The 72,089-nt window shown below is 45.7% G+C and overlaps 1 protein-coding gene across 1 annotated transcript; it reads right to left on the bottom strand.

Annotated features, from left to right (window-relative positions):
* Positions 1–12,386: 12,386 nt before the first annotated feature.
* On the bottom strand, positions 12,387–71,460 carry LOC136582749 (malonyl-CoA decarboxylase, mitochondrial-like). Its single transcript, XM_066583984.1, has 5 exons — positions 70,862–71,460; positions 54,785–54,897; positions 52,849–53,005; positions 45,700–45,849; positions 12,387–13,149 (listed from the first exon to the last, which is right to left on the bottom strand). Exons 1-5 carry the CDS (start codon positions 71,435–71,437, stop codon positions 12,616–12,618), a joined length of 1,530 nt encoding a protein of 509 aa, XP_066440081.1. The 5' UTR covers positions 71,438–71,460; the 3' UTR covers positions 12,387–12,615.
* Between the last annotated feature and the right edge of the window lie 629 nt (positions 71,461–72,089).

The raw sequence follows: 72,089 nt of genomic DNA, 5'->3' as shown, positions 1-72,089 counted from the left end.
CAGAAGTGTATAGACCCACTTGCTGCCGCGGGACAACCCCTTTAAGTACATTTCACATCATTGCAGGTGCCCACAAACAATTTAAAGGCTGTGGGCAGAATTGACCATGGCATCTAAGTAGTCAAACGGCCATGAACAGAGCTAGCTCAGATCACGGCTGCTGGAGGTAGCTATCAGTTGCATGAAACAGTTGACAGTTGCCTGGTACAAAGCGGGCCTGGCGGGCAGTTGAGAAGGTGCGGCATGCCCTCGGTCATGAAGGGGCTAATACATGTTTATAGGTGTTGTAGTTCTGTTTTTTATACAGCTCTAAATCTCCTGTACAGACATCGTTAAAGGAGTTGTTCAGATGAAAACTATTTATGGTCTAGTCTTAGGATAGGTCATCAATAGCAGAGCAGCAGGGGTCTGCCACCATCAATCAGCTGTTCACTGACTCGAGGCTTTCCTGCATTGAGCTGATTGCTGCAGGAAGCAGACAGCTCTGTTCCCATTGCAGTGGCCAGGCTTGGTATTACGGGCAAAGTTCTTATTCCCTTCAAATGGGAACTCTGTCTGTAATACCAAGTCTGGATACTGCAGTGGGAATAGTGCTGTCTACTTCCTGCAGAAATCAGCTCAATGCACAAGAACTCTGACTCCGAGAACAGCTGATCAATGGGGATCGTGGGTGGCAGAACCCCTGCTCATCTACTATTGATCGTCTATTCGGTATTAGTGTATCTTGACGCCACCGTCTAGTACAGCTGCAGAGAGCAGTGACAGGCCGGTGACACCCCCTGACCCTGATTGGCTGGCGAGATAGCTGCACAACAGGTCCTGGAAGCTCAGTATGAATATACCCAGGCGCCTGATGTTGTCCTCCCCACTGCTGCACTAAGTATTAATGTCCCTGTCTTCCTCCTGCTGTCCTCCCCACTGCTTCAGTAACTCTCCCAGGCTCCATGCGCTGCAGTTTTCTGGTCCCCGGCCGTCTCCCTTCTCTGACCTTCGGCGCTGATGCTGCAGTGGAACGCTGCTGATCGCCGATATCCGTGTCGCTTGTGTCCCCTTGCGCGCTCCTGCTCATCGCTGCTGGCCTTCTCTCCCCAGCGGCAGGACTCTCACCACTGGGTGTTGCGGCGCTTCTGACGGCAGAGCACCGTATCAGGCCACACTCCCGGACACAGGCTTGCTGCAGCATTGCGGCTGCCTGGTGAGTCTACACCACCGACTGTCACAGTGGATTTGTCCCACCTGGTGAGTCCACACCTCCGGCTGTCACAGCGGATTTGTCCCACCTGGTGAGTCCACACCTCCGGCTGTCACAGCGGATTTGTCCCACCTGGTGAGTCCACACCTCCGGCTGTCACAGCGGATTTGTCCCGGCCGAGCGCAGGATCAGGCCTCCGTCCCAGGCAGAGGCTGTAACTGTCCCAGCCCAGGGGGGATGGAGACAGTGTCACAGCCAACTACCGCTGTTGCCTCCGTGCCAGCAGCCAATATGTGACAGTGACATCGCTGGGAAAGAGGGCCGACCTTCTGTGCCTGCACTGCTAAAGAGCCTCCAGGGTGATCTATGGTTCTTATTGTAACGCCTTTTCATTTTCCACCATATCTGCTTAGTGGGCTCCCAGGACCTGCAGGCCACGATGCTGTGCAGCCAATCAGGTACAGGGGGCGTCACTCCCTGTCAATCTTGACTCCACCAGCACTTCCTGGTGACGTCAAGATACACTAATACCGGTCTATCCTAAGGCTATACCATCAATAGTTTACAACTGGACAACCCCTTTAAATATAACTAATTCTGGCTGACACCATTAGAGGGAACTTACTACATACAATATGATTAATGAATTGAATGCATATGCAATATACAGTAATCCAAGTCTGTTAAAACAGGAAAAGCAGGGGTACTTACCCAACTTCTTCCCCAGCGATTCAGCACTGCAGACCCGCGATCCTCTGGGTCTTTGTTGTGGGCTACCACCTAACCACTGCAGTCAATCCTGGCATCACTGCTCAGATGCTGGAAGCCACAAGGCTAGGAGAATGGCACCTGACCACTGTGGCCTCTGAATAGCTACAGTGGTCTGGTGGTAGCCGTTCCTAAACAAAGGCTGGGAGGACAGCAGGGCTGCAGCACTGGACGGTGGGGGGCAGAGAACAGGTAAGTTCCGCTGGTTTTTATTGGTTTAACAGGCCTAGATCGATTTTTTTTTAAAAGTTGCCTTGCACTTCGACAACCCCTCTAACTAGGTCTGTGCGGGGGGGATTTGGGCCTTTGTATCAAGAAAACAGAACTACAACATCTATAAAGATGCATAGATCTAAAAAGCCCAAAGTGTTTGAGTTAAATGTACTTTCTGTAGTAAAAAAAAAAAAAAGGTAACAATAAAAAGGCCAAAATAAGCAACTGCAGATACAATATGGGGGAAACTACATTTACGCATCGCCTCATCCATCCGCCATCAATACATTATTCTGGATGGATTGGTACAACTTGTATAGTATACGCTCGGACATCATCTTTTACAGCGCAGACCAGAATACTGAGGGAGAAACGTACCATCTCAACTAAACCTGAAATTGGGCAGACGGCAGCGAGCGCACTTCCCGGTGGGGTCACCTATATCTCCGCTTTGTATCCAGCCATTGCTTTATGAAGCAGATGGAGAACTCCGCTGTGATCTGAGACATCGTGGTTACACATCGACATGAGATTTGTAGACAAAGCTGGTTAATGTCACAATATGCCCGTGTGGCGGTGGTCGGCGCCCGGTTGTCACCGATTTACAAGTATTTATATTACAGCAAACCAAACATAGGAAAAATAATTGCAAGGGAAGAATGTCAGAGTCCTGCAGCGTTCTAAGTATCCAATATCAGATACGGGTAGCAGAAGGCAGCATGGAGGCAATCATCAGGTTGGTAGCCCTTCCCGTTCTAGGATGTGGATGTACATCCTGGCTGGGAAGCAGCTCCTGCGATTGGACGTCCCATGGAACGAAGCCGAGATGGCACCATCAGCTGCAGGAGTCGGCTCTGACGGACAGCCAGCCTCCCACTGCAACAGCGGGAATCGGTGTTCTCACCGATCCCCGCTGTTAACCCCTTACATGCCGCAATCAACATATTCAGAGTTCAAACAGACCAGTCTGTTTGGAGGTTCTTTTCAGTTTTTGTGCTGTGATGAAGTACCAGAGCGGAACATGTTATTTTAGTTAGGGAACACTAGTTAGTAACAAGCGCCCAACAAAGTCAGGGTTTCCTTTCCATTGTATCTAAATTTGTAGGGCTGAAAGCCAATAATTTCACACCGGGGGAGGTTGGTTGGTTGGTTGGTAGCGGTCTTAAGACCCTTTTATGCAGCCTGATTATCAGGCACAAATGTCCGTTGAATGGCCAACGATCAACCAACAAATGACCAGAAGCTCGTTAGTCCACTGATCGCTAATTTCCACCAATAAACATGGCCACCGATAGGCTGTACATCACCCCGTGTCAGCACAGAAATGTGCAGCCAGTCTATGGGAACGGTCACTCATCCACATACTATGGTAGCGATTCCCGGCCCGGGCATGCAAAAGTAAAAAAGCGCCATCGATATGCTTGTCGATCAGTGTTTACATCAGGCTGACAAACGGCCCATGTTAAAGGATGCTATGAGGGACAACCACTCATAAGGTCATGCCACATTAGGTACAACCACAGTACATGTGTCGTGTCCAGCCACTCCCTCTCCCATTCACTCTATATCAATGGCGCACATGAAGGGCTGGTGTTTGCTTTATTAGTCCCAACCTTCACAGTCCATACAGGTCACTAAGACCGATGTCTGCATGCAAACGTTATCACAATCACCAAAGCTAAAACAGACCAAGAACCTCTATAATCCAGAGTCATGGAGTCCTATATGTGGTCCAACCAGATGCAGCGGGTGATTAGATGTGCAACTATCTTCTGATTCCTTCAGTACATTAAAAAAAAAAAGCTATTCTCTCCTACCAAAAGTAAGCAAACAACTGAGAAAGAATGAAAAGTAGTATTTATCTCCATATGTTAATACTTAGTGGGGCTCCTTTCGCTCTAATGACACCCGGATACTCTCCGTGGTATACTTTCTACTAGTGTCTTATACACTTCAGCTGGTATATCCCTCAATTCATCCTGCAAATGTCTAGTGAGTTCTCTTAGAAGATCATCATAGCTCATATTTCCTGAACAGATGTTCCAGTTCATCCCAGAGATGATCAGTAGGAATCAGGTTGGGACTTTGTGTAGTCCAATCATGCAACGTCCATATCCTCAAACCAACGTTAAACAATGTTGGATTTATGACAAGGTGCTTCGTCTTGTTGGAAGTATGTCCGACCATTCCCAGAGTATTGTCATATTGTCAGCAGCACATTATTACCTAGAGTGTCAGGGTCACCTCCGTGTTCATGGTTCTTGTCACTACAAGCAACGGACTGAGACCATGCCACGTAAAACATCCGTAGACCACGACAGAACCTCTGCCGTACTTATCTGTTGGCACGACACACTCAGGTAAAGGGTGTTCCCGAGGATTCTCCACACCCAGGTACATCCATGTGGAGTAGCGTGATTTGTCACTCCAAAGAACATTCTTCCATCGCTCAACTGTCCAACGATGACGCTTCTTGCACCATGGTAGACGGGCCAATGCATTGTGATGGATGCTTGTGTGCAGCGACATAACCCATATATCCAATAGCATGCAGTTCCCATCACAGACTATGGCTGGCACCTCTGAGGGTCGGCGTCGCATGTAGCATGGATTAGGACTAAGGATGAGCGAGTATACTCGCTAAGGCACTACTCGTCCGAGTAATGTGCTTTAGCCGAGTATCTCCCCGCTCGTCCTTAAAGATTTGGGGACCGAGCGGGGAGGAACGGAGGGGAGATCTCTCTCTCCCGCCCGCTCTCCCCTGCGACTCACCTGTCAGCCGCAGCAGTCCCCGAATCTTTATGGACGAGCAGGGAGATACTCGTCTAAGACACATTACTCGGACGAGTAGTGCTTTAGCGAGTATACTCGCTAATCTTTAATTAGGACACATGACATGCTAATAAGACACAATTCATTCTACTCATAGGGGTGTCCAAATACTTTTGCTCGGATAGTGTACATATATATCACCCTTCTAGATGTGACGATCAAAGGGCACTAGTACACCCTGGTGGGGGGGGGGGGGGGGGGGGGTGATAAAATACCAATTTTGGGCCATTCCTGCTCCATCCTCTGGTGGTCTTGTGTAATTCCACATTATTCTGTCCTGCAAACCAAAGCTGGATCATCATAGGCATGGGACTGCAGAGACCTATGCACCAATCATATGTACAAAGCGGCAGAGGAATAAAGTTTTCTGAACGGTTGTTTTTTTTTGTTTGTTTTTTTTTATTATCTATGAAAATGGTTCAGATTTTTTTTTTCACAAAATATAGCGGCTCCGAGCAGCGATCAGATGGATAACTCATGTACATTATGCATGACCTGCGACAGGTTAAACCGGTCCACAAAACTGTCAGCAAAGTGCAAAAGTTACAACAACTTCTTATAGACAAACTTTAAATACAGTAGATACAGAGCAGCATCTACTCCATTATTAAAGGGTTATTCCCACCTTGTACAGCAATTACATATCACTAGGATATACAATCGGTGGGGGTCCGACCAATGGGATCCCCCCCGATGCTGAGAATGCCAGGGTTGCAGAGTTGATTTAGGGCTGGGTCCCCTTACCTGCAGTGTAAGCGACTCTACACCTTGCAGACCCAGATGGCCGCCGCTGTGCAAGGAGAACTTAGAGGGGTATACAGTGCTAAATTAGTACTGCAGCCCCTGCTGTGCAAGGAGAACTTAGAGGGGTATACAGTGCTAAATTAGTACTGCAGCCCCTGCTGTGCAAGGAGAACTTAGAGGGGTATACAGTGCTAAATTAGTACTGCAGCCCCTTAATTCCCCAGAACACCACAGGTTCCAAAGGCTGGACCCCGCGGATCATAAAGTAAATTATAGCCATGGCTTTATAAGATGGGAATAGCCCTTTAATACAGGAACCCCAAAAGGAGATGCAGAAGTCAGGAAGGGTTTTCTTCCCTCCAGAAACAGTGCCATCAGCAGTGTCTGGTTTTGTAGTTCATGCTAATTCATGAGCTGCAATACCAGACACAGCCTATTGACAAGGGTGGCGCCATTTTTTCAGAACACTCCTACAACCTCTTCAGTTCTCTAGTCATCACCAGGGATTACATTCAATGCCGGCACTGGTTTTACTTGATCACTTCAGCAATAAAGACAAATAAAAAGTTTGTGCAACACAGAAGAATGTCTGACAATGTGATTTAACTAGTCAGGCGGCGCCTACAGATCAGCGGCCGTCTTTTATCCTTGGGAAGTTGATCTGCTCGCCGTGTTTATGCATGTATCACAGGCAATGAACGTCCTTTTGATCAGCTGCTCATAAAGAGCCGTATTGATTGCCAGATAATACAGAAAGCCATAGCTGATTCTCTTCGTGTAGCGGCTGATGTCCGCTCCCGGCTTCGTATATGCACAGCGTAGGCAGGAAGCATTAAAAACGGGACCTGTGATCAACACCGCAGAGGGGGGAAAAAGTCAATATGAAGTTTAACAACAAAAAAAGAACTTTGAGAAAGGCATTTCCTGCGCTTTTTGGCACTTTTACATCACCTTTGCTTACACCGAGCGCCTGCCGAGCTGAAGTGGAGGGAACCCCTTGTTATAGGTCCTACTAGTAATTATTAGGAAATTATAGTACCAGGGTCTCAACAGCTGTGCTACATGGTACATCACACAAACAACTATACTACATCCATCCTGAGCCCACACGACACACACAGCTCTGCTGCATGGTACATCCGTTATGATCCCCACACATCACACACACAGTTGTGCTACATGGTACATCACACAAACTTCTGTACCACATCTATCCTGACCCCACATATCACACACAGCTGTACTACATCCTGATTCATAACACACACAGCTCTGCTACATCCATTATGATCCCTACACATCACACACACAGCTCTACTACATCCATCCTGACCACACAAATCACACACCGCACAAGACACACACAGCTTTGCTACATCCAGATTCAGAGATACATGGTACATCCATTATGATTCCCACACAGCTCTGCTACATCCTGATTCACACACACAACTTTATGATCTCCACACATCTCACACACAGCTCTACTACATCCATCTTGAGTCCCACACAAGACAAACACAGCTTGACTCCTCCCACAGTAGTGACATAAGAAGCACTCACATACTCACTGACAAGTGGTCGTTAGTAGTTTGATTAGGGCAAATAGAGTTGGGGCGGTGGTCCCCCATTTGGAACACTCAGGGCCCATTCACAAGGCTGTATTTACTGTCCGTATTTTTTACTGAATGAATCTGAACAGCACCACAGACCCACTGAGTTAAACTGGTGTATTGAGACGTGAGTTTTATATGCAGACTGATGTGTGTAAAAAAAAAAAAAAAAAGTCAGCAAGTCCTACTTTGGTACGTATTCATGGACCAAAAATTCCCATTAAAGTCTACGGGTGCTTAAAAACATACAAAAAGAAAAAAAAATAGTGAACACACATTAGCATCCGTGTCCACATTATTTCTTTGCACACCATTTTCGGTGGGTTAAAAGGAAAACTGACATCACTTGTGCAAAAAAAAAAAAGGCGGCCCAAGTGAAAAAATGAATGACATGCAAATTTAAACAGATGCAAAAAAAATGGACAAAACCACAGATATACACCGTGAAAACTGCGTTTTTCCATATTGCGTACACCCCTGTGAGTAAGCGCTGACAGAAAACAAATGACCGTGTAACGGCTGATGCTGGTAATTGCAGGCGCAGCTTCCATTAAAATCAATGACCGATGCGCCTGCAATTACCAGCAGCGACCATTACACAGGGGCTGGAGCCAACAGCTTCCGCTCCGTACACTGGGGGGGGATTTATTAAGGCCAACTCACCGTTGCCAGTCTTAATATTATTTCCCCGGCGCACTCCTTCATATAGTAGGAGCACCTTGGCTGCGGTGTGCGCCGACACGGAAACGTACTCCCGGTCCGACGTGGCGTATATTTCTGGTATAATTTAAGCCAGTTCCAGTCATAAATCATAGTTCTATATACGTGCGTCAGTCGGAGGCCGCCATGTCCCCTTTTTGAGAATGTGGCGGACTGAAAGCCCCTTTAACATTAGCTTTAGACTTAGGGCTCATTCACATGGGTGTATGTGGGTTTTGATCCGTGACTGAAACTCGCCAATTCAAGGTGTAGTTTGGCCTTTTTTGTGTTTTTTTTCGTGTGCAAAAGAGAAAAAAAAAAAAAAGGAAGAAGAGATCATTTACTTTCATGGATATTCACTGTGTATTTGCACAGTCCATAATACAGACCAAAATAGGACTTTTTTTTTTTTCATCACGCAACCAAAAATCGCGTTAAATATACGCATTTGTGAATAAAACCGTAGAAATCAACGGTTTCTATTCGGTGCGGATTTACATCCCCGTGAATGAGCCCTCAGCAAAAGTAAGATCCAGCATCCTTATAACATGCAGAAAAACAACGTATACTGCTGTCACATGGAAACCATCAGCAAGCTTCTGTTGACAGTCTCCCTGTAGTACTGGGAGTGCACATCTGACTGTATATGTGCGATCAGCTCATACGTGTAAAACTTCTCATTAACCCTTTCCAATCCACTGTCTGACGTCTTCCTACATTCTGATTGAAGCCTGTACAGCTCCAATGTGAAAAGATGTCCGACAGGGTATTCCTACAGTCTATTACCAGCCACTCCGTTGTCGGAGCCTCTCTGTCTCACACACACTGGCTTTAGCCAGCAGATGGCCCCGTTGTGTAACAGCGAAAAGAGAAAGACGTTTAGGAAACCCTGAATCCAAAATTGGATTGGAAAGGGTTAATATATTAAGTGGGGTTACCTGGTTTAGGAAAAAAAAAAATTTCATACACCCTATTAGGGAATTTGGAGTAAATAGAGTGGTTATATAGCACACCTCTCGCTCTGGAGGACCCATCCTGTATTACACAGACAACCGGGGGTCAGAAACACTCTCTTTTCTTCTTAGAGAGAGAACCTAGACAGTGAGCGAGGAGACTCAAATGGCCATGCACGCTCCTCTGGGTAATATGCAAATAAGGGAGATAGAATAAAACCTCTACAGTGCCGCCTACTGGAAGGCAGCATTCCTTCAAGCCAAAGTCAGACTTTTTATACAAGCCTTGTAACATGCACAGACAGCTGTTTCAGGGTTTTTGCCCTTCATGAGTGTACAGTAGGAGTCTGGCTTTGCTAGTGAGAGGCCTGGCATGGGGGTCAGAAATGCTATCTTTTCTTCTTAGAGAGAGTACCTAAACAGTGTGAGGAGACTCAAATGGCCATGCACACTCCTCTTGGTAATATGCAAATAAGGGAGATGGAATAAAACCATTGAGTCTCCTCACTCACTGTTTAAGTGCTCTCTAAGGAGAAAAGATAGCGTTTCTGACCCCTGTCCCAGGCCTTTCACTAGCAAAGCCAGACTCCTACTGAACACTGATGAAGGGCAAATACCCTGAAACAGCTGTCTGTACATAGAGTCTGGCTTTACTTTTAATTCCCAGCCATTGTTACAAGGCTTGTATAAAAAGTCTGACTTTGACTTGAAGGAATGCTGCCTTCCAATAGGTGGCACTGTGGAGGATTTAGTCCATCTCCCTTATTTACACAGATAACCTAACTGGGAAAATGCCTCTACAGTGCCACCTATTGGAATGCAGCATTCCTGCAAGCCACTGTCTGTCCTCTGAACTTCTAGGTCTCCTCACACCTACTAGGTGCTCTCCCCAAAGATAAAGTGTACCCCTCCCAAGCCACATTATAGACCTCCCACCCCCCAGCCAGCACCATACTGTACACTGTTAACCCCCAAAACAGTCTGTCTGTACATAGTTATCTTTCCTTTTGGTGAAGACTCTGGCTTCGGCTTATATTCCCAGTCATTATTACAAGACTTGTTAAAAGGTCTGACATTGACTTGCAGGAACGTTGCCTTCCAATAGGTGGCGCTGTATAGGTATTTGTTCCATCTTGCTATTTGCATCCATTTCCCACAAGTGTGTGCATGGCCTTATAACTCTCCTCACACTGACTAGGTGCTCTCCCTAAGCAGAAGCCATAGCCCTCCTGACAAACAATTTATTGATGTGACTGGACACTGTGTAATACTTAATTTCACCCATGGAGGCACTGCAGGGAAGCTGAACACTTACTGCCAGGTTTCTTCACGGATTACAGTTAATCGCTGGAGTTCTCAACAGAATGCTTTATCATCCGCTTATTGTTTAAGACCCCTTCAGAGTAGGAAATGTCCAAATCAGAGGACCCCTTTAAATTACCAGTACAAGTATTAGGAGTTGATAGACCCCTCAGGATATCTAGACATCCATGAAAATATGAGGATAATAGACTAGAAAACCTAAACCATTATCAGTACAAAATGACACCGTTGCCCGGCTTCCTGCTGATGGTTTCCATGTAACTTTTTTTTTTTTTTTACACCACACTGAATACAAAAAAAAGTTTAAAAATTTTGCATTTACTGCCAAATGCCCATCAAAGCTGGGGATTCATTGTAAGGACACACGCACGGTGAGGAAGACAAATGTTAAGGCTAAATCCACATTTGGCGCACTTTCTGTCCCCGCATTCCGCTGTGGATTTTGGTGCACATTTCACAGCCTCAATGAAAAAGGTGGAATTCGCAGCATAAATTGACATGCTGCGAATTTCAAATTCGCCGTAGACAGTTGGTTACTTTGTGGATTTTCTCTGCAGTATTGCGATCATTTCCAATCTCATCCTTACTCGCTGTACGGTAAAATGTTACGGATTTTCAGAAAGTGTGAACGCACCGTAAAGGGTTTTTCTGAGCCCTTCGGAACTGTATAGGTCATCAATATCAGATTGGTAGGATTGGTAACTAGTTGGCTGTGGCGCTTTCATGAGCATCACGCCTGCTTCATTGTGTACTAGGCACAGCGCCGTACACTTGGTAGCAGCTGTGCCCGGTACTGCAGCTTAGGGTCCTGAAGCGTCACCCTAACGATTATCACTTCTGTGCTTCCACACGGAATAATCGGTCATTGAATGCAGGCAGAGCGCGCCGCAGATCACTTTCAGCCGCCCGCCACCAGAGTAAACAGGTAGTCCTTCATAGATGAACGACTGCCTATTTACACGGCCCGATCGTCGTTTGATTTTTATGCCTGAGTAATGATAAAAGAACACATCATTCGCCATTCAGTCGCTGGCAGCGCATACACTGAACGAGTATACAGTAATTAAGCTTCACACAATCCAGCGTTAAGCTTAACGATAATCGTTCTGTGTTGAAGGGCGCTTACTGCTGTTCATTCCCATTCAAGTTAATGGGCTTAAGCTGCAATACCAGGCTCAGCCACTATAAAAATGTATGGCACTGTGCCTGGTAAACAATAAAGACCCCTACTAATCTGACACTTTTCCTAAGGCTGGATTCATACGAGCGTATATTGGCCACGTTTTCATGGCCGGCCGATATACGCTACCCATCTGATGCATTGGTTTCCAATGCATGATTTCAGATAGTCAATTTTCCGCTGCGTAAAAGCACCCGGCCAGCCAAGATAGCGCATTCTGGTTTTATGCTGGCCGGGAAAAACAGTTCTGGAATGGCCGGAATACTGTGATGGCTCCTATAGACTCCTATGGGAGCTGCCATTGAAGGGAGGTAGGAGGTACTTTAGCAGTGTGTCTGCTAAACTCCCTCCCCCTGCCCAACGGTATCCCAGGCTCGGCGTTTACTCCCCGGACCCGGTCAGTCAGAGCGGCCATATAAACGGGAGAGGTCAGCCGTAACTTGGTCACAGCTGCCTCTCGTTCATGCGATTTGCAGCTGCGCTGTGGCCATGACACGTCTAGCCGAAAAGTGTGACGCCCATGTGAATAAAGCCTAAACTTGGTGAAGTCAATATCAAAACCCTGGAAAACCAACTAAAAAGTGACAATACCGCAGCTAAAAGACACAAATCCCCTTCAATCACTTTAGCATCACCCAAGAAATTAAAGGGGTTGTGCAGCAATAGAAGAACATGGTTCCTTTTACCAAAGGCAGCGACACCACCTGTGCACTAGTTAGGTCTTAAACTGCAGTTCAGTCGTAATCGCTTCTATAGAGCTGCAGTACTACACACAACCACCGTGTGGAGCTGTCCTTGAAAGAAAGCAGCCATGTTTTTCGAATTCTGTTCAACCCCTTTAAGAATTGCAATAATTCACATACAATGCATTGAAAAAAAGCCACAAGGCTGAATCTATATTGAAGAGGAGAAACAAAGTGCATGGACAATCAAATCCTTAGAAGTCTCTGGTTCGTCGGTCTTGAGATAAGACCCAATGCTCGATATACTCATCATTTGGCAAGACACGTAGTCAGTCGATGGCCGCCTACGGTGTGCAGAGTAGATGTAGTCTACCTTGTAGGCAGCAGAGGTGAGGAGCCGAGAAACGTCGGCTCGTTATAATTTGCTGTTCTTTCTGAATTGAGAAACCAAGTTGAGGACTTGTTCGGAGGCCTCGATGTGCTTCCCTCGGAGGTATCTAGCACTGTTGACCGACGTGTCCTCCAAGAAGTAGCGATAGTTGACCATCATACCGCAGGAGGCCACAGCTCCCCGCGGACTCGTATCCGCCATCCAGTTAAGTCGCCACATGACAGCCCCATTCTGTAAGTGGAAGTTTGCTACAGGGTTTAAGGCGAAACCACGATGCTTCTCTCCGTACAAGTACCAAGAGCAGAGCCTCATCAACGGGGCCTCCAGAACCTTGACCAGTCTTTCAGACTTCATCCACTCATTGGTGGTGAAGAGGCGCTTCAGGGTCTCAACAGCCGGTATTCCCGTGATGTCCGATATCTCCTCGCACTCCGATTCCAACAGTAGCTCAGTCCTTCCCAATTCTTTTGTTTGCGAGTTGAAGGCACCGAGGAGCCACTTAGTAAATCCAGGGATTGGGGATAAACTGGAGAACTCCGAGATCTGGGAGAATTCAGCCTGCAAAACATGGAACGTAGTAGAATGAGATGGTTTACGTATGTGGAAGTTACACCAACATGCAGAGATCTGAAAAACTGATACACAAAGTGGTCGTAGAAAGATGCAGCACCATTTATTACACAATGTACCATAGTTGAGCCCAGTCTGGAATACCCCATCATCTTCTTTGGATGATCCCTTTTTCTTAGAAGGGGCCTTGGGTAAGATGACCATAAGTGTGTCCTGCTCTTGATCCCACCCCCCATAATAAGATGTAATCTGCAGGGGAGCCTGACAATAGGTGTTTGAAGGGGTTGTGCCAAGTTATAAAAGTTATCACCATCCACAGGATAGGGGATAACTTGATGATTGGTTGGGTTCCAGCTACTGGGATCCCCACTGATCTCAAGAACGGGATCCAGTCTGTTCCACTGCTCTGTTCACTTCAATGGCAGCACCAGAGATTGCCAAAGAGCTTGAACTCTAATCTCCGGCGCGGCCATTTAAGGGAAGCTGTGGACACTTGCCTGGCCTTCAATCTATTTACTCGGGGACTGACCAGACTCCCTTTCTTGGAATTGGTGGTGGTCCAGCGGTCAGACCCCCACCGTCATGAAGTTACACCCTATCCTGTGGATTGGGGATAACTTCATAACTTGGTACAACCCCATGAATTCTTCTGTAGCGCCACCACAGGTGAAATGAAGCATTATACAGTTCGCATCAAAATCAATGGCATGCTGTTGCAAAATACAGATGGGCTGGTTCTTCTGAAGCATCCCTGTGAGGGGGCAGGGCAATTCGGGACCCTCAAACATCAATCAAGGCATTAAAATGCTGCTATAACAATAGATGGCAGTGTTTAAAAGGGTTAATAGCAGCTGTTGCGGGTTGTAGCTAGCACCCACCTTATATGAGACAGGCTCAGCTCTCGAGCCCACTCCAGACACCCAACATGGGTGGTATATGTACAGCGCACATTGAGAAGGCGTTCTAGTGGTTGACTTGATTAGAAATCCCATTTACAACTACCCTATTATACAAAAATGTGTTAATGAAGGAACTTGCTCTGGAGGACTGGAACATCTGTGCACATTACAAAGAGAGACTTCTGACTACATTCAGAACTGTGTAATACCTCATCTGTCCTGTGGTGTCACTGCAGGGAAACTGAATACTTGCTCACTGTTAAGATCCCTGTGATCGGCTGTAATGTGTGAGAATGTTGCAGCATGCTGCGATCAGTTTATCATGGATGGATCCTTCTAGTAGGAAAAAAAAGGTATTGTGTAATATGGAGCACCCCTTCAATATGAATTGTGCCTCAAAGTGTTTTTAAAAAAAAAAAAAAAAAAAATTAATTGTATCCAGCCAGCTGGGCTTTCGGGTGAAATGTCATAAATCAGCGTGCCAAACACATCGCAGTGGAAGTAAGACGGCTATTCCTGGAGTAAAGCGGATGCCGTCTCCATAGAGCCGCTAATTTCTCCGCTGCGCTCCAGCCAGGAATGTATTTTTTTTTTCTGCATATTTTATCAGGGAGCGCATAAATGTTGCATTTTCGATAATTTAAGGAATAATCCAAAGGTCCTGATCTGTGCGCGGAGAGACGTTGTGTGTGTGTGTGCCCGGCCCTCAATCAGCGCTCTGACTTGTTTTCATTAAATCCTTAATAACCGCCAGTAAGCAGAAAGCACGCTTCTATTAGAGCCCTCATTAATCAGACCAGAGGCAGGAACTAATAGGGACGTCACATTACACTTAACTTTTTATTGTGCTTTAACAGTTGCCATGGATACCACTTACCTTTTAAACGTTTCCGCCTAGGTCACCGTTGAGGCTTCAATTAAATAAACTTTTGCAAATCGCCCACTGACATTTGCAAAGTGAAAATAAGCATTTCTTTTTTCCCATTGACCCAGCAGATGCCTCGCTATCATTAGTTCTTTATTTTAAAAAGTCATGTCGGCAATCCGGAGCTATGTGCGACATTAAGAAAGGGAAATTACTAATGTATACCGATTCTGCGCGGTTCAGGCATTCCGTGAAGCCACGCCCCCTAGTTAATAAAGCTTGCTCTGCCCTAAAGATGGCTACTGATGCCATGATACATGAGCCACTTCCGCTTAAACATCAAGGATCTGCACAAGGCACATGCTATAACATAACTAACGGCATATACTCACCTCTCCACGTTGTATTCCACAGCACTGCTCGGTCCTCCGCTCCTTTATTGGTTTACAAGCTGCAGTCCCGCCTAGTTTACGGATTTTATGGGTGTTACAGCCAATGGCAGAGCTCAGCGATCGAGCTGAGCTCGGTTATTGGTTGCAGCGCCTGTGAACAGACTGGGGCAGTCTAAAATTGTGTCGTAATAGGGGAGATCCAGAGAAGCGGCGCAGGACACAGCTGAGAGAGGAGAGCATATGCTGGTTGGTTATGTTATAGCATGGGATATAGGGTTTTTACAACTCGGACAATTCCTTAAAGGAGGTCTGAACTTAAAGGGCGAGTTCACAGATTGCGTATTTGCTACTGAATTTCAGCTGCAAAATTTGCACAGAAATTGCGCAACAAAACATAGTATAATGTAAGCAAAAAAGGTTGTAATAAACCCCATTCCCTCTTAGCGGAGGAAATCCACAGCCATTCCTGCAGCATTCTCAGCCACAAAAAAGCAGGGGATTTGCATTGCATATTGCAAAACTTGCGGTGAAAATCCACATGTGCATATTTAATTGCCGAATTTAGGCCCTATTCATATGGGCTAGTTCAATGTCTGAATTCCATCAGAGATATATAATATAATATAAAAAAATATATATATATATATTTTTTTTTTAAGGGTAGTACACAGAATGGCCTGTAGGGGGCTGTAGAAAGGCATTTCTGGTACCTGAAAAAGAGAGAACACCACTCGGTGTGCCAGGAAGTAACATAAATGGATCAGTTCCTGCCACACTCAGGGAGAAGCGGACTGCCAGCCAGAGAGAGAGGCGGCAGCAGTGTAAGGACTTGAAGCTTGAGTTCCAACGCAGACCTGTCTGGGCCTATCACAAGACCTAGCAGGGAAGGACACCTTCTAGTTGCCCTGAGTGGGGGATGGTGACGGAGACTCTGTGGGTTGTAAACCCTGAGATTGTGTATATTTCACAAATTGGTTGCTGCATATGAAATAAATGCTGGCAGGCGCCAGAATTTTAAATGATCAGAGTCTGTGGAGCGTTTATGCACATGGTGCCGGCCCTGCAGAAAGACAAAGACGGCGATTCTGTAAGCGAGTGATCCCCAGGTTGCCACAATAATATTGATATATTATATACACACATACATTGCAGTATTTATATAATGCACACACATATATATATATATATATATACACACACACATATACATACATACACACACACTGACTGTTTCCTAATCCTGTAAATGCCTTTCATGCCCCTTCCCTTCCCACGCTATTCTTGCAGCTGCAGACGTATACAACTCATTAACGACCCGCATCAGCTTCTTTTTACTTGAAGGAGACAGAAATCTCCTCTACAGCTAAGACAGATCAAGAGCAAAAAGGTCTAAAAATACAGAAGATTGTGCAGACAAAATAAACATCCCTAAATGACAGTGTTTACATCCTAGACTTTGGGCAAAGGAGGGGGAGGGGACGGTTTGCTGACTTTCTGCAACTTAAAGAGACTCTCTGTCTCTTTTTTACCCTCTCTGAAGGCGGCACAAGGTGCAGACAGTCACACTGATTACAGCGATGTGTCTTCTGTGTCGATCTGTACAGCAGTTTGGGAGAAAGTTACATTTTATCAGTGGCAACACAGGCGCAGAGGATTACAGGAAGTAGTCCTGGACATCCAAGAGGTGCGGGATAGCTACACTACTCCGCCCTCCAGCATGACTGACAGCTGTCTGCCCATTACTGTACATAGAGAGTTGCCAATCATTGGCTGGAGGGCAGGGTGGGTGTGACTAGGCAGCAGCTCGTGACTATGCAGGACTAGTTCTGGGTCTGCTACTAATAAAATACAAACATTTCTCCCAAAGTACTGCACGGATCTACACAGCAGACGTATCACTATAATCAGTGTGATTGGCACTATATGACGGTGCTCTCAGGAAGGACTACATGCTGACAGATTCCCTTTAACTGCAGAGTAACTCAAAAGTAAGCTTTTAAGAGGAAAGTCAAGGACACTTCACAGCGATCCTCTCAGACTCCTAGCTGAAAGAGAGTAAAAAGCAACACTACATCTAGAAATGAATGATACAAGTAAAGGGGAGATAATCTCCCCTCCCCTACGGTGTCCGTCCTCAGGATTTTCTACATGATCCTGAAACAAACAAACAAACAGTCTTGTAGAAATCCAGCAGAGAATTTAGGGGTTAATCTCCTGCCGATCTATTCCATTTGCCTCTCAAGATTGGCTCAGGGGTGGAGCTTAATCTTTGGGAAGGGGGGAGAAGCTCCTGCTGCAGTCAGTAGTTTAAGCTGGCCATACATTTAAAGTGGGTATCCGACGATAGCACCTCTCCTATGGATAAGCTTAAGTGTCTCAATGGGGAGAACCCCACTAATCCTGAGAATGAGGGTCCCCTCTTCTTGTGACTGCGCAGTGAGGAGGAGATTGAATAGAGTGGCGGTCACGCATGCGCAGCACTCCTCTACCTCTTTTAATGGGGCTGATGGAATTAACTGAGTACAAGCGTTGGCTGCTTCTGGCAGTCCCAATGAAGATGAATGGAGTGGCACTGCGCATGCGCGACCAATGCTCCGGTCAACTCCCTCCATGCTGCGGGTGGTCAGCAGCAAGCCCGCAGTGAGAAGGAGAGGGGGCATGGGCCACCGTTCTCTAGATCAGTGATTAAGGCAGTTTTTGACACAAGGCCTTAAAGGGAGAAACTGCTGAGATATTTATTTTGGGGGGTGGGGGTGGGGCATTTTCTATGTTTAGTGTTCTATTAAAGAGATAATCTAAAAATAAAGTCTTCTTACTTCCAGGAATGACGCCACCCTTGTTTATAGGTGGTGCCTGGTATTGCAGCCTAGCCCTATTTACTGAATTGGTGCGAGCTGCAAAATGATCAAACTGGAAGAGATATAGAAGTCTGTTACACATCCTGCGCTTGCTGATTCATGAATACAATTGGCACAACTGCCGACATGTAACAATGCAGACTTATGTGACATTCGGGGTATGTGGAAAGCTGGGCGACTTCCATGATATACATGGTAGGAGTCCAAAGATGCATCGAGCCAACAAGACTAATCAATGATCTGTCTATATACAGAAATGTTTCCTCTGCAGCCCCAAGTGGGATGGCAGAAGGTGGCACCTGTACCCCATAACCATTGGAAAAGCAGTGGTTTCCAACCTCACTGTGCCCATTATTTACATCTGACAACTCATGGGCGGAGGGAATCACAGGAACGAGGAGCTCAATGGCGAATCTAAAATGCCAGGATTAATCGCCATGGGAGGTTTTATACTGCGCCAATGTTTCATAAGGAACCGGCTCGGATGCTTTGCTCTGCCTGCCTTAGGTTCAGCTGGGTCTGTCGCCCTGGTACTCAACGCAAACTCAAAACTGTGCCAAGTCATTCACGAGTCTGGGCTGCCGAGCAGGTGCTGCCATTAAACGGAACGGCGAGAGTCCCATCCTACATTACAGGACACATAAATGTTAACATTAAACCGGATGAGATATAAATGTTTACTTCATGCCGGCGCTGAGTGGCACAGCTGCGACCGGTCCAAATCGTATGCCATCCCACTTAATTTGAGTGAGAACACAAGTGCCCTTTAAGTGGAAACCGATGTAAAAACAGAAAAATTAATATGTGAGTGCCGCGAAATATGGCCGCAAGATATTAATCTGGGAGAGCAAGAAAAACAAAGCAACTCGGAGCTTCTGCTGTGATCTTCTACTGCTGGATGGATATTTCTGAGCTGAATGGGTTAACTCTACTCTAATAACAGCAATTCCAGCCACAATGGCTAATGTAGAAGTCTCTCCTCAGCTACACAAAAAGGAGTACTGCCAAAAAGGTATCACGCCATAATGTATCAGGGGCAGCACAGATCTCATATTCTCCCAATACTGGGAACAGACTTCTACTGAGATCACTGCTGCCCTCTAGTGAATATTGGCTGCCGAGTATAAAAAAGGGGAGGCGAAAGTAGTTGTCACTGCTCAAGCCCAAACAGGAAGGCCTGAAAAATGAAAACCATCCCCAAGTATAATACTGCCAGCTATGTACAAGAATATAACTACTATAATACTGCCCTCTATGTACAAGAATATAACTACTATACTACTGCTCCTATGTACAAGCATGTTACTACTATAATACTGCCCCCTATGTACAAGAATAGAACTACTATAATACTGCTCCCTATGTACAAGTATATAACTACTATAATACTGCCCCCTATGTACAAAAATATAACTACTATAATGCTGCCCCCTATGTGCAAGAATATAACTACTATAATGCTGCCCCCTATGTGCAAGAATATAACTACTATAATGCTGCCCCCTATGTACAAGAATATAACTACTATAATACAGCCCCCTATGTACAAGAATATAACTAGTATAATACTGCCCCCTATGTACAAGAATATAACTACTATAATACTGCCCCCTATGTACAAGAATATAACTACTATAATACTGCCTCTATGTACAAGAATATACCTACTATAATACTGCCCCCTATGTACAAGAATATAACTACTATAATACTGCCTCCTATGTACAGGAATATAACTGCTATAATACTGCCTCCTATGTACAAGAATATAACTACTATAATACTGCCCCTATGTACAGGAATATAACTACTATAATACTGCCCCCTATGTACAAGAATATAACTACTATAATACTGCCCCCTATGTACAAGAATATAACTACCTTAATACTGCCCCTATGTACAAGACTATAACTGCTATAATACTGCCACCTATGTACAAGAATATAACTCCTATAATACTGCCTCCTATGTACAAGACTATAACTACTATAATACTGCCCCCTATGTACAAGAATATAACTAGTATAATACTGCCCCCTATGTACAAGAATATAACTACTATAATACTGCCCCTATGTACAAGAATATAACTACTATAATACTGCCCCTATGTACAAGAATATAGCTACTATAATACTGCCCCTATGTACAAGAATATAACTGCTATAATACTGCCTCCTATGTACAAGAATATAACTTCTATAATACTGCCTCCTATGTACAAGAATATAACTGCTATAATACTGCCTCCTATGTACAAGAATATAACTGCTATAATACTGCTCCCTATGTACAAGAATATAACTAGTATAATACTGCCCCCTATGTACAAGAATATAACTAGTATAATACTGCCCCCTATGTACAAGAATATAACTAGTATAATACTGCCCCCTATGTACAAGAATATAACTACTATAATACTGCCCCCTATGTACAAGAATATAACTACTATAATACTGCCCCCTATGTACAAGAATATAACTAGTATAATACTGCCCCCTATGTACAAGAATATAACTACTATAATACTGCCCCCTATGTACAAGAATATAACTACTATAATACTGCCCCTATATACAAGAATATAACTAGTATAATACTACCTCCTATGTACAAGAATATAACTATTATAATACTGCTCCTACGTACAAGAATATAACTACTATAATACTGCCCCCTGTGTACAAGAATATAACTGCTATAATACTGCCTCCTATGTACAAGAATATAACTGCTATAATACTGCCTCCTATGTACAAGAATATAACTGCTATAATACTGCCTCCTATGTACAAGAATATAACTGCTATAATACTGCCCCCTGTGTACAAGAATATCACTACTATAATACTGCCCCCTATGTGCAAGAATATAACTACTATAATACAGCCTCCTATGTACAAGACTGGGGTCCCCCAGGGCTCGCTCCTCGGTCATCTCCTCTTCTCTATCTACACAGACCCAAATCAGACAAACCATCTGATAATTCAGCCTCCAATACCATCTCTACGCTGCAGACACCCAGCTATACACCTCTTCCTGTGACATCTCTGAACCATTCCTGCCAAACATCACTGACTGTCTGTCCGCTGTCTCTATTACTATGTGCTCCCTTTTTCTCAAACTTAACCTCTCAAAAGCTGACCTCCTTGTCTTTCCATCTTCCAGCTGACCTCCCCCTAACATCTCCATATCTGTATCTGGTACCATCATAACCCCCAGACAACATACCCGCTATCTTGGGGGTCAAACTGGATTTGGACCTCTCCTTCACCCTCCAGTTGTCTCGCCCGAACCTTAGAAATATTGCTAAAATCTGGCCATTTCTCAGCATGAACACGCCAAAGACTATCGTTGTCGTCCTCATCCACTCCCAACTCAACTACCGCAATTTGCTGTTCATTGGCCTTCCCTGCCGCAGCCAGGCTCATCTTCCTATCCAGACGCTTCTCAGACACCTCTGCATTATGCCAGTCACTGCAATGGCTGCCCGTCCACTACAGAACTCAATTTAAACTCATCACCCTCACCCACAAAGCTCTCCATGATGGCGCACCACCGTACATCGCCTCCCTCCTGTCCGTACATCACCCACTAACACACTCAGACTAAACGCCCCTCTAATACAAATCTCCCATGCCCACCTCCAGGACTTCTCTAGAGCAGCACCCATTCTCTGGAGCAGGCTACCCCAGAACATCCAGGCAATCCCCGGTGCACGGAACTTCAGACGCGCCTTAAAGACGCACCTCTTCGAAGAAGAATTCCAAATCTCCTGATCCAATCCCCCACCCACAACATGCACCTACCCCTCCCTATGGTTCCCCACACTTTGCCCATCATATATATCTTCTGCCCCTGTACCTCCTGAACACCCCACCCCGTCTGTACTCAAGTAATTGTATACAACATGTAACTGTAGTATTGTTTCTTTTCCCCCCATGCCTTGACAGCGCTGCGGAATAAGTTGGCGCCATACAAATAAAGATTATTATTACTGCCCCCTATAGACAAGCTTCCCCAATGCCCGGCTCGTAGCTGTCGGAATAGTCTTGCAGTTAGGTGAATTGTATTTCCAAGCCTCCTGCACTTCAGTGAACACTAGATGACACTTCTATAATCCTGGAAGCGGACTCACAAGTGTTTTGTTTTTCGGTAATGGAATAGCAGATGACGGAATAATTTAACTTGGCGTCTTCAAGAGATGAAGGCGTCGTCCTCGGATGCTCGCTGCCGCTCTCCTGCTCCTACATGTCCCCATCACCGGTGACTGTGCGTTGAGCACGGCCATGGCTCTGCATACAGCACATTATTAGCAGGCTTCCGTTACAGATCCTAGTAGCGCAGAAAACAATGTAATTCACCGCCAAGAAATAAAAGGCATAAAGCAGGGACGCGCCATTAAAACAGAGAGCGCCCTCAGCAGACGTGTACGTGCCCATCTTCAGAAATAGCAAACATTACTAAGTATATTCTAAATGCCAGATCTTAACTACGGTTCACTTTGGTGCGGTACATTGCACTATATAGCAGTATGATGTGCAGGAGGAGAAGAAAAGAACTGTGAATGCAGCCCTGGATGCGACTGGAGCAGAAGACACAATATAGAGTGCAATCAAAGACATTGTGCCAGCGCTATATCTCAGTATTGGTGTCCTATAGTGAAATATCAATAGTGTGCTTTATTGTAAGGCATCAATGCGTTACATGAGCGTATAGCGCACAGGCCCCTGGGGGCCCCGGAACATGGATTTCAACTTTGTTTTGTGGCCCCTGTAAGAGATAGAGAGTAAAACCCAATTGGAAAGTTGAAGAGTAGCATGTGAGAAGCAGAAATCAGCTTTGTGTGTCTCTAAGTCTCGTGGGACCGCTGCTAGGACTGATGTAAGGAAAGTGTACTCAAAGTGGGTGCCTACTACGCTACATGCATAGAGCCGTTCAACAGAGTAGTCTAGGACTGACGCCATCATTGTGAGACCGTGCTAGAGAACAGCGATGCATAGATTTAGTGAAGATGCTATGCAAATTACTAGTGTGAGCACGAGCCAATCAGAAGACAATGCAAATGACTAGCGAGAGCACGAGCCAATCAGAAGACAATGCAAATGACTAGCGAGAGCACGAGCCCATCAGAAGACAATGCAAATGACTAGCGAGAGCACGAGCCAATCAGAAGACAATGCAAATGACTAGCGAGAGCACGAGCCCATCAGAAGACAATGCAAATTACTAGCGAGAGCACGAGCCCATCAGAAGACAATGCAAATTACTAGCGAGAGCACGAGCCCATCAGAAGACAATGCAAATTACTAGCGAGAGCACGAGCCCATCAGAAGACAATGCAAATTACTAGCGAGAGCACGAGCCAATCAGAAGACAATGCAAATTACTAGCGAGAGCACGAGCCCATCAGAAGACAATGCAAATTACTAGCGAGAGCACAAGCCCATCAGAAGACAATGCAAATTACTAGCGAGAGCACGAGCCCATCAGAAGACAATGCAAATTACTAGCGAGAGCACGAGCCCATCAGAAGACAATGCAAATTACTAGTGAGAGCACGAGTCAATCAGAAGACAATGCAAATTACTAGCGAGAGCACGAGTCAAATCAGAAGACAATGCAAATTACTAGCGAGAGCACGAGCCAATCAGAAGACAATGCAAATTACTAGCGAGAGCACGAGCCCATCAGAAGACAATGCAAATTACTAGTGAGAGCACGAGCCCATCGGAAGACAATGCAAATTACTAGTGAGAGCACGAGTCAATCAGAAGACAATGCAAATTACTAGCGAGAGCACGAGTCAATCAGAAGACAATGCAAATTACTAGCGAGAGCACGAGCCAAATCAGAAGACAATGCAAATTACTAGCGAGAGCACGAGCCAAATCAGAAGACAATGCAAATTACTAGCGAGAGCACGAGTCAATCAGAAGACAATGCAAATTACTAGCGAGAGCACGAGCCAATCAGAAGACAATGCAAATTACTAGTGAGAGCACGAGCCCATCAGAAGACAATGCAAATTACTAGCGAGAGCACGAGTCAAATCAGAAGACAATGCAAATTACTAGCGAGAGCACGAGTCAATCAGAAGACAATGCAAATTACTAGTGAGAGCACGAGCCAAATCAGAAGACAATGTAAATTACTAGCGAGAGCACGAGTCAAATCAGAAGACAATGCAAATTACTAGCGAGAGCACGAGTCAATCAGAAGACAATGCAAATTACTAGCGAGAGCACGAGTCAATCAGAAGACAATGCAAATTACTAGCGAGAGCACGAGCCAATCAGAAGACAATGCAAATTACTAGCGAGAGCACGAGCCCATCAGTAGACAATGCAAATTACTAGAGAGAGCACGAGCCAATCATAAGACAATGCAAATTACTAGCGAGAGCACGAGCCCATCAGTAGACAATGCAAATTACTAGAGAGAGCACGAGCCAATCATAAGACAATGCAAATTACTAGCGAGAGCACGAGCCCATCATAAGACAATGCAAATTACTAGTGAGAGCACGAGCCAAATCAGAAGACAATGCAAATTACTAGCGAGAGCACGAGTCAATCAGAAGACAATGCAAATTACTAGCGAGAGCACGAGCCCATCAGAAGACAATGCAAATTACTAGCGAGAGCACCAGCCCATCAGAAGACAATGCAAATTACTAGCGAGAGCACGAGTCAATCAGAAGACAATGCAAATGACTAGCGAGAGCACGAGCCCATCAGAAGACAATGCAAATTACTAGCGAGAGCACGAGCCCATCAGAAGACAATGCAAATTACTAGCGAGAGCACGAGCCCATCAGTAGACAATGCAAATTACTAGAGAGAGCACGAGCCCATCAGAAGACAATGCAAATTACTAGTGAGAGCACGAGCCAATCGGAAGACAATGCAAATTACTAGAGAGAGCACGAGCCCATCAGAAGACAATGCAAATTACTAGTGAGAGCACGAGCCAATCGGAAGACAATGCAAATTACTAGAGAGAGTACGAGCCAATCAGAAGACAATGCAAATTACTACAGAGAGCACGAGCCAATCAAAAGACAATGCAAATTACGAGAGCACGAGCCAATCAGAAGACAATGCAAATTACTAGTGAGAGCACGAGCCAATCAGAAGACAATGAAAATTACTAGTGAGAGCACGAGCCAATCAGAAGACAATGCAAATTACTAGTGAGAGCACGAGCCAATCAGAAGACAATGCAAATTTCAGTAGGAAAATGTGGATTGGAATTTGGCGCAGTCACTTCGTTGGACCTGTGTTCACTCTAGGGACTCTTAACTCAGATCGGTTCCTGAATCTCCTGCAGATGACAGTGGATGACTTCTTGGATGATCTGCCGCTATGGTAGCAGAAGGAGGCCACTATTACACTTTCCTTACGTCAGCCATAGCAGCGGTCCCGCGGGGCTTAGAGAGACGTGGAAAGCAGATTTCTGCTCCTCACATGTTACTCCTCAACTTCGTATTTGAGTTTTACCATCTTCTCCCTTACAGGAGCCAAAATCAAAAAATGAAATTCATGTTCCAAACCCCAAGGGGGCCGTGCACCATACCATCAAGTAGCACATCCGTGCCTTCCTATTCAAGTACACTATTATTTTAATATAGGACCCCAGTACTGAGATATAGCGCTGGATCTGGCTAATTTTCCCACGTTGGTTAAACCTCATATAATATAGCAGAGCAAGGAATGTACTGGAGTGCCACCGAACCGGTAGAGGGGTGAGCAGAACTCTGCTTGACGTTCTGGATGGCACTGGAATAGAAGACAAGTACAATAATTTGCATCACCGCCCAATATTCTATGTACACTGAATTACCCCTTTATTAGAGGCCCTGGCCTTCTCACGATTGGCGCTTCCCTGTAGGGAAATTAGAGTTTTTACCCCGGAGTGCAGCATAAAATCACATGATCAGTTTTCCGTGGAGCAGTTTCAGTGTGAATCCATATTAGATGGGACAATCCAGCAATGTGAACGACTTCCAACGAGGTCCGGTCATCGGTGCTGGACTAGCCGGGACCTCACTGTCAACTGCAGGTGGTTTTCTCAGAGAGTATACGGAGAAAGCGTGATGGTGAAAAAACATCCAATGAAAGGGGATGCTGTGACTGGAAACAACTCGTCAGTGAAAGGAGTCCGAGGAGGATGTCAAGAATTGACTTGACGAACACATGGTGCAGTGTCAAGTAAACTGCAGCTGAATACACCGCTGGTACTTCAACTGTGTCTAAGCACACAACTCGCCGTTCCTTAGCATGGGCTATAACAGCGGACGACCAGTCTCAGCGCCATTGTGATGAACAGAAAGGCCGAAACTCCAAGGGGCAGAAGAGCGAAAAAAATTGTATCACTGAGCAGCAGAAAAACATCACCTGGTCAGATGAACCTGGATTTCTGTTGCACCGTGCTGATGGGAGTCAGAATTTGGCGAAGCAGCATGAATTGATGACCCCTTCCAGAACATGTCAGCCCCTCCCCCTAATTTGTAGCAACTACAAGGAATTTCCTGTCCGCAGGGGCCGATATTTCTTTCATCACCTAGCGGCATCTACGCCATGATGGAACTGCTGTGATTCTGATCGTCCAAGGAGCCCAACGCTACTAGATTGGGGGGGGGGGGGGGAATAATTCTCTAATAATTCATTGTGTATTCGAGCTGTAAAATGCAGCTGAACTTCACTACAATTGCAATAAAAAATAATAATGGTCTATTTTTGTGGGATTTTATACCTTTTGCGAGCGGCGGCATCTCATTTCTCGGCGCCGTGACTCGGTAAACATTCTCAGTCCCTGGAAAACACTGCGGCTGCGGATAATGAAGAGGATGCGTTCAGCAGATCTTAAAACCAACGACTGTGTCACGTGTTTGATGTATGTCTCCGCTTTACAGTTCATCCTTGGCAGGCGCTTGTGGAGGCGAAAAAAAAAAAAGATCCGCTAGCGTAAACGCACTTCTACGGCCAGCAAACCACAACTGTTGACAAGGCTTCCAGTGGATACTGGAAATATATAGCTGCTTGTCGAAAAACCAAGCACCATTAAAAATGGCTCCCACCGAGGCCTGACTGCAGGCGGCTCCTCCAACCCCCTTCCTCCCCAACGTGTCGCGTCTTGTATTCGCTGAGCACGCAAAACCGAAAGCACAAGGCCAGATTGTCACAAATGATAAAAAAGGTGTTCGTAGGAAAGTATAACGAATGGCGCGCCGCCAACCGGATATCAAACAGAGAAGACGCTCTCCTGGCCACAAAGTGGATTAATGTTCCTCCCGCTACAAGAGAGATATAAAACACATGTGCCAGGCACGGGGGAAAACAATCAGCGAATAAAAAGAGGGAATAGTAAATTTGCGCTAAGATTCTGTAGTTCCACGCAATCAGGTCGACGGCGTCCACACAAAATAATAGCGATGGCGCAGATCATGGCTGCCAAAGAACATCCTTGTGTTATGCTGCCCCCCTCAGGTGCATTAGGGGCGTTTATGGGTGCGAAATAATGTTAGGTGTTAGAAAAAGGGTACGCTCTATCCCTCTCAGATTTGTGGCATTTACGAGGCTCATTCGAGTCCTAAAAGGCCTCCTAATGTTTTTCTCGGAACATGAGCGGAGAGAAGCCTTGGACACATTCTAGAAGACGCTGGCATTCTTCGGAGAGGAGAGGGACAGGTGGCAGCATCGTCCAGCGCACACAACCCACGTGACCACGGCTGGAGTTAGAAGCGGTTTCAACATTTATAATGGCCCCATTCCTGTTCCAAGACCAGCGTGTGATCATCCGCTTTCTTTCTTTTATGCAAGCGGCGGAACATCCATTGGCATTCATCGTCTGTTGAGTGAGACATGGAGAATTGGTCATGGGCGTGAAAAACGTGAGCTTGCAAGTGCAACAGTTTCAAGAGGGCCAAACGTCATGGGAGAACAAACCGAAGGAGGCTCACCCGCGCACTAGTCGGCCCGACAACACCATTGCGTGAGTGGGCGAGTGGTTATGATAGGGGGGGGGAGGGGATTCCACCAACTGACTGTGAAAGAGATTGCCTGCAAAGTCAGCATTTCTGCAGATCTGTGCACGCCATCCTGCTTGAAGACCTGTAGACGTGGAAAGTTTCCTCCAGTTGGGTGCCGCAAATGTGCCCGACAATCACAAAGCAATGTGTCAAACGATCTTGACACGCGGTGATGGCAAGAATGGTGCCTTCATCCAGTCCCTTGTCACAATGGATGAGGCATGGATGAAGCACGCTCTCCGTAGTCGCACATTTTCTAGTCGTGCTGCTCTTGCATCAGTGATTTTCTAGTGGGAAAAACAGACCCCTTAAAGAAGTGTTCGGAGCGGCCATGCAACCATAACGTCGTCGTTGTGAGAAAGCTGTATGCCAACAACGAGACTGTGTTAAGGATTGACGATACTTTCAGTGCCAAGTCGTTTTTAAGAAAATTAGGAGACCTTAGAACTTGAATGCACCTCGGAAGTGGCCTCTGATCGTTAATGTACTGCTTAATGGCAATAATCAAAGAATATTTTACTGCAGGCTCTTAAAATCAATGTCTTACCAAGAAATCCCATGTCTACGTACCCTATTAATCCATACGCATGTCATCGAGTTGGGAAGGTCCCTTCTACAGCTTGCCTTCAAACCTGGTGGGCTTGGCACGGTAATGTATTACATAGCCATCCATTCATTTATAGAAGAAGCATGGAATATCACAATTCCCATGTGTTGGTCATCGCAGGGCAAACGTGTGGGTGGCTGCACCACCACCTACCAATTGCCGTGATTTTCAGAAGCCGTTCCCTAAGCCAACAGTTGTGTTTTTGATACAACAGATTTAAAAGGGGTTTTATCACACCATGTATATAGGATGTTTACCTGCCCGGAGCCGATACTGAAGGTTAAGGCTAAACTTGGCCGTACACTGGTGACTTTGGCTAGTTGAAAAGCTCACTTTAGACCATCTGCTGGCCACCGTCCGTGGCTGTTGCAACAAACAATGGCAAAATCTACTGAAGGGTTGACCTGCCATGTTGAATTTTTGCAGTTGTCGTCGGGTGCTACAGTTGAGATGATGTTTATGCCTAAAGACAAATCTGCAGCCCATCAATGGAAGACCAGACCACCGGTCATGGCAGAGATTGATTGGAGATTTGCCTTCTTAACCTATAGTACTGTTGTCCAAGACCAACCAACCATGAACGACAAGTTGGACAATCCCTTTAAGGATTACTGATGGCTATTTTCTGAACAAGACCCCAAACTGACATTTAGTCCTACCTAATGTTACACTGAACAGGTTCGCAATTTACTCACTTTTGCAAAAGGGATTCGTTTTCCCAATAGGGACTATGGATTTCTCAAGGAACCATGGGACCAATCAATTTCTACTGTTGTCATGTATATAGACTCCCCATGAGGCTTTGTGGCACGTTGCATGGGTACCTGAGCAACAAGTTTCGAAAGGTCATCCTTTCATTTACACATATTGTGCATGCGCTGATGTAAACTGAAGAACACGGCACATAAATAGGACATGCAATTGAAAGGACGGTCTACCGATACTGCTGTAGTTGTGGATATCCCCATGCAAAGTGCCACAAAGCCTCATGGGGTTCTATATACATGACATCCGCGGAGGTTGATTAGATTTGACAGCGGGATTACATGACCAATCAACTTCCACTGACGTCACGTATATAGACCCCCATTAACCTTTGTGGCACTTTGCATGGGAACATCAGCAACTACGGCAGTCTCTGAAGACATTCCTTTCATTAGTATGTGTTGCGTATGCGCCAATTTTCTTTAATCTACATTTGTGCATGCACAGTATATGCAAATAAAAGGACAGTCTCAAAACTTATGTAGTTGCTGACGTACCCATGCGACGTGCTGCAAAGCCTCATGGGGGTCTATGTAAATGACATCAGCCAAGTTGATTGGTTACGCAATCCCGCTTTGAAATCCAATCACGTTCTATTGATGTCATGAACACAGGCCACCAAGAGGCTTTACGGTATGTTGTTTGGGTACATCAGCAACAGTCTCAGAGGGCCATTCTTTCATTTGCATGTGTTGCGCATGCGCTGATGCTCTTTAGTTCATATCAGCACATGCGCAGTTTATGCAAATGAAAAGATGCTCACTACCTCCAAGACTGTTGTAACTCCTGATGCAAAGCAAAGGCTCATGGGGGTCTGTGTAGGTCATGTCAGTGGGTATTGTTGGATTTCACAGCGGGATCACTCTCCAAGGTCCCGATTGGGAAAACTGGAGCCTTCTGCGAAGGTGAGTAAATTGCAAATCTGTTCAGTGTAGCGTAAAGAGCAGAATAAATGCTGGTTTTGAGTCTTGTACGACCCCTTCAGTATATAGCCACCTTAACCCTTTCCAATCCAATTTGTATCCTGGTTTTCCTAGGGGGCTTACTCTTTTCCTGCCATTATACAACAGCGCTATATGCTGGCTAAAGCCAGTACTGCATGGGGTGACACGTTGGATAGGCTCCAACAGCAGAGAGTCTGGCAATATACAGTAAGAGAACCCCGATGGATTTCTTCCAACAGCCTTAAATCATAATGTCTTATGTCGTCAGACAGTGGATTGGAAAGGGTTAAGATACCCTAGTACTTGAGTATTGTGCTCCTTCAGTTTCCATGAGCTAGTACATGGTCATCCCATTAGAAAATGACAATGATGGGTTTCTAAAGAACAGCAAAGTGGGCCGAACACCACGTTCTTCTAGGTCTAGCAGTCAATGTTGGATCCTCATTGATCGTATCTTTATGGCAGATCTAAACCAAGGGTAGCCATAGACATGACTGTCAATTTTGTAGGGATCTGCTAAGTAATGTAATGTCTATGGCCACCATTTCCTTCCAAAAATGACTGAATTACCCTATTAATTCAACACCGAAGACCGGCTATCACCACCGTATCAACTGAACACCAAGGACCCGCTAATCACCACCCTATTAACTGAATGCCGAGGACCCGCTATCACCACCCTATTAACTGAATGCCGAGGACCCGCTATCACCACCCTATTAACTGAACGCCGAGGACCCGCTATCACCATTCACTCACCTTGACTGTAAGCCTATTAGGATCCATTCCATATCCCAATTTGCATAATTGCTCACCCTTACAATACCGTGTAAAAACAAATCTCTCTTTTCATGTGAGTCTTATTGCTTCTTTCTGCCGCGAAACATCAATCAGAAAGGGAAAAAAATAAAAACAGCCGATCCATTTATCTCACCTGGAAACTCATCAACTTCAAAGGGTCGTGCGGAGCCTGCCACATCTGCTAATGTTACGCAGCTGTTAGCCAGAGATAGAAGACAGTCCCTTTAAATAGCGCTGAACAATGTCTGAGCCTATGGTGCGAGCCTCCTCGTGACACCCCTCCGTCCTCCCCGCGAAAAAGGCTTTCAGCAAGCCAGCGTCGGGGCACAAAAGCCTTTTTGCAGATCCGAGGCAGTTACTAAGCAAGACTAAAAGACACATCACAGACACTAAATAACTTATCGAGCCCACAAAGGAATGACAGCAGAAGCCGGCCTTTGATGTTCTAGTGGTACTGACAACTGCAAATGTCACAGCTAGATTACTTTTTAGCACTGAAAAAAATAGCAAAAATGCATTAACCCTTTAACTCATAAATAATATACTCCTACAAGGAGGCGTTCTGCCATCAACGAGGCTCTATGTTGGTGGACTATTGGATTTTTGAGACTACTACTGCTGCTGCATAGTCTCTGCTCGTCCTGATATCTGCGACAACCACCTTGGGCAACACTCAATAGGACAGGCTTTGGCCCCATATACCTCCAGCAGGTGTACCATTTTTGTGGGTTCAATTACATTATGGGGTAAGAGTCATTGGTACAACACGACACTCATGGGAAGCGTTTACCGGTGAGGTCATCTCGCATCCTTCCATGAACGTCTCTAACGTTGCTCCAACTTAAAATAAGTTTTCCAAGACCAATGCACAATATTCAGGACCGGTCATCAGTTTCGGATTGGTGAGTATCTGCTGCTTGAGATTGGTAGGGATCAATTAGCCATTTCAAGAACCCACCCAAGCACTGCGGCCTCTTCTCAAATTCATCAGTCACATACCTAAGAGCAGCTCAGCCCCATTCAGGTGAATGGAACGGAGCTGCATTACCAGGCACAGCCACTGTGAAATGTATGGCACTCAACCGAGCACCAGAGTCACTTCAAACAGGTGATCGGCAGGGATCCTGAGTGGCAGACCCTATGGAACCATGGGACCAACCAACCGGTTAGACTTTGGGCTAGTCTCGGTATGGTTGGCAGCTGACCCCGCTGAGGTCAGAAGCACTGGCATGAAGCGCTACGAAAAAGAACTTATTGACAAATCTTGCACTTTGCTAAACAGGAAGATGGGAGAGACCCTGCCTAATAGCGAAGCTGGCGTCCTGACAAGGACATCCCCATGGTCTTTACTTCGGGGCTGGCTATCCCTGTCGGGGATAGTACTGGTCACAGGACGCACAAATAACACAGGACGGGGCTGTGCAAACCATGGAACAGGGAGCGGTACCAAGACCGGATTTGGCAGCAGACAGACGCACATCAAGACACAAGCAAAGACAGGAACAGGATCTGACAACTGACAAAGTATAAGATGGAAATGCTGGGTGACTGGAGTAGGCTCACACCAGGCTAAGATTCAAACATGAGGAAGCAGAAAACATAGAAGACAAAGAGCAGAGTGAGAAGACAGAAGTAGGGAGGCCAAGCAGGATGACAGAGCTGAACACATAAATGGGATAAGGTGCAGAGAGAGGGAGGCAACCAATAAATGGAATACAGATATAGGATCAAACAGACAATAAAGACAGGAACAGGCGACCTAAGAAAACTGGTGGTCAGAAACTAAACACACAACAACTCTCAGGCAAGGAGGAAGTGCCTCAGCCCAACTTAAATAGGAGAGCAATGCCTATAAATCCGCAGCTGGGCTGAGAGCTAGAGAACTGGATAACTCTTTCAGTGCTGGTAGAAAAACAAACATATAGAGTCCACACGCATAGGAGAAGCAGAGCGACGCTCGCGTTTGCCCGGAACCGCAAGAGGGCGGCAGACACAGGTAGACCTAACACACTGGCTAAGCACACATCTGTGCATGAATGGTGCGTGATCACAGAACGCTCATACAAGTGATGAATAGTACATCAGCGCTACAGTCAATCCTGAGATTGCACCAGTGGGGCACTGGGCAGGGAAGACTATAGGATAAGATAAATAAATATTCTAGGTTTTTGGTATTAGTATTTTTACACCATTAGCTTCCAAAAATCACTTTAAAAGGCTCATTCACACCAGCGTTGGAAGCTCTGTTTGGAACCTCCATCACTGATTTCTGCAAAAAATCAAGAAGAGATAGCGCAGCATGCTGTATTACTTCACCCTGTAAAATGCTAGATGGAAACGGAATGGAGCACACTATACTCAATAGGATCTGTTTGGTGCCATTTAGAGATGAGCAAATATACTCGTTTCGAGTAATTACTCGATCGAGCACCGCGATTTTCGAGTACTTCCGTACTCGGGTGAAAAGATTCGGGGGCCGCCGGGGGGCGGGGGGAGGCGTGGCGGAGCGGGGAACAGGGGGGAGCCCTCTCTATCTCCCTCTCCCCCCCACTCCCCGCTGCAACCCCCCCCCCCCCTCACCCACGGCGCCCCCCGAATCTTTTCGCCCGAGTACAGAAGTACTCGAAAATCGCGGTGCTCGGGCGAAAAAGGGGCGTGACCGAGTAAGTTCGCTCATCTCAAGTGCCGTTCCATCATATGACAGATCTGTTCCACCAGGGGGTAAAGTTTTTCTGCTTCTCAAATGGAGCAGGGAAACCCCTACCGCTGATGTGAATTAGACTTAACCCTTTCCAATCCACTGTCTGACATCTAAAGTCATTCTGATTTGAAGGCTGTACAGCTCCGATGTAGGAAGACGTCCGGCAGGGTATTCTTACTGTATATTACTGGCCACTCTGTTGTCGGGGGCCTCTCCAGTATGTCATATACTGCAGTACTGGCTATAGCCAGCAGATGGCGCCATTGTATAATGGCAGAAAGAGAAAATCTCCTAGGAAACCCTGAATCCAAAATTGGATTGCAAAGGGTTAAAGACGGTTAAACAAAATGTTGTAGTGTAAGGCCTGAAACATAGAGGATTCCAAGATGTTTTTATGGGTCAAACTTTACTGGTCCATAAGACGATGGTCATCTCCCAAAATTCCAGTGAAGACGTCCTCCATCTTCTCCCTGCGCTACATGAACTGTCCATTTTCCTGGGCCTTATACCTAAGGATGATATTCTGTTCTCCATTGTGTGCAGTATATGGCAGCCTTCATAGCAGCAGTCTACATCCACCAACTGACAGATTGGAGAGCATGTTCTCCTCTCTATGTGTACAGTATATGGAGCCATCATAACAGCAGTTTACAACCACCAGCATAGAGACAGACAAGTCTGCTGTCAGTTGTGTGCAGTGTATGTGAGTCATTATGGCAGCTAGTCTACACCCACCAGCTTAGAGATGGAGAAGAGATCCTGCTCTCCTATGTGTGCAGTGTATGGGGACATCATATCAGCATACACCTACCAGTAAATGTAGGATACAAGTCATATAAAGGCCAGTGCAAACCTAAGGGGATGTCTGCCACATAACTCAACCTCAGTGAACACTACTGAGAACATGTCAAGAGGTCATCTGGCCTAAAATTCTTAACGAGTGAAAGACTTGATTTTTCTCTTTAGTGGGGGAATGGGGGGTGGTGGTGAAGGGGGGGGGGGTGTTGTAAGAGGGGTTTGAAAAAATGATCATACTATAAAAAAAATGTAACAAAAAAAAAAAAGGGAAGTGTGAACCCATTCTTGTGAAATATGGATTAAAAGGAGAAGAAAATAACTTGTGATTGTGGTGACATAAAAGCCATTCACAAAGCATCCTGACTTGGAAACCCTTGTATCCTGCACCGAAAAGATAAGCATTGGGAGGAACGAGACAGATTGTCCATGGCTGGGCGAGAATCCCTTATCAACAATTACATTCATATTTAGGGGGGAATGGGATCATTCATCCGATAACACTGACCGAAAGGACGCAGCATCTTCCAGTGTGTACGAGCCGGCAGTGAAATCCTCTTACATGAAAAGGTTTGAAAGTTTCTGAAAATGATATTTCCTGCCTCAGATAGTCTCTTGACAGCCTCTGACCTCGCTTTTTATTCTCCCCCCTCCACTTTAATTTAGCTGGCTGTGAAGAATAAAAGAGCATAGCCAGCGTGTGTTAAGTCCACAAGACGCTACGTGGAAGGGAAGCAAAAGGCGCAATTCTATCTGACCGGTAGTCGTAGAAAGCAATCTTCCAGAAATGTGTAAAACGAAAGCCGTTCTGCCCCCCCCCAACAATATATGGGTGGTCCAAAGCAGGAGCCGGACAAGTTGCACAGAAAATTAGGCCATTTCAATAATTAGGGTGCTATCAATTAGTCTGCAATCCGTGGCGAATTCTGAAGATTTTGGTGCAGAATTAAAAATGGATGAAATCTTCCTGCAATTATGTATCAAAATCAGCAGTTAAATATGCGGATTTTGGTGCCGAATTCTGGAGCGTCAACATAACCTGCAGTGCATTCGGTCAATAAGGGGACCTCCACTTTCAGCCTGATCCCGTCACAGAGTCATGTGGCAAGGCCCTCCTCTTACTTTATGGCAGGGGCCTGACTATTTGGCTCATTTCAATAACTAAGTCAACCCCCTTCATCATGGCCAATGCAAAGCTAGAGAAAGGGACTGGCCTAGTTACTGAAATAATCCGCACCGCCACCTGCCACGACGTCAGCGTCAACAGGAGTGGAGGTTCCGACACGGCTGGCGCATTTTTCTTCACTGGCCAACTCCTTTTCCAAATAAGCCCGCCCAGGCAAGAAAAGAATAGGACCCCCACATTCCTAATATATTATCACGAAACCCACCTTTACTCATGCATCTTCTAGGACGTGTTCACACATAGTGGAAATATTGCGGATTTTCCATAGTGGAAAACTCTACGCCAAAATCTGCATTTCCGCTTCAAAAACATCGGTATTGATTTGGACTCAAAATCAGCTGCGGATCTTCAACTTGTGCAACGCTTCTCTCACCTCCCAAATACTGTCCGAACCCATAGCGGCCCCGGGAGCTGCTACTGAGTGCGGCCGCTGTTCATGTGATGTCACTTCTTGGGCCGTCAGATGGATTGTGACCAAAGTCGCCATGTAGCCCAATTAAACTAAAAGGATAAGCTGTGACTGAGAGGGACAGGAGACCCCCATCCTCAGGAATTGGTAGTGAATGAATGAATGAATGAATGAGACTGTTTTACCCAACTTGTAATTTTTTTGAGCCGTGTAAGTTGTCCTGTTGAATAGATAAAACCAACCGCATTCAGTAGAGACGTTTTTGTTCTCTTTCGAGAAAGCAATATTGAATATTTCTTAAATGAAGGTCTACATTAAGCCTTGGATAACAAACAAGCGAGAGATGCCTCTCAGCGGGAAGGCTTCAGGCCCGGTTGTATAGTGCTGTAATACCTGCGAGCTGCTAATGTGCGAGAGTCCATCAGGGTAACAATAGGCAGTACAAATACAAGCTTCCTTCAAGAGCGAACCGCAGATGTACTGGGACCGCTGCTGGGGAGAAGCAAATAAAGGCACTTTGTTTGCCGAATGATGGCGAGGACATTACACAGGCATTCACCCAGGGCTGTAATTGGACAAAATGGCCAAGGAAAGAATCACAATTAGCCTCCGTAAATTCCTGAAGCCGAGATAAAAGTCCTGTGTGCAGTTCGCTAATGGCTGTGGATCAGCAGACTGCATTGTGATGGGCGTGTGTATCTATTTATAAAGGCGAAAGCCCTGACTGACTCACTGACTCACTCACTCACTGACTGACTCACTCACTGACTCACTCACTCACTCACTGACTGACTCACTCACTCACTGACTGACTCACTCACTCACTGACTCACTCACTCACTGACTCACTCACTCACTGACTGACTGACTGACTGACTGACTGACTCACTCACTGACTGACTCACTCACTGACTGACTCACTCACTCACTGACTCACTCACTGACTCACTCACTCACTGACTCACTCACTGACTCACTCACTGACTCACTCACTCACTCACTGACTGACTCACTCACTCACTGACTGACTCACTCACTCACTCACTCACTGACTGACTCACTCACTCACTCACTCACTCACTCACTCACTCACTGACTCACTGACTCACTCACTCACTCACTGACTGACTCACTCACTGACTGACTGACTGACTGACTGACTGACTGACTGACTCACTCACTCACTGACTGACTCACTCACTCACTCACTGACTCACTCACTCACTGACTCACTCACTGACTCACTGACTCACTCACTCACTCACTCACTGACTCACTCACTGACTCACTCACTGACTCACTCACTGACTCACTCACTGACTCACTCACTGACTCACTCACTGACTCACTCACTGACTCACTCACTGACTCACTCACTGACTCACTCACTGACTCACTCACTCTCTAACTTCCCGATGTTGTACAAACTTGAAAATTTGGCATGACCATGCTTTAGGTCCTAAACAGAAAAAGTAAAGGGAACAAAACTTGATCAATCAATTCAAAGCACGAAACCCCCCGAGAAACTGTGATACGTGAAATAGGGTTTTTTTTCTCAGAAACCATAAAGCTTAGGGAAATGAGGTTTTTGCACACACACTACCTTCAGGTCATGGAGGCGTACAAAGCAATCTTTTGAGAAATTCATTGTCTAACCATGATAATTCACGATTAAAATGTGAATCTTGGAAATTTAGTACATAATTTGATTAGCTACCTCACTTCTCCGTGTGTATATATATACACACTGAGGAGAATCCCGCTCACCTCTCTGTGTGTATATATATACACACGGAGGGGAATCCCGCTCACCTCTCTGTGTGTATATATATACACACGGAGGGGAATCCCGCTCACCTCTCTGTGTGTATATATATACACACGGAGGGGAATCCCGCTCACCTCTCTGTGTGTATATATATATACACACGGAGGGGAATCCCGCTCACCTCTCTGTGTGTATATATATACACACTGAGGGGAATCCCGCTCACCTCTCTGTGTGTATATATATACACACTGAGGGGAATCCCGCTCACCTCTCTGTGTGTATATATATATACACACTGAGGGGAATCCCGCTCACCTCTCTGTGTGTATATATATATATACACTGAGGGGAATCCCGCTCACCTCTCTGTGTGTATATATATACACACTGAGGGGAATCCCGCTCACCTCTCTGTGTGTATATATATACACACTGAGGGGAATCCCGCTCACCTCTCTGTGTGTATATATATACACACTGAGGGGAATCCCGCTCACCTCTCTGTGTGTATATATATACACACTGAGGGGAATCCCGCTCACCTCTCTGTGTGTATATATACTGAGGAGAATCCCGCTCACCTCTCTGTGTGTATATATACTGAGGAGAATCCCGCTCCCCTCTCTCTGTGTATATATACTGAGGAGAATCCCGCTCCCCTCTCTCTGTGTATATATACTGAGGAGAATCCCGCTCCCCTCTCTCTGTGTATATATACTGAGGAGAATCCCGCTCCCCTCTCTCTGTGTATATATACTGAGGAGAATCCCGCTCCCCTCTCTCTGTGTATATATACTGAGGAGAATCCCGCTCCCCTCTCTCTGTGTATATATACTGAGGAGAATCCCGCTCCCCTCTCTCTGTGTATATATACTGAGGAGAATCCCGCTCCCCTCTCTCTGTGTATATATACTGAGGAGAATCCCGCTCCCCTCTCTCTGTGTATATATACTGAGGAGAATCCCGCTCCCCTCTCTCTGTGTATATATACTGAGGAGAATCCCGCTCCCCTCTCTCTGTGTATATATACTGAGGAGAATCCCGCTCCCCTCTCTCTGTGTATATATACTGAGGAGAATCCCGCTCCCCTCTCTCTGTGTATATATACTGAGGAGAATCCCGCTCCCCTCTCTCTGTGTATATATACTGAGGAGAATCCCGCTCCCCTCTCTCTGTGTATATATACTGAGGAGAATCCCGCTCCCCTCTCTGTGTATATATACTGAGGAGAATCCCGCTCCCCTCTCTCTGTGTATATATACTGAGGAGAATCCCGCTCCCCTTTCTGTGTGTATATATACTGAGGAGAATCCCGCTCCCCTCTCTGTGTGTATATATACGGAGGAGAATCCCGCTCCCCTCTCTGTGTGTATATATACGGAGGAGAATCCCGCTCACCTCTCTGTGTGTATATATACGGAGGAGAATCCCGCTCACCTCTCTGTGTGTATATATACGGAGGAGAATCCCGCTCACCTCTCTGTGTGTATATATACGGAGGAGAATCCCGCTCACCTCTCTGTGTGTATATATACGGAGGAGAATCCCGCTCACCTCTCTGTGTGTATATATACGGAGGAGAATCCCGCTCACCTCTCTGTGTGTATATATACGGAGGAGAATCCCGCTCACCTCTCTGTGTGTATATATACGGAGGAGAATCCCGCTCACCTCTCTGTGTGTATATATACGGAGGAGAATCCCACTGACCTTCTTGTGTGTATATATACGGAGGAGAATCCCGCTCACCTCTCTGTGTGTATATATACGGAGGAGAATCCCGCTCACCTCTCTGTGTGTATATATACGGAGGAGAATCCCACTGACCTTCTTGTGTGTATATATACTGAGGAGAATCCCGCTGACCTTCTTGTGTGTATATATACTGAGGAGAATCCCGCTCACCAATTTGTGTGTATATATACTGAGGAAAATCTACCTCACCTACAAGTCAAAAACAAATGGGCGTATCCACAACTACGCTCGACGCTACAGAGCGTAGTGGCGCATGAACCCGGGCTTTCTTTTTTGTTTAATCAGGCCATCCAAACTCTGAACATAGAACAAGTTTGAAAAAGCAGTGGGAAGGTAGGTCCTGCCCTATCGTTTCTCGCCCATACTATTAACGGGCAACAATACCGCTAATGAAAAGAAAACCATTGAAATCAATGGTTTCGCTTTGTCCCATTATGCTGTTGTGATTATCATGGCATAACGGGACTACGACGTGCCCGTGTGAGGAACCCCTCATGTGTATATACTAAGCAGAATCTACCTAGCATCTGTATATATAAATGTGAAAGCCATCACTGATTCTTCACTCACTGAATGACGCACCACTAAGGGCTTCTTCACATTCCGGGGATGTCAGCTAGTAGTGTACAGTATATACACAAGAGTGGCTATAAACTGCAGGCACAGGCTCTATGCAGAAGGTTAACGCACTGGGGTCTCCGTAATTATGGAAAAAGACTGCCAGGATTGTGGAAACGAATGAAGGCAAGTGAAAGTGCATCAGAGCCGATGCGGAGGCAATTTTAGCAAATGGGCGTTGTGTAATTGAAAACGTACTTTGCTTTTCACCCTCTGGTCAACAATGCGACACGATTATCTAAAGCTGCAAAATGTGTGTCCGAAATCTAGAAAGAGAGGTCTGCAGGTTTATAATGCACTGCGCTGGGGAGGACGGGCACCGCAAATAAATAGCGGCTATTTAAGAGGCATAACGGCTCATTAGGCTCCCCCACTGTAATTAAATTAATTGCTCAGATTCCTTAATTGATGGTTTTTCCAGCATGACAAAAATAGACCTTAAAAGAGTTTTCCGAGCAAACACTACTGATGACTTCTCCTTAGGATAGGCCATCTATAAGAGATGGTGGAGGTCCGGGGTAAGAAGCTGCGGATGGCCAGAATGCTCAGAACGCCATCCATAATAGTTCACAGGCCCAGTTTGGTATTGTCACTCTTTCTCATTCACTTCAATGGGAAAGAGTTGTAGTAGCCAAATGGGCCCCTGCCAAATAAACAATGTTATGAGCTTTTTGGCCCTCGTCAGTTGCTTCATATCAGCTGATTGCAGGGGTTCCAAATGGAAGCCCCCCATCAATCTGCTACCGATGATCTAAGGATGAGTAATCCAACAGTGTTTGCCCAGAAAACCTCTTTAAAGAGAAACTGTCCAATGAAATATGGATCCCTTATCCACAAGACAGGGGCAAAGTATCTCAACAGTGGGTTTTCCGGCGGTAGGACCGCCACTAACAACAGGGGTCCTAAAGATCGGTAAATGAATGAAGCGATCGTCACACATGCACTACTGCTCTACCTATTTCTATAGGACTTGGCTATCTCACAGAAATGAATGGAACAGTAGCACGCATGTTTGCACATTCAGGGACCATCAGGACCCCCCCCCCGTCCTCATGATCGATGGGGGGGGTCTGATCGGTTGGATACTTGCGTTCTATCCTGTGAATATGGAATAAGTTTGTTTTGTGGGACAACCTCTTCAACTGGTATAAAAAGACTAGTAATTATTAGGAAATTATAGTACCAGCGTTTCTGGTGGCGCAAGCTCTGCTACATGCACATCTCACACACACACGCACAGCTCTGCTACATGCATGTCACTCACACACACACACAGCTCTGCTACATCACGTTACACACAGCTCTGCAATATACACGTCATACACACAGCTCTGCAACATACAGGTCATACACACACACAGCTCTGCTACATTGCTTTCGCATATGAGCTGCATGTAATTTACAAACTGCAGCTATTGGCTGAGGTGACAGCGTGGCTTGTCGCTATATCATGTAAGTTGCATTAGTTTCACGGAGGCGTTGAACCCTCTGTGGTGACATGTTTGCACAACAGCGACAAGTTGTTTCAACACTGGACAGCGGTTGATGATTAGATGAAGGCTGGACTGGTGTTGGCGGCATTAGCACTTGAGATGATATGATATCATGTTCAGGAGATGTGAAGTTAGTGGTGAAGGACTATGCTTCAATGTTGTTGGTCAATATGCACCGCCAGCTATGTATGTGGACATCTGTGAGGTGTCATTTATTGGAGTCTCCACAGAGGTGTGCAGCTGTCTCACAACCAGCTACTGCCTGACTGAGTACTGCTGTATCCATAGCAACTGAGGCCACAGGGGTTTGTGGGGGATGTAGTCCGCCTATAATCCCTCATTCAGCTCAGAGTCCATGTGATTGATCACATGATGGTGATATCACAGGTCCTGTCAGCACAGAAGCTATGTATTTGTAAATTTGTGAGCTGTCATTTATTGGAGTCCCCACACAGGTGTGCAACAACCAGCTACAAAATTTCAGACTGATTACTGTTGTATCCATAGCAACTGAGGCAGCGGGGGTTTGTGGGGAATGTAGTCCGCCCATAACACCTCATTCAGTGAACAAGGAGGTTAAAGGACCTGTGATCAGAAGGTGTCTAAGATCCGGTAACTGATGCTGTCAGGTTCCTCATGTAACTCACGCACGCACGGACAGACAAGTGGTCATTAGCACTTCAAAAGAGTTTAAGTTTTGTTTTAAAACCCTACACAAAATTCAAGACCACTACTTGCCGGCAGTGAATGTAAAGCGTGCTTCTATTCAGAGGCTAAAAACAGTCCATACCTACTTCCTGATCACATCTGAGGGTTTGCTGCAATGCAGCAGTGTAGATTAAAGCTTATTAGTGTAGAGTTCTGATTAGGTTTACATCGTGTTGGAGGTTCTATTTAAAGCTTCCCCTGCCGATTTCCAAGAAAATCCCGGAGGAAGTAGTGCAGCATGCTGCGTTATTCTCTCCGCAAAAATGCCAGATGGAAAACAAACGGACCCCTTATAGTCAATAGGGTCTGTTTGGTGCCATTGAATTCTACCATAGAACACGTATGAGAAAAAGGATTTGTATTGCTGTAGTGTTTAGCTCATAGAGGAATGTTGGGGCTCAGAGTCAGGTCAGTTCTTCAGCCACTGAAGCAATTAAAGGGTGTTCCCATTTTATAAAATTGGTGGCGTATCGCTAGAAAATGCCAGGACTTTTTGATCATTGAGAGGATCCAACCTCTGGAACTCCTCAGATACAGAAAATAAGAGGGGTTTGCACCGCCTTCACACTCTTTCCCCACAGAGCAGCCCTCTGACCACCAGGGATACTGAAACCTGGTCCAATTCAAGTGAACCCTTCCATCCCTGCCGGCCACCATTGGTATATTATGAGCCATTCTCTTTACATCGGACTACGTGGAATTGCATAAATACCCAGCTGTTAAAGATAAAGAGGTTAAAGAGCTGATGAAGAGGTCTGTGAACCTCGAAACGTGTTATTCGCTTGTTCTAAAGTTTCTTTGATCTTACATTTCTGCCTTTAATCCAGTGAAGCAGCATTACCTGCCGACAGGTCTCGCCACTGCCTTATGAACTTTTACCAGTAGCAAACGCTCACATGGCCCATGGTCGACTAGCATAGCAGGCCGGCAGCACTTAGTGCACACTATATCATCAGGCACCTGGAGCCGGAGCGCATTAACCACAGATTCCCTGCCAGGAGTGTTCTGCCTGTTCTTTTGCTTTTCCTCACGACTCATCATTCAAGGGAACAGGACAGAGCTGCAGCACCCACTGGGTAGGTGGGAGCGCCACTGTGCAGGCAAAAACATGGAAGGAACCACAGTGCCGAGTCAGCGCTGCAGCCTTTTCCTCCTTATTCTCAGTCCCAGAGGTCTGATCCCAACCGGTCATAAAGTCACGGCACAAGCCTAAAAAATATGCCATCACTTCATAAGATGGGAAAGCCCCTTTAAAGGTTTCCATTTTCTGACAGCAAGCAAAGCGCACACGAACACAAAGTATATTAGTAAGTTGCAGAATGTTTTAATCCCGTAAGGACCAGATACTTATCAGGAATTGTACCCATGTTGTGGTTTTATGGCCCTATTTTTTTTTTTTTTTAAAACAACCAGAATTATTTTTGCTGCGTTTTTTTTTCAGTGACATGTGGGGATTTTTTTTTTGATTTTTTTTATACCTTTATTTTTTTTTCTGTTTTATTGGGGGGGGGGGGGGGGTAAAAGCTAAAAAATGCTTTTTAAAAATGTATTAGTTTATTTTTAAAATGTGTATATTTACGTTACAATAAAGTATGGGAATGGGTTCCTCATGGGTTTTGGATGTTTTGATATATAATTTGTATAGTTTTGAATTACAGGGAGCATATGGTGACAGTTTTGGTTGGTGTATGCTTTGGGTCATTTTCTTTTATGCATATATTTTTATTTTATCCTGTACATTTCTTTTTACTTATTTTTGTAACTTTTTACCATCTATGACCCCCATAAGACCTCTGGGGTCATTTACATTGTTTTTTTTTTCTTAATTTGATACTTTTCCACGGTAGCTGGGGCATCCATCAGAGCCCCGGTTACAGGGGAAAACATCCCCTGTAGTGACATCAATCACTAACAGAGTTGATTAGGGTCTGCTAGGACCCTGAGGCTCTGCTGTAGTAGGGAGACCCAGCGGTCACGTGATCGCCGGGTCACATAGTGGAAGTAACACTTCCACTTTTACTCTTTAGTACATAGCGCTCATTAAGTACTATGCAGCCTGGAAAAGAGAAGGCAGAAGCCGTTAGAAACAGCTTCTACCTCCTCCTCCGGATCCTTGGCTGTGTCTGACAGCTGAGGATCTAACCTGCTCCTGCTTGATTGCATGAGCAGAGGCTTTAGGCCTCATGTCTACGGGCAGGTCGGACTCCACATGCAGGAACTCGCAGCGGAATCCAACCCTGCCTGAGGACCATGCCTACTGGTCCGGGTCTTAACTGAACGTGTGCAGAAGCGCCGACCGGCGCGCCGCCGCATGTGCGCAGTATGTTATATATATATATATATATATATATATATATATATATATTTTTTTAGCTCCTGCTCTTCCCATGGAATCCACAGTCCGTCTGCTGACGGTCCGTGGATCAGATGGCTTCCATTGGCTTCAATGGAAGTCATCCATCCGGGAACTGCAGCAAAATAGTCCTTAGGGGCATAATATATAGCACTTAGATTTATTGAGAGAAGACTGGACATCCGGGTAACGGATAGGCAAGGGCATAAAAAAAAATTAAAAAAAACTATTACAGATATTACCAGCTTAAATTTTGCAAATCATACATGGCAAATTTTTCACACAGATTTTTCTCTCATCTTTACTTGCTTGGCGCGCTACATCATTATCGCACCTACACTAATTACATAGTCCATAAGTAGACAGACTCCAATGGACTACACAAACAGTAAAAGGCACTGCACAAGCAATTAGCGCACCACTAAATGCTCGTTTGGTTAAAGAAAAAAAAAAAAAAAAGACTGTGACTGCTACTTAGCACTAGTACCAACAATACCAGGCAACCGGTGATACCACACAGATGCCATTCTGTGCCCTTCTACCATTTCCAAAACTAGTCAAAAGAATGGCATTACCAACCTGCAGCTCCTTGACTACTCTCTTGATGAGATAATTGCCCAGCTCCACACCTTGAAGACCTTGCTGTGTCAGACTAATGGAGTAGAAAATGGCTGACTTGACCTTATTTCCATCCTCCACTTCGGACGGAGGAATTTCTTTCACGATTGCCTAGGCAGCGAAGAAGAAAGCAAAAACAAAAAAAAATTACATTGCAACATGGCTATAATAAAACAATGCGTATGACGGTCCTTCTACGCGGGTCAACTCACAATGTAAACAAACGCCAATCGGTTTAACAAAAAAGGTCAAACAAACCAACGCACTGAAAAGAAAAAATAAATGACACCTAGGAGCTTTATTCTATCTAGGCTTGTTTTAAATAGGAGAGATGTAGAAGTTTTGAGTAAAGGACTTCATTTAAGCCCATCCAGAGGTCCCGATTATAGATGAGCGAGTATACTCGCTAAATGCAATTGCTCGAGTGAGCATTGCCTTTAGCGAGTATCTCCCCGCTCGAGACTGCAGGTTCGAGTGCCGGCAGCAGGCACGGAGCTGCGGGGGAGAGCGGGGCGGAACGGAGGGGAGATCTCTCTCTCCCTCTCTCCCCCCCGCTGACAGCCGCTACTCACCGCTCCCCCGCGCCGGCACCTGAACCTGCAGTCTCGAGCGGGGGAGATACTCGCTAAAGGCAATGTTCGCTCGAGCAATTGCCTTTAGCGAGTATACTCGCTCATCTCTAGTCCTGATCTGCTCGAACTCTTTGTAGACTTAAATAGATGTACTAGGAAACTAACCCTGTGTAGACACTTGGCCCTAAAGAAAAACGGAGGGCCTCCTTAATCGCATTCCAATTCTTATTAATGACTCCGAATCAGGTTCTGCCATCCCGTATACTGAACTTGAGGATGCAGTGGAGTTCATTTTAAAGGAACCAATCACGACAGGTTTGAGACCCCCAACGTTTACTTAATTGAAATCAGAGGACTAGAGATGAGTGAGCACCCAAATGCTCGGGTCCGCGTTATTCGAGTCGAGCTTTTCGTAAAATTCGAGAGCTTTACTCGAGGAACGAACCCTATTGACTACAATGGGAGACTCGAGCATTTTTGTACGTGGGACTCTCTCTCTCCTACCCCCCCCTTCTCCCCCTCTCTAAAAATTATCCATTGACGCGCACGGGGAGTAACGAGCACCATCGAGTACGCTAATACTCAAACGAGCATCAAGCTCGACAGAGTACGTTCGCTCAACTCTACAGAGGACCTTTCATTGAAACTTTTTACAAGAAGATTTTGAATGATTTTAGAAAACTGTCCAGACAAAAACAGATTTAATTGGAACCTGAATCGGGAACAAATGAGTATCGTTAAACACTTATCCAAAAATGGTGAAATTATGATCAAAAGCGCCGATAAAGGTGGTGAAATAGTCATTATGGACAAGGAATTCTACAATGATGAGGCTTTGAGAATCTTAGGAGATTCTGAAGATTACAGAAAATGACAATAATCCGATCTCACATATTAAAGAATCCCGGTGTGAAGCTGCAGAATGTGCTTTCACTAATAACTACCTCAGGGAGCATTCGTTGAAGAGAATTTCATCTATACCTCCCCAGGCTGGACCCCTGTTCGTGGAGGTATATAGACAAGGTTTTTTTTCTTTGGGTTGGCACATTGGAGGACCTACAGACCTTCTATGGTAACTTAAATGTGATCTTTCGGGAACTCAGGTTCACTCTGTCCTATTCTACGGAGGTCATAGAATTCTCAGATGTAGGTGCGTGAAGAATAACGAGGGTGTATGGATTACAGACATTTACACCCAACCGACAGATAGAAAGTACCTATTATTATATAACGTGTACGTAGAATCACATGTGATGAATCTGTTGATCACCGTCTACAACAGATGTGTGACTAATTCATGAAGAGAGGCTATCCTGATGACTTGGTACAGAATTTATGTGCCAAGGTACGTACAGTGGAGCGGGAATCCTTATTGAGAGTGAATAAAAGAGAAAGGGAATCCATGGGTATTCCTTTCATTCCTACGTTTGGTCCTCACAGCGGGAGGCGATCTCAAATTATAAGAAAACATTGGCACATCTTATCGGAGGGCTATCCGGAGATCAAAGAGTTTCAAGTTAAACCCTTGATGTGGTATGGTAGGGGGCCTAATCTGAAAGATATGCTGGTCCATGCTGCTCGTCAGGTGAGCAATACAAATTCTGAAAATCGGACATTTCTCCCGACTAAGAAGGGCAATTTTCCATGCCTTTCGTGTTGCGGCAACATGATTAAGGGTGACAGGTTTTCCCACCCATTGACTGGTGAAGTACACCACATAAGGGGCAGATTCACATGTGCCTCCTCATATGTGGTGTACTCCATTACAAGTCAATGCGGCCTCCTTTATGTAGGGGAGATGACGATGGAGGTTCGCAATAGGATTAATTGTGCTTTTATGACTATCAGGACCAAAAAACAGATTTACCAGCTGCCAAGCACTTTTTAGAGAGGGGCCACTCGGTTAGCCAGTGGCGCTACTGGGTCATTGACCATGTGCCTCGTATGCATAGAGGTGGTGAGAGAGACAATTGAAAATCAGGGAACTCAGGTGGATTTACAGGCTTGATACGCTTAAGCCCATTGGTCTAAATCTTGACTATAATCCATTGCCTAATATATGAATATGCCTAATCTGAATCTGTGTTTTTAATACACTTTTTCAGGATTTCGGGCGATGCTGGTTGTCCCTGTGGTACGTTGCACTGTGTCTGGATGCCTAAGGCTTTTCTATTCCAATAGCGATATTTTTTATGCTATATTCATAATAGGAGTGAAAGTTCAGAGTCTTAATAAAGATTTTATTTGCATGTGATCTCTTTTGCGATATGTGCATTTTTTCCCTAGCTGATTTTTAATGAATCGGCTAGATTAATTTAAGTGATATCTCCTGCGCATTGGGTATATTGGCGCTGCACTATTCTGTATAGCAGGCTTTTCCGATATGTGATAAGCAGGCATTAAGGGGTTAATGGTATTGTGGCTGTTGTAGCTTTACATTTGAACACGAGGCTCTGCACATGCGCAGTGGGATGTAGTCTTCGCCAAAATGGCACTGCCCACTTTTATGTGTGGGCTCCAGTAGTTACATGATCACTCGATAGGTTGAGTGCTCCGTGCATGCTCGATCTCGAGGATAGGTCAGCAATATTGTAGACCCACAAAACACCCTTTATAAGGGTTATCCTTTTGTAAACTACTAAAGGCCAATCCTCATGCCAGGCCGTCAATAGTAGATTAATGGGGCTTTTTTTTTTGTTGCCGGGAACCTCTGCCGATTACCTGCTTGCTGGGTAAGTGCACTCATGCTCTGGGGCGATTTCTGCAGGAAGCAGACAGCTCCATTCCCACAGCACTGGCCTGCCTTGGTATTGCAGTCCAAGTTCCTATTAAAATTAATTGAAATTTCACCTGCAATACCACGCCTGGCCACTGCAATGGAAACAGAGCAGTCTGCTTCCTACAGAAATCAGTTCAGGACACCGAATCAGCAAACAGCTGATCAGCAGAGGTCTTGGGCAACGCACTGAAGGTCCCACCAATCTACTAGTGATGGCCTATCCTGAGCATAAGCCATCAATGGTTTACAATGTAACAACCCCTTTAAACCAGCAGGGGGCAATGAAGAGCACAGGACAAAGCTCTGCTGACAATAGAGAACATAAAACCTGCGCTCCTTCTGTGGCTGGGTTTTCCACATGGACCATATAGTGTAATGAGCAAAAGTATTTGCATACCATGTCTTTCCCATGCACCGTAGGAAGGTTCATTAATCATTAATGCTCATTAGAACAGTGACTGGAATGGCGCTTTAATCTAGTCACGTACGCCAAATATATATACTAAAAAAGTCAAACTTTTGATGCAAACAAGGTCGCTATCCATTATCCATTGCAACTACTTCACATACACAGCCTCAAAATGCTTCATTATTTGGGCACTTTATCTCCAGCGACTAATTGCCCAGGACTGCGCACATTTAATGGATGCCAGCTCGCTCGGGGCGGTCTTGTATACTCTCACTAGGACTATTTTTTTGCAATTAAAGGCACTGCAGGAACGAGTCCCCACTGTGAAGTTTCTCTCCTCTGATCTTTCCCTCTGTGAAGGTCCGTAACCTCCATTATAATAAACCACTTGCAGTCTGCAGTAATTCCGAGGGTCCCGTCATCGCAGCGGGGGTGGGGGGGGTCCTCACAGTCAACTCACACCTGACTCGCTCCACCTTCCATAGATGAAGTCCGTGGCTTGGCGAATTAGTGCCACTTTTCTTCCATTATTTATAAAGACTTCCTATTGAATCAGTGATTGGAGTGGCGTGTGAGATCCATCGGCGTCCTACTGGGATAATTGCGGAGTGTGCTGCCGTTTTAGTTTAGCCAATTAAGTCCCTTCGTTAGCACATTGAATTACGAGGGCAAATCTTAAGTACTTACCATAAATTAACTGGCCTATAAAGCGATTGCCCTTATGGCCACTGCGACGCACTATTCTGCATACTAAGAACCCTCTCCATTAGTCCCAATGATCTCACAATGGCTAGCGATGTAATATTACAGCATCGTATAGATATTGCAATGTAGAAACGTCCGTCTGGTCTTCTTCCATCTTTGTATTAATAAGAGTAAATACCCAACCAGCAGGGTTTTAGGGAGGTTCCACTGGGTGGTGCAGGAGTAGTTATATGATTTGTAAGGCCTCATGTCCATGAGCTTAAAATCCGCAGCGTTTTTCCCACACGCGGATTCGTGCCCCATAGGGATGCATTGGACACCCGCAGGTAGTTAAATACCTGCGGATGTAATTTTTCCTGCCAGGCTCGGATCCGCGTGCGGGGAAAAAAAAAATGGACATGCTCCATTTTCGTGCGGGTCTCCCACGGGGACGGCTCCCGCAAGCTTCTATTGAAGCCTATGGAAGCCGTCCGGATCCGCGGGAGACCCGTACCAGAATTAAACTCACCTGCTCTGGACGATGCGCTTCTTCCCTTCTTCGCTGCCGGATCTTCTTTCTTCGGCCCGGCAGATGTACCCGGCGCATGCACGCGGCACGCCGCCAGCCCGAAAAAAAAAGATGCGACCGCGAAGGAAGGAAGATCCGCATCGTCCGGAGCAGGTGAGTTTATTCTGATTTTTAGGCGTCATATCCGCGGGGCAGGCGGGACCCGCTGCGGATTCTACATGAAGAATCCGCGGCGGGACTGATTTTCCCCGTGGAATAATGCATTGCAAGTACAAAACCAGTCTAGTGACATAAATTGTAACAAAGGGAAATGAAACATTCAGAAAGTTCATCTGGTGTCTGTATGGAGTAATGATCAACCATCGCGCCTTCATGATCGATGGCAGCCTGGAGACGATAAGCCATGTTCATGTATCCCTACTAGAGATGAGTGAGTATACTTGCTAAGGCACATTACTAGAGCGAGCAGTGCCTTAGCCGAGTATCTCCCCGCTCGTCTCTAAAGATTCGGGGGCTGGCGCGGGTGACAGGTGAGTTGCGTCGTGGAGCGGGGGGGAGAGAGAGATCTCCCCTCCATTCCTCCCCGCTCTCCCCCGCCGGCCCCCGGATCTTGGGAGACGAGCGGGGAGATACTCGGCTAAGGCATTACTTGCTCGAGTAATATGCCTTAGCGAGTATACTCGCTCATCTCTAATTCCTACACATCTGGACTGGAAGGTTATAGTATTCCTTAGTGATAGGAAGCTTCAATTCGTCGACTGTTGTAATGGGATGGCGATGGACTGATGAGGCCAAGTGCGGAGGTGATAACCGGCACAACTGTGTTTACTGGAGACCTAAAAACCCTGAAGTGACAATCAAGGTCGATAACAGCGGTCCAGGTATAATGGTCTGGGCAGGAATTTCGTATTAGGGATCAATAGTCCCACTCTTTTTGAAAGATCTGTGACAGGATACAATAAAGCCCCTTTTAGACGGCACGATCATCATGCAAATCGCTCGGTATATTGAGCGATTTGCGCAATAATTGTTCCGTGTGAACACATGAAGTGAAGAGTGATCAGTGATAAAATCGCTGATTGGATCTTTCATGCAGACCATATAATCATCGTTGGTCTGCTACTGCATCGTTGTTCCTCTATGGACGACTGCCGGTTTATTGTGAATGGAGATGGGTAGTCTGGAACGATCCCGAGCCGCTCTGCCACCATTCAGGATGATCCTTCTGTATAAAAGCGCAGGAGCGATCATCGCTGGGACGGCTGTCAGGTGCTTCGGCGCTAGACAGTCATCCCATGTAAAGGTGGCTTTACTTGGATCGGCTTCAACACTGTTAAACTCATCATGCAGGATTGGGATATTATTAGAGATGAGCGAGTATACTCGCTAAGGACAACTGCTGGATCGAGCATTGTCCTTAGAGAGTACCTGCCCGCTCGGAAGCAAAAGGTTCGGCTGCCGGCGCGGGTGAGAGGCGAGTTGTGGCAGTGAGCAGGGGGGTAAGCAGGGGGGAGAGAGGGAGAGAGAGCTCTTCCCTCCGTTCCTCCCCGTCGCTCCCTGCTTGCCGCCGGCAGCCGAACTTTTTCTTCCGAGCGCGCAGGTACTCGCTAAGGGCAATGCGAGATCGAGTAATTGCCCTTAGCGAGTATGCTCGCTCATCTCTAGATATTATCACTTACATATGGTGGCAGACAGACAAGTCCCGCAGTGTTGGACAGGTAGACGTTGGCTGGCTCGCTCCCTGGAACTTACCTTTAGGGCTATATAAAGGATAAAGTGTACACACATCCCACATCAACAGTCGATGAACAGAAACTTGCTGTCACTGAGGAATCCATTAACAGTCCAGTCCTGATGTGTAGGGATGCCTGCAACCATGAGGCTCATCGTCTCGAGGCTTACATCCATCTGGAGGGTGCGATGGTTGATCAGGATGTCCAAAACAGATGTCAGATGAACTTTCTAAAAGTTCAACTTTAATTTCCAATTGTTACAATTTTTATCATAGAACTTCTTTTTTTTATGGCATTGCATTAAAAATGCTATAACGACTTCTGCACTACCCTGTACATTTCATAGTTAGGCCCCATCTTATTTCACAAACTCCCCCAAAACCAAGCAACATGCAAGCACTCACCTGAATATTACCCAAAATGTTCTGCATGAGAGCGACGTGCAAGACGATGAGCGGTTCCCCGGGCATCGCGTTATGGGTGAAGGTGAAGCATCTCCTGTAAGGGCCGACTCTCCGCTTCATATCTGTCCAGTTCCGGACGGGATGCACGGCCTCGTACCTGGCACAGACAGACATCATCATCTCAAGTGTCTTTCCAGCAGTAATACATGTACATCCCTTGGCCTTATACAAATGGCCAATACTTACCCCCACGGCCCTTAGAGAGTCTCCTTACAAACTCTGCATAGGACTTTCCCTGCTGAAAAATTCTATCCAACTTGAGTTCTGCCTGGTTCAGGAAAAGCGGGTTGGCATTTAACCCTTTCTAATCCATTTACTTTTTCTCATCCATTCTCCTCAGCTCCAAATAAATTGAAGCTGGGGAGAATGGATGAGAAAAAATAAATTCTTCCTTTACCCTCCTGATCTGAAAGAGTTCAGGAGGGCGCCGGTGGTCACATCACCGTTGGGGGAATGCGGAAGTATTACTTCCGCATTCTCCCTTCAGCCTCCCAGCTCGGCGATCAGGTAACAGCTGGAGTCAGGTGACAAACGGCGGTGACATGATCGGTTAAAAACCCTTTCTGCCTTCTCTTCGGGGGTCCTTGATGAGGATCAGTGCAGGAGTGTATCTGTACCCGATGTGTCTGATGAGCGGGTGCAGATGCACTCCTGCACTGCAGTGTTGGGCCTGTCCAGACATCGGAGCTGTGGAGGAAAATGATGATGTCAGGGCAGGCCCGACATTAGATTGGAAAGGGTTAATACATCACCTGTTGTATCTGCCATATGCGCCTGCGCTGGTATACCTTCCAGGCAGGTCTACAATTAATGGTGGATATATTGGTCATCACTCAACTTCCCAGAAATATATAGAAGTAGAAAACATCTCATGAAATTATTATTTCTTTATGACAACTTGACAAAAAATGACGACTTGAGGACTTCCATTCATTGGGGATTTCACAGTTATAGGGCAGAATGCAGTCTTGTATTCGCTTCCAGGCAAAACGGTTCTGTTTGAAGGTCCCCATATACATTGTGGCCATGGCACTGCAACTGCTAATTGTTACGCTTCATCGGCACTTGCCGAGATTTTATATATATTACAGGAGGAGAGGGGGGGAGGGGAGGCATGATGGAAACCTTTATATATGTTACAGAAGGATAGAAGGGAGAGGAGGACATGATGGAAACCTTTATATATGTTACAGGAGGAGAGAAGGGAGAGGAGGACATGATGGAAACCTTTATATATGTTACAGGAGGAGAGAAGGGAGAGGAGGACATGATGGAAACCTTTATATATGTTACAGGAGGAGAGAAGAGAGAGGAGAACATGATGGAAACCTTTATATAGGATACAAGAGGAGAGAAGAGAGAGGGTGACCTGATGGAAAACTTTTATATATGTTACAGGAGAAGAGAAGAGAGAGGAGGACCTGATGGAAACCTTTATATATGTTACAGGAGGAGAGAAGAGAGAGGGGGACATGATGGAAACCTTTATATATGTTACAGAAGGAGAGAAGAGAGAGGGGGGCATTATGGAAACCTTTATATATGTTACAGGAGGAGAGAAGAGAGAGGGGGGCATTATGGAAACCTTTATATATGTTACAGGAGGAGAGAAGGGAAATATAGTGGAAGCTTTTGAGCACTAAAAGTAGTGTTTATTTCACTAAAGACTGTGAACAGTTTGGTTCCGCTAGAAGGTTCCATCTTATTACCGTTTTTGGCACCTGTGATAAAACCCCCAGATGGAATTCCATAGAGGGTACAAAACTGAGGTGTGAATGCTCCCTACTCTCTAGTCAGTGGCAGTGTGTAGTGGTGCCCCACGTGGTCACTGCACTGACAGGTGGCCAAAATGTCAAACGTCATGGAGTGCACTTACTCACTAATCTTCTGCAGGACTTCACAGGGCGACTGCCAGGTTATTCTCTCCAGGTTTAAGAATCCTACGGAGAACCACTCGGACAGCATGCATTTCAGGATCCCGTTCATCTCCTAGAGGAATGTTAAAAACATGTTTAATCCGTTTCAACAGTAGGCAGTGTGAGATATCACAAGTTATACGGATTTATCTATATAGTTTAGTTGTACATTTTTTTGCAGATACTCAAGCAGAAAACATCACCATACAACAGACAGGGACCAAAGGGTCCAACACTAGGAGCGCACTATGAAACCAACCATCCATTCTACTTCTTAACCCCTTAACGCTAAAGGGCATACATGTACACGCTCTGAAAAAAATGGCAACATTTAGTTATTTCATCCCATGTAGAAATTTTTTAAGTTGCCCAGTGTATTAAATGGTAATGTTAAAAAAATACCACTGTTCTTGCAAAAAATAAGCCAACAGAAAGATAAAGAATTTTTTGAAAGGGGAGGTGGGGGGGGGGGGGGGGTAAAAAGGTGCTCTTCACAGTAACAGGAGCTTTTCAAGACAGACAAGAGTCCTCCACCCCTCCATCGCTAAAAGAGGTCAGGACAAACCATCCATATGCACATCACAGAGGGGTAAGTCAACGACTGGGATCCCCCTATTAGTCAAAACAGAAAGGGTTTCTCCTATTAGTAGACTCAAGCCATCCATAATGGGTGGCCATTAACAGGAAAGTCACCTAAGGGTATGTTCACAGGGGACAGGTTTTTTTTCCGCACGGATCCTGCATCAAAAATGGTGTGATCTGCGGATTTCTGCCACGTATCCACACGTGGATTTAGCTCTACTCAATGGGAACATCCACGTACGGATCAATTAGCTACAGAATCCACATCAAGAAGTGACATTTCACTTTTCTTGGTTTTGGGGTCCGCACAAGGAAAAAAAAAAGCGCCATATAGACTACGGTGCGGATTCACATTGACAGTAATAGAACATTTCTGAAAAGTGGATTTGTGTTGATTTCTGCAGAGAAAACCCGCAGTGTGACCCGACCCTCAGACTACAAGCAGGTGATAAGAGCACCACGCGGAAGCTTCTACTGTTGGCAGCGACTGCAATCGGTCCGTACTGATGAATGGGGCTGCAATGAACGTACCCTTGTTCTAGATTTGGGTGGTGGTCTCATCAGTCAGACCCCTAAAGGCTCAACACAGTAAATTAGATTTCTGTGAGAACTCTACCCAATGATTTTATCATATGTGACGGATACAGCCAATATGGCCGCCAGGACAGCTGACAAGGAGGTGGTCTTCCCGCGTCCCGTCAAGTAACGACAGGTTAACTGCCATTCAGGAAAGCAATGGAGGAAGTAGAAGTTGTCACCCAGCTTTCCAAGAACAAGAAACAGCTAGGAAAAGGTTGAAGAGATAGAAGACGACGACTTTATAACAATTCGCCAGTTAATGTCAGAAAACTAAATTCTTTCAAATGTGAGCCGCTGTCCTCGCGCCCCCCCGACCGTAAATCCTAACAAGCGCCATCGCCTCCAATTATAAAAGCAGCTGGAACTTCGGCAGCCTGAAGACGCAAATGTCAGCGCTTAACCTATTTGTCTGCTTTTTAAAGCCATAACATTTTACCAGGAACCGTGTGCAAAGTAAAATGACGGCGGGTCAGCGGCTTCAAAGGGGGCACAACGGGGCGGAAAAGATGTAATTTAGTCATGTTTCTTTTTTCGGAAAAGTGTAATGTGCAAAGAGAAAATTAAGTGGAATTGAAAGTCATTATGTACCGGCACACGGACATATAGTCACATGGGCAGCAGGGGCCAATCAAAACAGCGTGTAGCATCTTAGACTACCTACTAACACACAGTGTGCATCAAGTAGCCGGAGAAGCGGGGCGGACATCTTTGTTTGTCCAGGAACGGAGGGTTGCTTTAAAAGCAGCACTCTAAACGCCGGTCATAGTATGATCCCCGCCGGCATGCGCATCTTCATACATTAGGCAATTTTGGCATCTACGGTAGTTTCTGGTGTAAATTCTACATAAATGTGCGAGTTGTTTTTTAACCCCTGAATTTTACAATAACCTCAAAAGCCCCTTAAATGGGTTATGTCATTAAATAAAAAAAGAACAACAAACTATATTTATGTATTCCTCCCCATCAGTCTTCTTACCGCATCTTCACCTCGCCGATTTGCTCCTCCAGTCCTTCGGGTCACCTCCCCTCCAGCCAGCTGGATCCTCCTCTTCCTGTTTTGGAGCAGTCAACTTCCTGCAGGGCAGTTAACGCTACGAGTGACCTGGTGTTCACTGCCTAGCAGGGTATGCTGAATCCTCGGCAGCCAGCTTTAGCGCGCATGCGCGATATCTCGCCGCTAGTGTTTCATATAGTAGCCCTGCTAGGCAGTGAACACTACGCCACTAATGCCCGGGTACACTCACCTACAGGAACTGGAATGCCGGCAATGTACACTTCGTTACATGAAGAACAGGATCTGACCAGCTGGAGGTGAGGCGACCCAGGGGATTGGAGGAGCCAGAAGCAGATCGGCGAGGTGAAGAAGATGGCCTGGGGAGTCAGAACCCTTTTTAAGGGAACGTTCACATGTAACAGAATCCATTGGTGTGAATTTTGACGCAGATCTGCAGCAAAGTTCACCCCTTCGCCTGACACTGTGAAATCAGCTGCACATCAGCGCAAATCGTGCGATTTTTGGTACAGATTGACATCAAAATCTACAGCGGAAAATATGCTGTGGATTTTTGTGTGGATCTGCAGTAAAATCCCAAACTTGCTGCTGATTGATGGGGCTGATCGATGGATAGGTAAAAGGTAAAGTGCCCTGGTGTAAGCACCGAGTCATGACCGACTGCTAGTTTTCTTGGCAGACTGTTTTTGCGGGGTGGTTTGCCATTGCCTTCCCCAGTCAACTTTTACCCCCCCAACAAGCTGGGCACTCAGAAGGATGGAAGGCTGAGTCAAGCTTGAGCCGGCTACCTGAACAATGCGGGGATTGAACCAGCAACCTTAACACTCTGCGCCACACAAGGCTGTGCTAATTGATGGGGCTGATCGATGGTGCCCTAATGTCTGAGATCCCGGCCAATCATAAGAATGGGGGTCTCATGTTCCCCTCTGCTTTCACTACCAGGGTCACGTCTTCCCCCACAGTGAGGTCAAAATGAATGGAGCCCTGGCCGAGCATGCACAGCCACTGCTCCGTTCCATTCTATCGGGGTGATGAAAATACCTGAACGACACGCCCGGCTATCTTCACAGTCCCACTGAAGCTGATGCTTGTTTAGCCTACGCTCCATCTAGTCTCCTCCTCCTCACCGCGGAGAGGTTCAGTAACCCCACAATGCGGAAGATGTTCTTGAGATCGGTGGGAGTCTTAACGCTGAAACCCGAACCGATCAGCAAGTTATCTCCCACACTGTGGATATTGGGCAACTTATAATCTTGGCACAACCCCCGGCGCCATACATTTTAAATGGATACTCCCAGGATATCCACAGAGTAGGTGATAAGTGTCGATCGACGACGATCTAATCACGAACATTCCCACCGATCACAGCAGGTATCCTATGAATAAAGTGACGGTCAAGCCTACGCTCCGCCGCTCCATTCACCTCTATGCAACTAAACAAAGTTGCTGAGCGCCAATCGCGCCCATCTGTATTTTCAGCGAGTGAAGGCGCACCCATGTTATACCAGCCTTTATAAATCCAGTACAAACTACCTAGGGAATATTAATTAGCCCTCATGAATAGTAATAAGGCAACTCGTTCATTCCATAAGAGCCGTAGACTTCAAGGAGCCGCATTTTCACGAGTGTAATTACTGCCAATACGTTTCATTGGAATAATCTTCCATAAAATATATTTTTCATTAATATCCCCCTAAAATACCGTGAATACCCCGGCCCGTTTATCAGCCTCTTAGGAGGAGTTTAGATCTCAAAACTGCGCCGCGAAAAAAATGTTTTCCATTTCATGTATGCCTGGCCTCAATTAAATCTGAAAAGATTTAATTGTGTGTACCTTGGGGTGCTTTCAAATCAAGAAGCCGTGTTCAGAAGAGAGATAAGGGAATGCAAAAAGCCATTTTCTGAATGCAAATGGACAGGGAACAATATAGGAGGGAGATTAGGAGAGTTCGGTAAATAGAAAAAAAATAAATAAATAACTGTATGCCAAGTGCGTTCGTACATTGTGCGGAGAACTGAATCAAAATAAAGTACAGATACAACAAGCCGGCAGTCAGCCGCTAACATTCAATGCATTCGCGTTTCCTATTAGCTTTACGTGCACCACATTGACCTCGGCAATATTGTATCTTGCTTGGAATAAACAGGCCAACGCTGGGAACTTTGTTATTAAGCATCCGGGACAAGTTGGAGGGGATTTAGGATGTTTTTTTTTTTTCCTTCCCGATGAAAATAAAAGCAGCGTACAGGCAGCCCCCTTTTTAGACGGGGAGGAAAGCCGATCGGGTTTTTAATAGTCTGATGTTATTTTTGGCGCAGAATGTTTGAGTGCGCATTTAGCATCTTCAGAGAAACTGAAGGAAAGGCTAACGAGATTGAGTCTGTTTTGAGTGGATTCGTAGTATTTGCACAAAGTGCTCGGAAAGTTAAAAAAAAAAAAAAAATCCGAAAGTAATTTAAAATTTAGTAGAAAATGTTCCATTCTGAGTAATTGGAAATTCCAAGAAAAAAAATAATAATATAATTGCCGAGCGTAGAAATCCATTTATACCAGAAATAGACGAGAGTCCAAATAAGGGTCTTTGATGCGCCTGCATCCAGGTCACATTGGCAGTTCTGCAGAACGGTTATTTTCTGGAAAAACATCTATGTGAGGACTTGTTTTCTTTGCAGGACAAGTTGTATTTACAGGTTAACCATTTAACGTACCATGAAGTGTATTGGGAGACTTAAAAAAAATTCTGTGGGAGTGCAGGAGTGTAAGGGGCTAAAAATTACTAGACAATTTTTCTTTTGGGGGGGGGGGGGGTTACAGCATTCAGGGCGCAGTAAAAACAACATACACCGTATATACTCAAGTATAAGCAGAGTTTTTCAGTACATTTTTATGCTGGCGCCGGCGCTTGATCATTCACAGCCATTTAGTGAACATCACTGAATGGCTGTCATTGGTTCATCGAGCGCCGGCTGTGATTGGCTGGCGCTCGATCCAATCACAGCGCTTACTTACTGATGGCGGGGGAATTCAAAGCCAAGCAGAGAGATTACAGCAGGGAGAATTACATAGCAGCTTGTCGCACCGCCGGGTAGACCATCGCGCTGGGGACACAAGACGCCGGCTGGGAGGTGAGTATTGTGTTTTTTTTAACCTAGTCTAGTTAGGCTTATACTTGAGGCACCAAGGTTTTTCCATTGCTCAACTGTCCAACGACGACGCTTCTTGCACCATTGTAGATGGGCCAGTGCATAATGGACGGCGTAAGTGCAGCAGTATAACCCTTACATCCAATAGCGTGCAGTTCCCATCACATGCTATGGCCGACTGCATGTTAAGTAGCATGGTGTAGGACACGTGACATGCTAATAATGCATGATCCAATCTACTGATAGAATAGGTACAAATACTTTTGGTAGGATTCTATATGCTCACTGGCTTTCCAAAACACTGGAAAGAAAAACTCTGGAGTATGTGCAAAACTGAAGAGAAAAAAAGTTAAAAATTGAATCCATTGGTGTTACATAGAGAACATTTACGATAACTGGTTCCGGAAGTGCAGATGCAATGAAGAAAATATCTAAAGATGTAAAAACACCAAGTGAGCCGCTTCACCTCCCGCTTCCGTATCATACAGGGAATTTTTCTAATTGCCATCAAGTTAATTGTTGGTAATGATTTGAGCTACAAGAGTTATAACCGCAATCCTACAAATCTTCCAGAACTTCAGTTTAGGCTCATATTTTCACGAAGTTGTGCTTTGAAGGAATCTTGAATTAGATGTAACGATCTTCGTAGCCTCACGTCATTACCCGGCCTCAGATGTAAAGGCGGACAAAAAAAAAAAAAGTTTTGCATAATTTAATTTACTTTGCTGAAACAATGAAGAAAGTTGTAAAAATTATGTCCTTTCAAAAGTAGAAAGACTCCTTGACTCGACCCCAGCCGTCATGTGGCTAGGAGTTAGAACTTGCCTATCATGTAGTTCTAGCTGGTCCTAGAAAAACTGGGTGATAACCAATTGTGACCGTCACCGATAATCAAAAAGGGGCTACCTTAAAAGTGATGAAGAATTAAAATAAAACTACAAGAATTATCAGTCAAGGATGGAAAAGTATTTAACCCCTGAAGGACCAGACACTTTTTAGTGATTTTATTCATGTGGTGGCTTTTTTTCCCCTTCAGCTACCAAAATGAATTTTTGCTGTGTTTTTCCCCCCATTACATATATTTTATTCTGTAATTCTTTATAACTTATTATTGTAACTATTTTTGTTTTAAACATCTATGACTCCATGATGTTATATTAGACCTCTGGGGGTCACGTGATCACCAAGTTGCATAGCAGAAGTAACTGTTTCACTCTTTATTACATAGCCCTTCTCCTCCGGGTCCTCGGCTGTGGCTGACAGCCGAGGAACCAACTTGCTCCTATTTGATTGCAGGAGCTTTAATCCTGCACTGTACTTTTGATATCAGCCGGGAATAAAGCCCAGGACCATGTGCCATATATTTACCGCGCTTGGTCCTTAAAGAGATAAGGGAATTGTCCAGGATGGCAGAAATCTTAGGACCTTTCACACAGGACAGAAAAAAACCTCAGTTAGCAGTGCCTACTTTGATGTGGAATTCAAACGGCATATTCCGCAACCGTTGTGGAATATTCCTTTCCCTGTAGAAGTTCTCTAACCTGGACCTGCGATGTTCGAACCTCTATTTCCTACCCAGATCCGTCACTGATCATAAGATTTATTTATTTTTATTCGGACCTGTGGTGTCGACGCCTGCGTTCCTAGTACGGTTCTCAGACCTAGACAACATCTTAGTAAAACATATCTGCTCTGTTCTAGAAATAGTGCTTTACCTGTCCGAGGGTTGTGTGTGGTATTGCGACTCTTCCCCTTTCAATTCAATCGAGTTGAGTTGCAATACCAGACAAAACCTGTGGACAGGTGTGACGCTGTTTCTAGAAGAAAGCACTCTGAAGAAACTAGAAGAAAGTCTCTGTGCATGTCATATTATTGCATCGGGCTAACTGTTCAGCTCTGGATTGGTCGGGATAAAGTAGGCTGGCTTAGTTATTAAAGGCTCTGTACAACATCACAAAAACATGGTTGCTTTCTTCTAGAAACAGCGTCACACCTGTCCACAGGTTTTGTCTGGTATTGCAACTCAACTCGATTGAATTGAAAGGGGAAGAGTCGCAATACCACACACAACCCTCGGACAGGTAAAGCACTAGTTCTAGAACAGAGCAGATTTGTTTTACTAAGATGTTGTCTAGGTCTGAGAACCGTACTAGGAACGGAGGCTTCGACACCACAGGTCCGAATAAAAATACATCAATCCTTTTATTTGTATAGCGCCAACTTATTGCACAGCGCTTTTAGGTAATTTATTACCCCCCACCAAGCTGGGTGCTCATTTTAACGACCTCGGAAGGATAGAAGGCTGAGTCAACCTTGAGCAGCTACCTGAACTACGCAGACATTGGACTCACAACCTTCAGGTCGTGAGCAAGAGCTTAGGACAACATTTCTGCTGCCTTAGCCCTCTGTGCCACACGGGTAAGGATGTTGCCTTCCTTGACAGCCCCTTTAAACTGATTTATACCCAATGTACTACAGCACCTTCAAAAGGAAGCAAAAATAAACTATAAAAACACGAGAACAGATCATTAGGCTTTCTGGGTAATTGGATACTGAATTAAAGAAATTTCACTGTTTAATAGAAAAACGCATGCAATTTTATTAACAATTTACAGAAAAGCCATCCAATCTTGTGGCAGATTTTGCTGTGGGAAGGGACTATTCGGCCACCTTCACATGGGCAATTTCCATTGTGGGCTTTCCATAATGGAAAACCTGCAGCAAATACAAAGTGTCCTAAATAGTTCAGATCTGGCAGTAGATTTACTTGCAGAAATGCTGTGGATTTAGAATCCAAAGTGTTCTTAAAACACTTTTTTTCAAGTCCAAAAACACTCCGGAAACCCTTGAAGGGCTTCTTCACATTTCATTATGGCACCCGTCTTGGTAGGCTTCCCATATAGATCCCAAAAACAGCACCCCTGGAAGGACCCTGGATGTTATTCGTCAACTACTGAAAACTGGTGAAAGAAGACCAATAGAAATCCGTTTCAGCACATTTACGTTCGTTTCTAGCATTTTGTACCAGAGAGAACAACAAGGTGAACCCAGTTATTCTTTGGAGCACAAAATGCCGAAAGAACATATTGGTTGGCTCTGTAGTTTTCATTAATGGTTGGAAAGGTTCTGTTCAGGTCCTGTGCAATTTTTGGGCTCTTAATTGGAAAGCCTGATGTGGCCCCTTGATGGAGGCCAAAGTGAGATGTGAACAGACCCGAACCCCTAACTCCTGCCCCCTTACACACTGGGCTCATGTATATGCAGAACAAATCCTCATTCTTACAACTCTTTCCTTTCTCGCCTCCTTCCATAACTTTCCATGTTTAGGAGCGCAGTGTACTAATATTACATAAACTCTTGCTAGGGACCTCTGCAATTATCCTGATTAAATGCCTATTTAGAAGCGACCTACTGTGATGTAAAGTGCAGCTCACGCTAAGGTGAACATTATAGAGTGTGCCATACTGTGAGCAACAGGTTAAAATGTCCTTTAATGGTCCATTTACAGCAATACTCACGCAACAAGAACTGTTTAAAAGGATGAAGAAATATGAAGCAGCTGGAACGCCCAACCTAACGGATTACAAGCCAAATCCTTAGAGTTCTACATACTACCCCTGCTCATAATAGCCTGGTTATCACTTATTTTGAATTCACCCGTTTTCTCTTTTTGATAACTTTTTATTCCATTACTTTTTTATACAGCGCTAACTGCGTGGGATAAATATTACGATATTTCAATAGTTCGGATTTTCACGTAAACAGCGATATCAAATATGTGCAGTTTAATTGTTTACATTTTAAACTTTTAATTTTTTTTCTTTTTAATGTTAAAAACTAATTTTTCTTCGTCTCCGGAGGGGACTCGAACTTGCAATAATTTCATTGTTTGTACCATATACTGCAATAATACAGTATTGAAACAAATGCTATGTTTTTTTAATGTTGCCTATGAAGTCCAGTCACGTCATTTTTGCATCCCATAAAAATTGATTTATTTCATGGGAAAATGAGAACGGACATGCCAGTTCTCAATAAAGAATTCACGTCGGGAAGACCGCATGTGGCTAATCCAAGTGCGGGTCCACGGCATCTTCAAATGCAAATACATGGCAGAAATTCAAGGCTTAGCCTTAGATCTCTTCTACGTACCATGAGGCGATTCTGTATTGCACTTTTCTGACAAGGATTTTACACTCGTCAAAAAAAAAAAAACAATCCCATTCCCAGAAGTTGTCATTTTGCTGTAAACCCGTCCTACAGTTCCATCTCAGGCAGATCTGTAATTGATGACAGTTGTGGTGATTAGATGGACGGTCTTGTCACCGGAGGCCCTAAAAGTGGTTTCCCCCTTGGCCTATAAGAGGCTCCTTGTGTGTAGTGACCTCTTCTTTCGCTTGTGTGGAGCTTGTTGACCACTAGACGCCTCTACGACGCAGAGAAGAGATTTCACCCGATTACCAGAGTCTGAGAGGGGCGCATTATTGGGATGTGAGAAGCTGGATGGTCGTATCAATGAATTGTCCCCCACGGGGCCATTTTGTCCAGACTGGTAGGAGGTGTTAGGACCAGTGGATGGGAAGACACAAGGTGACCGGGCTCAGGACGCCCCCTACAGACCAGCAGTAGAGAGGACTGTCTGACCTGACTGGTAGAAGGTGTTGGGACCAGAGGATGAGGGCACACAAGGTGACCAGGCGCAGGACCCCCGACAGACCACCAGTAGAGAGGAGCGTCTGACCAGACTCTTAGGAGGTGTTGGGACCAGTGGATGTGTGAGGGCATACAAGGTCACTAGGCTCAGGATGCCCTCGAAAGACCACCAGTAGAGAGGAGCGTCTGACCAGACTGTTAGGAGGTGTTGGGACCAGTGGATGTGTGAGGGCACACAAGGTGACCGGGCTCAGTATGCCCTCGAATGACCACCAGTAGAGAGGAGCGTCTGACAAGCCCAACATCGTTACACCCCGGCGGCTGTCAGAACTATTTCTAGGCACTTGGCTGAAGGACATTTGTTCTCATGGCCACCATAGCCTCTGTTTGCAGTGGTGTTGTAAACAACGAAACGGGATCATGCCGAGTGGAACTGGGTTGGCTTCAGCGATGAATCCAAGTTTAGTTTGGGCACTGATGATGGCCGTGTTCGTGGTGTCTGGAGACCTCTGGGTGAGCGCTTCAACCCTGCCTTTTCTGTGGAACGGGACACTGCCCCCTGCTGGTGTGATGGTCTGAGGCGCCATCGCATATGACAGTTGGTCACCCGAGTAGGGGTATGAGGGTCAATAACAGCTCAGCGATATGTTCAGGATGTCCTGCAGCCACGTGTTCCTCTCACGGTGGCTTCCAGGAGGCAGTAGGATAATCCTCGGCCGCACACACAAGGGGGAAGGGGTCACAAGGAGCCCCCACAACATTGTCACACTTTCACAGCTGTCCAGTCACCAGATTTATTACTAATAGAACATGTTTGGGACACCAACTGCGACATCCTACGAAATTGCACAATCTAGAGCAGGGGTGTCAAACGTATTTTTACCGGGGACAAATCAGCCTTATGGGTGCCTTCAAAGGGCCGATTGTAATTGTAAGAAAGTATAGTGACCACCATAGTGGTCGCAGTGGTAATAGTGAGCCCAGTAGTAAGTCACCCCAGTAGTGATAGGGACCCCCATAGTGGCCCCAGTAGTAACAGTGACCCAGTCATAATAGTAGCCTCAGTAGTAAGTGACTCTAGTAATAAGAGTGCCTCCCAGAGTGGCCTCAGTAATAACACTGACCCCCATAGTGGACCCAGTAATCAGAGTGGCTCCGACAATAAGAGGGCGTCATGGAATATAAAGTGTTAAGTTTCAGAATGCAATAAGTGTATGTTTCTTACCTTGTATTAGACTATAGCAGGCTAAAACCTATGCTTTGTAGTGCCGGTAACTAGGATTTTACGATAAGAAAATCAACAGACAAATTAAATAAGGCTAAGCTATGTTAACAGAGAAGACACACAGCTATAGGCCGCCTGCAGACGGGCGGGTCAGATCCGGCGGCGAGAATTCTCGGCGTGGGACCCGACCCGAGCGCCTGCAGGGAGGAGCGTGTACTCACCCGCGCCCGGCGGCCACGGCTCTTTCATGTGCCGGCTGACGGGCAGCCGGCGCATGCGCACACCGGAGCCGGCGGCTGGGTAAGTGATGTTTCTGTGCAAGGCTCTGCGAGCCCCGCACAGAAATAGGACATGCCGCGGTTTGTTTGCCGCGCGACATTTTGCGCAGCCAAACCGCGTCCGTCTGCATAGGAGTGCATATTGTAATGCACTCCTATGCAGGCTTTCAGTGGCGGAAATCCCGCCGCAGGATTTCCGCCCATGTGCAGGCGGCCATAGTAGAAATAGTGTCTAATGTAATAACAATATCCTGACTGAAGCAATTTCTATGTCTGAGATGGACTTTAAGAGCTTTGAGACTATTTGGTAGATGTCAATAAGCCTTATGATCAATCAGCTTTGACACCCATGTAACACTAATCTTTGTACCAAGTAACTCTTGAATCCGCCTTCTTCTTTCTGTATAAGAGTTAGTAATGTTGATAATAAAGTAGAATTCATTGAGTTCTCATAGAGAAGTGTCTTGACATAACGTGGAGTGATTTCATGCTATTGATAGATAATTGCTAGCAAATCTTCTCATCACGGGCTTCCATATCCACCAATTTGGCACCTGGCATCGAGGTCATCAGATCAGTACCGGTGTGGTCCGATAACAAGCGGTTTCCATAGTGGCCCCAGTAGTAATAGTGTCCCCCATAGTAGCCCCAGAGTTTAGCACAGTGTCTACTAAACTCTCACCCCCTCCCTCCTCCTTTCCGCTCCTTGCTGGCTGTATGCAATGGGACGAGGCGGGAGCTAGTGTGCTAAGCTCCCGCCTTGTCCCCATTGCTGACAGCTGACAAAGGGCGAGAGGGGGTGGGGGCTTAGCATACTAGCTCCTGCGCCCTCCCCTCGCCGAGAGCCTTGTGTTTGAAACGTGTGATCTAGAGGCTCAGTTACAGCAAATGTGGAGCGATATGCCGCAAGATACCATACAGAACCTCCGGTATCACATCTTGTATCCAAGCTAGAGGCCGCCCAACAAGGTACCAGAGCCTCCATGCCCGCCCGTATCACTAGAGGCGGTACAATAGGGTACTAGAGCCTCCATGCCCCCTGTATCACATCTTGTCTCTAAGCTAGAGGCGGTACAACAGGGTATTATAGCCTCCATGCCTGCCTGTATCACATCTTGTATCCAAGCTAGAGGCAGTACAACAGGGTATTATAGCCTCCATGCCTGTCCGTATCACATCTTGTATCCAAGCTAGAGGCGGTACAACAGGGTACTAGAGCCTCCATGCCCTGCATATGACATCTTGTATCCAAGCTAGAGGCAGTAAACAGGGTACCAGAGCCTCCATGCCCATCCGTATCACTAGAGGCGGTATAACAGGGTACTAGAGCCTCCATGTCTGCCTGTATCACATCTTGTATCCAAGCTAGAGGTGCTACAACAAAGTACTAGAGCCTCCATGCCCACCTGTATCACATCTTGTATCCAAGCTAGAGGCGGTACAACAGGGTACTAGAGCCTCCATGCCTGCCAGTATCACATCTTGTATCCAAGCAAGAGGCGGTACAACAGGGTACTACAGCCTCCATGCCTACCCGTATCACATCTTGTATCCAAGCTAGAGGTGGTACAACAGGGTACTAGAGCCTTTATGCCCGCCTGTATTACATCTTGTATCCAAGCTACAGGCGGTACAACAGGGTACTAGAGCCTCTATGTCCCTGTATCACATCTTGTATCCAAGCTAGAGGCGGTACAACAGGGTACTAGAGCCTCCATGCCCGCCCGTATCACATCTTGTATCCAAGCTAGAGGTGGTACAACAGGGTACTAGAGCCTTTATGCCCGCCTGTATTACATCTTGTATCCAAGCTACAGGCGGTACAACAGGGTACTAGAGCCTCTATGTCCCTGTATCACATCTTGTATCCAAGCTAGAGGCGGTACAACAGGGTACTACAGCCTCCATGCCTACCCGTATCACATCTTGTATCCAAGCTAGAGGTGGTACAACAGGGTACTAGAGCCTTTATGCCCGCCTGTATTACATCTTGTATCCAAGCTACAGGCGGTACAACAGGGTACTAGAGCCTCTATGTCCCTGTATCACATCTTGTATCCAAGCTAGAGGCGGTACAACAGGGTACTAGAGCCTCTCTTCAAGGCTACCTACACATGGCCGAGCATCATATAAGTCAGAGAAACTTGGCCCAATATTGCGTTTGTCAACCTGCATTTTACCCACGGATGAGGCGATTTTCAGGCGAAGTCCCCTCACATCCCTTCTGTGATGTATTTAAGCTTCCACTGAAATCGATGCGTTCCAAGGAACAGGAAGAGAATAGATCATGTTGCATCACACCGAGAGGGGAAACATCGCTCATCTGTAGGACTCCATTCAAGAGAACAGCGTTCATATTCCATGAGTTTTGTGAGCCTCGCAGCGCACATAGCAGCGCCTCAGCTGCAGGACGCCGGGGTCGGCTCTCCACAATACATTCCCCCTTTGCTCTGATACTGTAATCACTCACATCAGCGTTACAATTACACAAAGTGTCGTCCGACTCCAACGACTTCTAGGGGAGGGACTGACAATCAGTGTGCGTTATATGAGGGTGGCTTCCTGCGGGACGACCACCGTCCACATAATTGCTCAAAAGGGCGAATTCAAGCGCCGGTCAGCGTACGCACAGAGCGACGAGCAACACGGCATTTAGTTTCAGTTCACCAAAAACAAAAAAAAATTGTCGCCGACTGATGAAAAGTCATTTGGTGTAAAGTCAGTTATTCGTATTTGAACAACTTTGCACGCAGATCGCCTCTATTAACCTCTTCCTGTCCTGGCAGAGGTATACTTCCCGCAACAGGGCGTAAACTTATGATCTTGCGCTAATCTGGCAGTGGGAGCCGGCTGTCAGTTGGGGGTGCATCGGAGATGCGCCCCCCCTGCTGTTAACCCCTTCCCTGCCGCGATCTATGTATATCGCGGCATCGGAGGGGTTCACAGAGAGCCCGGCTGGTTGCCATGGCAACAGGATGCCAAACACTGGTGTCCTGTATTGCCATAGCCTGTGATCGCTGTATAAGCGATAAGGCATGGCAGGGCAGTAGCCCTGGCATGCCTTATCACAGCGATCATCAGTGCTCTACTGTAAGTGCCCAAGAGGGGCACAAATTGTGTAAAAAAAAAAAAAAAGAAAAATGTAAAAAAAACCCTTTTTTATGCTTTTTCTCATATTAGCATTAAAAAAAAAAAAAGGTAAAAAAAAATTAAAACCCCACATATTTAGTATTGTCGCGTCCATAATGACGCGTACAATAAGTTGCACATGCTTTTGACTGTGCAGGGAAAAAAAGCGTTAAAAAAATGCTTAAAAACAGGCAAAAATGCTAATTTTTAGCATTTTGCCTCCCTAAAAACGCAATAAAAGTGGTCAAAAAAGCCGTATGCACTCCAAAATGATACCAATAAAAACTAAAGCTCGTATCGCAAAAAATAAGCCCTTATAGAGCTCCGTAAAAAAAATTTAAAAGTTACAGGACTTTGAACGCAGCGATTTAGAAAAAAAAAAAAGATTTCCAAAAAAAAAAAAAGAAAAAAGGGGATTTATTGCAGAAAGGTGGAAAAACCTTAAAAAAAATAAATAAATGTAAGATTTTTGGTATCGTTGTAACCGTACCGAGCCACAGAGAAAATGGATTGTCTCCTTTAAGCTGCATAATTAACGCTGTTAAAAAAAGGAATTAAAAAAATCTATGGCAGAATTGATGCGTTTTCTCTCCCTGCTATCATAAAAAAAAAGAATAAAAGTTTTACAATATAGTCAATGTACCCGAAAGTGGCACCGATAAAAACTGCAGTTCGGCACGCAAAAAACAGGCCCTTACACGGCCATGACGGAAAAATAAAAAGTTATGACTTTTGATAAATGGAGAAAAAAAATCCGCCAAAAACAGTTGCGTCCTTAAGCCCAAAATAGGCCGTGTCATGAAGGGGTTAAGGATATCTTGGCAAACATCTAACGAACAATCCTCGCTCCGTGTAAAAGCAACAACTGCCGCTCGTACGCCGACCCCTTTTCTGAACGACTGCCTGAACGATAGTCACTCCGTGTAAGAGTGCCTTACATACAAACGGGGGAGAAGTTATCAAACAGGTTCCTGCACTTGTACCGATATTGGAAACATTTTCAATAAAGATTGATTTTAAAAAAGTAAAAAAAAAAAAAAAATTTGAATAAATTGCTGCACAGGAATAGTAGCGCCGTTGCCAATAGCAACCCATCACATCCAGATCTTACTTTAAGAAACCATATATATATATATATATATATATTTTTTTTTTATTTTCAACAAATGATGCAACTTGATTGGTCGCCGTTGGAAATGCTTCGTTTTCCTTTGCGCCATAAATCTCTCCGAACAACGTTGGGATTTGCCTGGGTGGTTGCCTAGCAACAATATAAAACACGTGATAATATACACACCCACCCCCCTCCCCGCTGCAGCAGTGGTTTTCCACATACCACCAAATGGCGACACGACATCTTCACAGGTCTTGTCGCCATTTGTAAACAAACGCCAACATGTCACACCAACCAAGTGCCAATATAAAACCCTCTTACCCGAAGGTGCGGGGCATCTGCCACTCTGGCCGTCACCCCCTCCACTATGTCGGATCTAATGTCCACCAGGAACTTCATGCCGCCCTCCATCCTACTGATGTGGCTGAAGAGCACCTTGTACTGCGGCGTCAGGTAGTAGCGCAGCCGGTCCTCCACCTGCAGCACGGTGCCCGGGTCCCTACTCTGCTGCGCCTGCACCAACTTACTGCTGAGCTCTGCCACCTGGCTGTGATCCACCCCATAGTCTGCGGCCAGTTGCCCCAGCAGTGCCACCCTCTGCCCTTTCTCCAGGGACCTGTAGTAGTGCATGAAGTGCAAGCTCTGCGGCTCAGGGGGTGGGGGGCTTTTCTCCTTGGTCTCATAAGGTGGCAGAGGGGGCACTGACTTGCTGAGCACGTCTTCCATGGCAGCAGGCACTGAGCTGACCTGCCTGAAGGAAGGACCTCTAGGATCTAAGGGCAAGTGCTGGCACAGCAGTTTTCCTCGCCCGCCTGGAGGGAGGCAGCTGACAGGAGCCGCTACACGTCTCAGGAAGTGCGCCAAGCGCATGATATGAGGGCGAGCACTGGGGAACATCCCCACAGCTGGAGGTCTGCAGGCTGGCCCTGCCGGCTGCCACTACTGACGTCACGGCGTAACGACAGGCAGCCAATCGGAAGCGGCCGTGGTGTGCGTCGGCGGATGGCAGAGTCAGCCATGTTGGAGGTGGCGCCGTACATGTTTACATACTCGTGAGTAAAGTTAGAACACACATTGCGAGTCACTTCCAACAACATAGAGCCAGGCCCGTCTGTTAGATAAATCTATAGTGGCGTCCATAAAGATTAGGGAGGGTTCAAGAGGAGCGAGGCAGTTGCTCATGGCAACCAATCAGAGTCTGGCTTGTATTTGGGTGAGGCAGGTTTGAAAATGAAAGCAGCTTTCTGATTGGTTGCTATGGGCAACTCTCCACTTATTGCTTGCATTAGTCAAGACACTAGGCCCCAATTGTCGTAAATAAAAGCGCTTGTACGATGGGCGACATATGTTGACGTTTGCGTGTTGTGCTGGCGGCATCGCAAATAAAAAGTGACGGCGGTAGCTTGATAATCATTAACTTATGGCGACATAACGGTTGCGAATAAGCTGGTGTGTGCCGGGCCCGAAGCCGCCATGGAGTCCCAGCGTAGGGAATAAATTATAGTATGGGCCAGGCAAAATATTACAGCAAAATAATAAGTAAAAAAAC

The sequence above is a fragment of the Eleutherodactylus coqui genome, chromosome 11 (genome assembly GCF_035609145.1).
Source record: "Eleutherodactylus coqui strain aEleCoq1 chromosome 11, aEleCoq1.hap1, whole genome shotgun sequence".
Taxonomy (NCBI): Eukaryota; Metazoa; Chordata; class Amphibia; order Anura; family Eleutherodactylidae; genus Eleutherodactylus; species Eleutherodactylus coqui.
The sequence above is the reverse complement of the archived record's forward strand: the minus strand, read 5'-3'. Positions and strand labels throughout refer to the sequence as shown.

Bases quoted from the DNA above. Each gene is read 5' to 3' on its own strand.
- LOC136582749 (XM_066583984.1), bottom strand. From the start codon at position 71,437: ATGTTCCCCAGTGCTCGCCCTCATATCATGCGCTTGGCGCACTTCCTG. The intron at 54,898-70,861 runs GTAAGAGGGTTT...ACATTCCTCTAG, and splicing joins CAGATGCCCCGCACCTTCGG to GAGATGAACGGGATCCTGAA. The intron at 45,850-52,848 runs GTGAGTGCTTGC...TTCGCTGCCTAG, and splicing joins ACATTTTGGGTAATATTCAG to GCAATCGTGAAAGAAATTCC.